Source organism: Sceloporus undulatus, chromosome 9 (assembly GCF_019175285.1).
Source record: "Sceloporus undulatus isolate JIND9_A2432 ecotype Alabama chromosome 9, SceUnd_v1.1, whole genome shotgun sequence".
NCBI lineage: Eukaryota > Metazoa > Chordata > Lepidosauria > Squamata > Phrynosomatidae > Sceloporus > Sceloporus undulatus.
This window is the reverse complement of record NC_056530.1, coordinates 26,410,611-26,478,108: the sequence shown is the minus strand read 5'-3', so window position 1 is coordinate 26,478,108 and position 67,498 is coordinate 26,410,611. Positions and strand designations below refer to the sequence as shown.

The following is a 67,498-nucleotide window of genomic DNA, read 5'->3' as shown; positions in this document are numbered from 1 at the left end:
AGCCGGAACATGGCCCACAAGACGCCTGCAATGAACAGGAATGAGAGGATGTAGATGGCCGTCCGGGGGCGCATGGCGGCAGCGATGGCGGAGGCGCCGCTCCTGGCACCTAGGCCTCAATCCACAGCAAAATGGCGGACCAGCAAGAAAGGCCTCCTCAACGTCACCCAGGCCACGCGCTCCCGCCTCAGCCTCGCTCTGCGCAGTGCGCACGCGCGCGCCGCCAAACAGCTCCACGCATGCGTGTTGTGTGTGTCTCTGAAGGCCTCCTCGTCACCCAGGCAACGCGCTTCCTCGCTCCCCCGCCCTCTCCTCCTCTCACCCTCACTCTGCGCACGCGCGTGCGCGTCGTGTGAAAGGAGGGAGGGGCGAAGGACGCACGCGTATGGTGAGAGGTGGGCGGGGCGCCGACGGACGAGGGGAAAGGAGCGGGCGGAGAGAAGCCTCGGCCGTCCTCAGTCTCAACCTAATTTGGTGGGAGTGGGCGGCGCTGCTCTGGCCGGGGGCGGTTTCCCATTGGCTGAGCGCTCCTCGGCGAGGCGCCTGATTGGCGGAGGGCGGGTTAGGCTGCGCGAGCGCCTCAGTCAGTCGCCTCAATTATTGCCTACTGTCTATGAACATTGTACAGGCTTGTTGGTCCTAACCCTAACATGCGGATGTACAAACACACATATCGATGCGTATATAAATACACATAAATCATATATATATATATATATATGCACACATATATGCATGGATATATATATATATGTACACATATACACATATCTATGTGTGTATATATATATATATATATATATACACACACAAGCATATACATACGCACATGCATATACATATACATATATATATGTCATGTATATTATATATATAAGTGTGTATATATATATATATATATATATATGCAAACACATATGCAAGTATATATATACCTACACATGAACACATATATATGTACAATTACACAGACACACACACATATATATATTATTTATAAATTAATTATTTATTCATTATATATATATATATGTGTGTGTGTGTGTGTGTGTGTGTGTGTATATATATATATATATATGAAGAAACCTCAGGGCCTGGGGAAACCCTAAACTAGAAGCCCTGGTCTGTAACCATGTCTTTGGGATCCAGCCATAGAGTCACAGTGCTATGGCTTCCTGAGATTTGTAGTTCATGGAGGCACTGGAGCTGCATGAAGTCTATACGGTGCTGGGCTTCGTAGTTTCGCAAGATGGCTCTCGCCTTCTCCGCTGTTCAGGGAAGCGTGCCAGGCATTATGCGATTGTTATCTGATGTGATTTATGACACCAGACTAGGAGGAGTAGCTAATACTCCAGAGGACAGAATCCAGATTAAAAACGACCTGAATGGACTTGAAAGCTGGGCCAAAGCATTGAACACGGAGAAATGTCAGGTACAGCACTTAGGGCAGAAAAATGAAATGCGCAGATATAGGATTATGGGGGAGACCTGGTTGAATGAAACTACGTGTGAAAAGGATCTGGGAATCCTAGTAGACCACAAGTTGAACATGAGTCAACAGTGTGATGCGGCAGCTAACAAGGCCAATGCGATTCTAGGCTGCATCCATAGAAGTCTAGTGTCTAGATCAAGCGAAGTCATAGTGCCACTCTACAGGGGTACCCCGGGTTACGAAATTAATTCGTTCCGCCGCCGCTTTCGTAACCCGGAATACTTCGTAAGGCGAAAAAGCCATAGGCGCTAATGGGGAAAAGCCGCGATTTCGTGTGAAATAGCGCCGAAAAGCACCAAAAAATTTTTCGTAACCCGAAATAACCTTCGTAACCCAGAACAGTTTTTTTGAATGGATTTTTTTCGTAACCCGGAAATTTCGTAAGGCGGCGCATTCGTATCCCAGGGTACCAGTGTATTCTGCTTTAGTCAGGCCCCACCCGGAATATTGTGTCCAGTTCTGGGTACCACAATCCAAAAAGGACATTGAAAAACTGGAGCCATGTGTCCAAAGGAGAGCGACTAAAATGGTGAAAGGTCTGGAAACCATGAAGCCCTATGAAGAATGCCTTAGGGAGCTGGGGATGTTTAGCCTGGAGAAGAGAAGGTTAAGAGGGGATATGATGAGAGCCCTGTTTAAATACTTGAAGGGCATGATTTATGGAGGGAGCAAGCTTGTTTTCGGCTTCTCCAGAGACCTAGGACCCAATGGAGCAATGGAAGCAAGCTCCAGGAAAATAGATTCCACCTCAGCATTAGGAGGAACCTCCTGAGAGTCAGGGCTGTTTGATAGTGGAAGATGCTGCCTTAGAAAGATGCAGGTCTTTAAGCAGAGCTGGATGGCCATCATCAGTCAATGGGGGATGCTTTGATTGTGATTTCTGCATGGCAGAAGAAGGGGCTTGGACTGAATCAGGGCCATTCTTGGGGTCTCTTCCAACTCTACAATTCTATGTTCAGTTTAATGCGTTGTCTGCCTTATTTTGTATTGAGGGTTACATGTACTAATAGTATTATATTTATATTTCATAGAACGTACACCGCAGGACGGTTTTAGTTTATCTATTTAGCCGATTCTGTGTACAGCGCTGTGTAAATTTACAGTGCTAATAAACAAAGCTTAATAATATAATAATATAATAATAATAATAGATATTAGTATAGTAACGATAACAGTCCTTCTGTGTTGAACATCATCTTGAGGGGGAAGAGAGGCCAGGCCTGGAAGACAAAGAGCCCTCCTCCACCACCATTTGAAGGGGAGAGAGGCCTCCTGGAAGACAAAGAGCCCCCTCCAACCACCATCTTGAAGGGGAGAGAGGCCAGGCCTGGAAGACAAAGAGCCCTCCTCCAACCACCATCTTGAAGGGAGAGAGGGCCGGCCTGGAAGACAAAGAGCCCTCCTCCAACAACCATTTTGAAGGAGAGAGGCCTGGCCTGGAAGGACAGAAGCCCTCCTCCAACACCATCTTGAAGGGGAGAGAGGCCTGGCCAGGAAGAAAGCCCTCCTCCAACCACCATTTGAGGGGAGAGAGGCCTGGCCTGGAAGACAAAGAGCCCTCCTCCAACCACCATTTTGAGGGGGAGAGGGCTGGCCTGGAAGACAAAGAGCCCTCCTCCAACCACCATTTTGAAGGGGAGAGAGGCCTGGCCTGGAAGACAAAGACCCTCCTCCAACCACCATCTTGAGGGGGAGAGAGGCCTGGCCGGAGAGACACAAAGAGCCCTCCTCCAACCGCCATCTGAAGGGAGAAGAGGGAGGCCTGGCCTGGGAAGACAAGAGCCTCCTCCAACCACCATCTTGAGGGGGAGAGAGGCTGGCCTGGAAGACAAAGAGCCCTCCTCCAACCACCATCTTGAAGGGGAGAGAGGCCAGGCCTGGAAGACAAAGAGCCCTCCATCCAAACACCATTGTTGAAGGGGAGAGAGGCCAGGCCTGGAAGACAAAGAGCCCTCCTCCAACCACCATTTTGAAGGGGAGAGAGGCCAGGCCTGAAGAAACAAGAGCCCCCTCCCTGACCACCATCTTGAGGGGGAGAGAGGCCTGGCTGGAAGACAAAGAGCCCTCCTCCAACTACCATTTTGAAGGGGAGAGTGGCCTGGCCTGGAAGACAAAGAGCCCTCCTCCAACCACCATCTTGAGGGGGAGAAGAGGCCTGGCCTGGAAGACAAAGAGCCCCTCCGCCACCACCTAGTGAAGGGAGAAGGCCAGGCCTGAAGACAAAGAGCCCTGCTCCGGACCACCATCTTGAGGGGGAGAGAGGCCGGCCTGGAAGAACAAAGAGCCCTCCCCCAACCACCATTTTGAAGGGGAGAGTGGCCTGGCCTGGAAGACAAAGAGCCCTCCTCCCGACCACCATCTTGAGGGGAGAGAGGCCTGGCCTGGAAGACAAAGAGCCCTCCTTCCGAACACCACAGTGCGAGGGGGAGAGAGGCCTGGCCTGGAAGACAAGAAGCCCTCCTCCGAACACCATCTTGAGGGGAGAGAGGCCAGGCCTGGAAGACAAAGAGCCCTCCTCCTGACCACCATCTTGAGGGGGAGAGAGGCCTGAACTGGAAGACGAAGAGCCCTCACTTCCTGACCACCATCTGAAGGGGAAGAGAGGCCTGGCTGGAAGACAAAGAGCCCTCCTCCGACCACCAATCTTGAGTGGGAGACGAGCCAGGCCTGGAAGACAAAGAGCCCTCTCCTGACCACCATCTTGAGGGGGAGAGAGCCTGAACTGGAAGACTAAGAGCCCCCTTCCGACCACCACTGAAGGGGAGAGAGCCTGGCCTGGAACGACTAAGAGCCCTCCTTCTGACCACACATCTTGAGGGGGAGAGAGGCCAGGCCTGAAGACAAAGAGCCCTCCTCCTGACCACCATCTTGAGGGGGAGAGAGGCATGAACGGGAAGACTAAGAGCCCTCCTTCCGACCACACACATCGTGAGGGGGAGAGAGGCCGGACCTGGAAGACTAAGAGGCCCTCCTTCCGACCACCATCTTGAGGGGGAGAGAGGCCTGGCCTGAACGACAAGAGCCCTCTTCTGACCAACATCTTGAGGGGGAGAGAGGCCAGGCCTGAAGACAAAGAGCCCTCCCCTGACCACCATCTGAGGGGGAGAGAGGCCTGGCCTGGAAGACAAAGAGCCCTCCCCAACACCATTTTGAAGGGGAGCAGTGGCCGGGCCGGGAAGACAAAGAGCCCTCCAACCACCACCACTGGAGGGAGAGAGGCCAGGCCTGGAAGACAAAAAACCCTCCTCCAACCACCATCTTGAGGGGGAGAGAGGCCTGGCCTGGAAGACAAAGAGCCCTCCTCCAACCACCATTTTGAAGGGAGAGTGGCCTGGCCTGGAAGACAAAGAGCCCTCCACCAACCACCATCTGAGAGGGAGAGAGGCCAGGGCCGGAAGACAAAAAGCACTCCTCACAACCAACATCTTGAGGGGAGAGAGGCCTGGCCTGGAAGACAAAGAGCCTCTTCCAAACCACCATCTTGAGGGGGAGAGAGCGGCGTGGAAGACAAAGAGCCCTCCCTCCAACACCATCTTGAAGGGAGAGAGCCAGGCCTGGAAGACAAAGAGCCCTCCCCTCGACCACCATCTTGAGGGGGAGAGAGGCCGGCCTGGAAGACAAAGAGCCCTCCTCCAACCACCATCTTGAGGGGAGAGAGGCCTGGCCTGGAAGACAAAGAGGCCCTCCTCCAACCACCATTTGAAGGGAGAGAGGCCAGGCCTGGAAGACAAGAGCCTCCTCCGACCACCATCTTGAGGGGGAGAGAGGCCTGGCCGGAAGACAAAAGAGCCCTCCTCCAACCACCATCTTGAGGGGAGGAGAGAGGCCTGGCCCTGGAAGACAAAGGACCTCCCCGACCACCATCTTGAAGGGGAGAGAGGCCAGGCCCTGGAAGAACAAAGCGCCTCCTCCAACCACCATCTTGAAGGGTAAGAGAGCCAGGCCTGAAGACAAAGAGCCTCTCCTGGAACACCATCTTGAGGGGGAGAGAGGCCTGGCCGGAAGACAAAGAGCCCTCCTCCAACCACCCTTGAGGGGGAGAGAGGCCTTGGCAATTTTTTGTATTGTTTTGCAATTTTTACTGTACACGCATGATCATTGCGGAATCGAGCGGTCAATAAAATTATTATATTATGATATATTATTATTATTTAGTATTCTATTATTATTATTATATTATCTCTGCCCCCCCAGCAACACTGCAAACCCCAGGATTCCATCGCGACGTGATTCCCAAACATCACACAAGCAGAAGAGACCCAGTTTGTTGTTGTTGTTGTTTGTTGTGTTTAATTCAGCCAGTTGGATGCGTCCCAAACAAAGATGGCAGAGGGGGAAAAGTGGAAAGCGCCGAGAAGAAAGCGGACAACAGAGGCCTCTGCACAGAGGAGGAGGGTCAGGAAAAGCACAAGGCCAAACGACATAAGCGTCGCAGACAATCCAAGATGGCGACGTGCCAAACGGTACCACCGAACAGATGGCACACGGCCCCTCGCGTGCAAACGCATTAACAAACATGGCTAGGTTGAGAAAAGACGTTTTGAAGAAGCGGGCCAAGGAGGCTCGGTGGCACTGCCTCCCTTCTCCTTTTCCCCTAAGTGTAAGGGAAAACGAAATGCCAGGCGCTTTTCCGAATGGGGTTTGGAGGTTGTGGCTTTTTAACCCTCCAAGCCCTCGGCGCATTCTTTCTTCCCAAAAGGAGGAGGGACGAGAAGGGGAGTCAGACAGGCCATTGCGCAGTGCAAGCTAAGGGCACACTGGGCTCCCAAGATGACGGCCTCTTCTTCCTTGCCACCAAACCTTGCTTATTCCCAAGGTCCTTATTCCGGTGGACTTGAAAACGAAATACCATTGGCAAAAAAAGCAGATACACCAGAGAGAAAACGTCATAGATTTCCCAACACACTGGAAGCAGGGGCCAGTCGGAAGCAACGCTTGGTCTGGAAGAGCTGGGTGGAGGTTGCTGGGGTGACTGGTGTCACTGGTCTCTTGGCAATCTTCCTTCCCAAAAGGAAGATGAGAAGGGGAATGCAGAAGGCCATTGTGCAGTGCAATGCTGAGGGCAGACTGGGTTCCCAAGATGACGACTCTTCTTCCTTGCCGCCAAGCTAGCCAGCCTCTGCTTATTCCTAAAAGCGAACTGGAACGAAACAAGCAAACCAAAACCAAGAGGGGAGAAGGTCCCTCGGTTTCCAGACGTCACCATTGGGATGATGCTGCTAGCCTTGCCGGCCTCATCCTGCTCCAATTCCTGGCCGAGAACCCATTCGACGTCGAGTGAGCGTTCATTCCCTCTTGGCCTCCACCGTCTTCTCCTCCTCCGTCCCGCGCTTTCAAAGGGTTCTGTGCTTTGAAAGATGGCCCTCTTCTCCTCCTCCGCTGGGACGCTTCCGGTCCCTTTCCCCCCCTTCAGATTATTCCCCCTTTTTAATCATTTAACCGCAAGGGCAAACTGTCGCTCCCAGGAACTGCGTTATGGCTGAGGTTTTCCAACAGAATGAATAACCCTTTACAACGTTTCTTTAAATTAAACCAATTCAAAATTCTTTTTTTGGGGGGCACTGCCTTTTAGCCCAAGTGCGTCTGCGATGCTGGGGAGCGAGGGCCCGGCCGGGACCCTGGCTGCTAGCCCCGAAAGGCAGGCCTGGGCGGTGGGTCTGGCTCCTCGGGCCTCTCCTCTGCTCCAATGCTGGCCACGAAGAGCATTCGACGTCGGCGAGCACCTCCCTTCTTCGCTCCGCGCCGGGTGCTTCTTTCCTCATCCTCTTCTTCTTCTTCTTCCTCTTCTTCTTCCAGGGTCCCAGTCTCCGATTCCCCGATTCCTCCCCAGGTCCTCGCTCTCGGTCTGAGTCCCGACCGTCACCATCGACTTCCGTCCCTTCTTCGAAAACACATCCAGGACCAGGAGCGCGGCAGTCGTGACCCTGGCCTCCGAACCAGGACCGAGAGCAGAAGGAGAACTCTCCCCAGCGCGCTCCCTCCATCGTGGGACCCTCCCTTGACCTCCAAGCAACGAAAAGAGGACGGAAAACGGGAAAACCGCTGCAGAAAGAAGGAGGAGCCTTGTCTGGCCATGGGCACCTGACTCGCTGTGACGCTTAGACCTCCGCCAGCAAAATGGCGGAGGGCTGTGTTTTGAAGGCCTCCCACGGCGTTGCCAGGCACACAGCCTCATTATGCAGCACAGGCACATTCCGGCAAATGGCTCAAGCACATGCGTTATTCCTGAGAGGGTGGGGAGGGCAACGAGGAGGGGAGCTGCGCAGGCACATAAAGAAGCACGGTCCTACATTGTTCCTCTCAACCCATCTGTGGCCTTCCGGGTCTCTTTGGACTGCAGCTCCCAGTATCCTGACTGTGGGCTGCGGGGACACGATCGACAGTGTGACGCAGCAGCTTAAAAAGGCCGATGGGGTTGATTGTAGGCTGGATGTATGTGTAACGCTAGAACAAGTGATAGTAAAACACCACTCCGTTCTGCTTTGGTCAGGCCTCCTCCTTTGCCGCGCTTTCCCCAAACAGAGTTGTCTAGGAAGTAGCAAAGTCCAAGGAAATAAAACCTGGTCATAAGTAGGGGCGTCCTTGATCTTCAGGCCAGGCGGGCAAAGAACCTCCCTCTGCAGATAAATCCTTCCATCCCTCTTAGGAACAGACAGACTCACTAAGGCCAGAGAAAGTGTCCCGCAAAGGGCCCGCCAGTTCTGAAGAAGTGCCATGCGGTGTGAGTCCTAGCATCTTGCTTCTCTTCATTGGCCATGATGGGCAAGGGATAGAAGATTTCTCAAACAACAGACTTTGCTTTACAAGACAATCCCCCCCCCACACCCGCATTCTCACATGCAAAATAATATTCCGTTGTTTGGAACTGTTTTTTCTGTTTGGACAGCGCAAACGCAAAGTGTCCGTTCCAGCTATAGCAACTCCACCAGTTTCAGGAGTATGCCAATTTTGGGTGATTTGATTGGCAACGTTTCCCCAATTGTAGACTAGCAGAAGCATTCCCTTGGCTAGTCCTCTTGTTTTTGCAAAGATGGAAGAGAGTGGACTGTGGGAACGTGGTTGGAACAACCACACCATCCCTGATCCCCGGCTCTGGAACCGGGTCCTCACACAGAAGGCTTTGGCTTTGCTGGAGATGGTGACCCCTTCGTCCCTTCAGTATGTTTCTTTTGGCTTGAGGATGGCATCACAGTGGTCTACTTGCTGGTCCTGCGCAATGGGGCTGTTGGGAAACGGTCTGGTGATGTACCTGATCCGGACCCACAAGATCCGACCCACGCCGGCCATCAATGTTTTGTTGTCCTTTGTCTAGCGGCGGCCGACTTCCAGTTCTCCTTGACCACTTCCCTTCTGGGCGACAGAGACGGCGTTGGATTTCAGCTGGACGTTCGGGCCGGCCCATGTGTAAGGTCATCCCCCTCTGACCGCCTGTGCGTCTACGCCAACGTCTTCTTGCTCACCGCCATGAGCGTCACGCGCTACGGGTCCGTGGCGTTCGGCCATCAAGGACAGCTCGGAGGATGACCCGCTCGGGTGGGCCACGGGGAACACTTTGGCCCTTTGGGGTCCTAGCCGTGGAGCCGCCGTACCTACCGCCTCTATACAACCGTGGTGGATGTGGTGCTGGTGGGGAGTTGTGCCTTTTCAAGTTCCACCACGTACGGCTCTCTTGGGCGTCTACCCAGCTCCGCAGGGTGGTCTTCACCTTTGTGGTCCCGTTGGCGCATCATCTTGACCTCCTACCATCCCCTCCTCCGCTTCCTACAGGGTCCACCCCGCTCTGGCCAACAACCAAAGGAAGGCAGAGGCAAGTTGCCACGACGGTGGCGTTTGGTGGTCGGCTTTGTTTCTTCGTCTGCGGGTTCCCCAACCATGTCTTGACGTTCTGGGGGTCCTGGTCAAATTCAAGATGGTGCCCATGGGGAATGCCTTCATTTCGTCCATGCGTACTTCTCCCCCTCACTGCTTGCTTGGCACACGCCAGCAGCTGCCTCAACCCCATCCTCTACTGTTGATACGCCACGAGTTTCGGGAGGGCCGTGAAGGCCAACGTTTCGGAGTGCTCTCCTTGGTGGCCTCTTCCTACCAGTATTTTCTTCTCACCCGGTTGGGAGGAGGTGTCGTCGTTTTGCCGCTGATTCGCCGGAAAACCGGAGCAAAACTCAAGCGGAGAGAAGGAAGCTTTCCTCCACCTTCTCCTTGACTGACAACTCGGACCACAGGAAGGCCATCTAGATGCCCAGGGTAAGCGGTGATACCGGGGTTGGAAATGCCAATGTGAACCCCAACAGCTGAGGCACCTTTCCACTTACCCCTGAGTGTACTCGGGGCAAAGGCTCCAAAGAAATCTGGTTGGGGATCGCTTCCTCCGAAGCTGAGTCTGCATTGCAGAAAACAATGCAGCCCAGACACTGCTTTAAACGGCATGGTCTGTGCTATGCTATTATTATCAGCATTTTCGCATTTGTATTGTCTGCGTTTCCATGGTGGTTTGCGATAATATATCATCTCTTTATCAACCGAGGGCAAACTTTGGTCCTCCAGATGTTTTGGACAGCAACTCCCACAATTCCTGACTGTTGGCCCGAACTGGGTTGGGGATTCCTGTTTCTCCGCTCGATAGATATGTTTTATTCGGGCAGTGACCAGCAAGGACAAAAACTACAGCCCCAGCAGCGTATGAGACCTTTAGCAGCCAAATGCCTCCGCAAACTACAAACAGGAGTGTTGCCAAGGGAAAGCAGAGTGCTTGTGATTGTATAGTTTTGCAATGGCATTTACTGTTGATGCAAACAGCCCATAAAGTCTGAAGGTGTGCCAATTTTTGTGTTTGTTCGTTTTTTTGGCTGCCAACACTTTTAACGAGCGGTGAACTTTCTCACCCCTTTCTGTTTACGTACTACCGCCCGGCGACATGGTGTGGGAGCTGAAAGCAGGTTGAAACCATGTGCGGAATTGTATTGGACCGCAGTGCGGAGGGACATGTCTGCAGAATATATGCCGTTGACACCGTTTTTAATGCTGTGGCTCCAGGCTATGAAACCACTGGGATGTGTGGTTGTGCTGTGGCACCAGGGCTTCTCACGACAGAGAAGGAGAAATACCGCACAAAGGTACAATTCCCAGGATTGTATGGCACGATCCATGGCAGTTAACGTGGCCATCAAACCACACTAATCTGCAGCGTGGGATGCTGGGTTTTGGATTCTGACTCCGTACCTTTGCGGGTATTTTCAGACTTCCAATGTGCAGAATGGATCGTGCTCAAGTTTAGGGCAACGAGTCTATGAATCACGACCCGTAATCTAGAGTATAGTTATTTGATGTGTCTGCCTATCTGCTCTTTTTTATTATCCATTTGATACGGGGCTCAATTTTCCTGACAAACATGGAAAATTAAATCCTTATCCTTGAGATCATCTGGGCCAATAATCCGGATCATCCTCCGCTGTGTTTCCTTTTCTGTACACACACATTTTTGGGAAAAACCCAAGTAACGGTGTGTGGGGTTTGTAAAAGAAACATTCGGTTTTATTATTTCCTTTGTGACTGTCATAAAATAATTGTCCCCTGGACAGGATGAGAAAGAGGACGATCTATTTGGAATGCATTGGCACTTTCAGGACTGTGACCCCCCTCCCATTTCCTCCTAACTCCATAGGAAAGCAGTGGCCCCCCCCCACAGTCTTTCCCCCTTTTATAACCTTTCGAGCTGCTGCCGCATTGCAAAATTAATGCAGTTTTGACGCGCCTTGAAACTGCCGTGGCTCCATCCTATGGAAACCTCGCTTTGTAGTTTGCTGCAGGCACCAGAGCCTCTGGAAGAAAAGGCTAACGTCTTCCAGAACTGCAAAGTCCCGAACCCAGAGACCGTCAGCCATGCAAGTTAAAGTGGTGTCCAAATTGGATTATTTCTGTAGTGCAGAAGTAGCCATGTCATCTGTAAACCAAGCTAGGAAATTATTGTCCAGTTTGATATTAAGAGATTAAGGCATTCCATGCAATGTATTGCGAGAGGCGTGCGGTGAATTGGTTTGAGGTCGACTTTTTAGTCTGGGAGACCAGGGTTCGAATCCCTGCTTAGTCATGAAAACCCATTGGGTGGTTTTGGACAAGACACACACTTTCTCAGCCTCAGAGCAAGGTCCCCTCTATGCAAATCTTGCAGAGAAACTCTAAGACAGTTCTCCGTAGGGTTGCCATATGGTTTGTAGGCACACAACGGCGGCAGTGTTACTGCAAGGGAGGAGAAAAGGGACAAAACCAGACATGGGCGGCTAGACCTCCCACGGCTGGCATGCCCATTTCCTTGGCAAGAAGTTTACAAAACCATAATATATAAACTTGCTGGGTTATAGGTTTACATAACTAATAACTTTGATTGATAGGCTTTTGTACCAATGAGGTTGCTCACAACAGCACGCCAGTAGTTATATAACAGCAATTGTTAGCGTGCTTTGTTTGTGGAAAAAACCTTTTTGGTTTCATCCGGTGGAAAATAAATGTTGCCTTCCACAGCCTATCTTCTTCCGTTGGTTTAAATGCCCAAAAGATTATTTGGGCTAAACGGCACAACCAAAAAACCATAGCCGTCTTGCCAGTGCTGCATCTACACTGTAGAAATAAGCAGTTTGAGACCGCTTTAGACGTTGTGGCCTAATGCTATGGGATGCTGAGATTTGTAGTATGGGGTGATGTTCACCTTCTCTGTCAGGGAGCTCTGGTGCCCTAACAAACCACAAATCCCAGGATTTAAACATGGAGCCACGTCAAAGTGGCGTTGCCAAACTGGATATTTCTGCAGTGCAGCCCTTAACTGCCTTCCTTGCCCTTTTGTGGAGCACAAGCCCTTGTTCCAGCTGGACACGTACTAAAAAGACATATCTTTCCCAAAAACCTATTTCTTCCCAAATTTTTTTAGCTAACAACTTTGTGAATTCTGTTTTAATAGTCGCCATCATTGGCAGGCGACTCGAAGTCGCATGGATCGGAGACTGTTCCCCCCAAACATGAGCGCTGGAGCGATTCTAGACTCCTAAAAGGAACTTTTCCCAAACGCACAATGTTTAATAGTTTTGGGACAGAAGAAGGATGCAGGACAGGGACCACCCTTGGGCCTTTTCAGCGCCTTCCTTGAAAACAACATGCCACTACTATCTCTCTTTGCAGAGTTTATTTGCGCTTTCGGCTGGTGCATCTCCGCTTCCGGCCGCGGCCACGGCTGTTTAGAGGGACCTCCGGCTTCTGCTCCAACTTCTGGGGAGCTCACAGATGATCAGCTGCATCACAGGTTGGTTCTCCTCCGTTCTTGGAGGTCTAAAAGCAACGACTGGGGGCCTTGGTGATGTCTCCGGAGCCAAGGGACACGGCATCTCTTGTCTCCGTTTCCCACTGCTTATCCTGGTGGAGGGACCGGGAGTCCCTTTTCAACTGGGGCCATGCTTGGGTGGGTTGGCGAAGGCGAAGGCCTTCAGGAGGCTCTCTAGTTCCTTCTGCCATGAAGCTCCACAGCGACGGGTTGTTGTCTTCTTCAGCTTGGCCAGACCTTTGAGGGACCACCTCAAGTTCTGCCCGGAAGAAGGGCACTTCCTCTGCTCCTCTCTCCGTGTCTCGACTTCCCAGTTGGCTTTCAAGGTTGCTCTCCAGTGTGCGTGACACTCCCAACCTTCTCAACCGTCATGTTGTTTAACAGTTGGGTCCGGACGGCATCCTTGGCTTACAAAACTTTGCTGGTGGCTTTCCTATCCAGTTGGATGGCACTGGAACATCCAGGAGCGAAACTCTTGCTGGTGGCTTTCTCTCCAGTTGTGAGGTGCTTGGAGACCACTCAAAAACGAAGCTATGGCTGGTGGCATCCCTCTCCAGTTGATGGTGCTTGGATATGTCTCAGGAGTGAAACTCTTGCTGGTGGCCTTTCTTCTCCAGTTGGATGGGTGCTTGGAGACTCTCAAAACTACCTCTTGCTGGCGGCGTTCCTCCCAGTTGGATGGTGCTTGGAGACGTCTCAGGAGTGAAACTCTTGCTGGTGGCTTCTTCTCCAGTTGGATGTTCGCTGGAGACCTCGCAGAACGAAGCGCTGGCTTGTCACTTTCGTTTGCAGTTGAATAATACTTCTAGACCTCTCAGGAACTAGGTTCTGGCTCGTCGCTTTCGTATCCAGTTGGAGAACGCTTCCAGTCCTTTCATCCACCAGGTTGCTGCTCTTACTTTTTCTCTCCAGATCCATCATGCTTTTCAACCCTTCACTTGCCTCTTGTTGGTTTTCCATCCTTGGCTGGTTCCCAATGCCAAGGTTTGACGTGTTACTCTCCGCTCGGAACAAAAGCCGGCTCATTTCTTTTTGGGTCTCCTGTCCGGAGGAGAAAATAGGTTAGGCTTAAATTAGCAAGTGTCTGGAACGTTGCTTTAAGAAGAAGAAGAAAAATAACCCTAACAACCCAACTTGTTCCTTGTTAGTCTAAAAAAGTGCACCACATGCATTCGGGGTGAGTGTGAACATCAAGGGACTAACCTGGATTCTTCTCATACTGTGGACCCCCTGATTCTACCTGGGTTATGTCTGAATACCCGCCTAGTTTTACGGCCCTCTCTGCTGGGCACCTCTTCCTCTTCTCCAAGCCTTGGCATGGCTTCCCTTTCCCATGCCACCTCCCCCCCGACTCACGCGGAGCTCTGGCACCGCTTCTTCCTCGCTGGGCAGCTGCGGCAATTCCTGGGAGCCCCTTTGGTGGACGTTGTAGGCGAGGAAATGGATGCACCACGCCATCGCGCAGAACCCGCCTAGAAGGATCATGAGGGGTACCCAATCCTCCTGCCACAAAAGGGTGTCTGGTTGCGGGGGGATGTGGCGACGGGGCTGCTGTTGGTAGCAGGGCTTCAGGCGGGGCTGCTGTTGGTAGCAGGGCTTCAGGCTATCGGCTGCCCCGAACCAAAGCGGCATGACCAGGAGGGACCAAGCCAAGGTGGCCAAGATGTAGACGCGTTGGGTTGCCATGGCCAGAAACTGTGGGCAACCCAATGTGGGGCCAGGTTGGAAGAGCCCGGCTTTGCCTGGTGTTTCATGCAAGCCAGAGGCCCCTGTCTGTCCTCTCCTCACACCCTCCACCTCCAGCAGTGTGTCACAACCCCATTGTGCCATCAGCCCAAGGAGCCACCTGAGCATGACTTAACCTGGCCATGACCAGAGAGCTTGAGAGAGGAGAGTCCCAACCATTAGACATTAGGCAGATGACTCAAAGCTGCACCGATACGGACGTAGACGGAGGACCTCACCATCAAGAAGCACCTCCGTGCTGTTTTGCACGAGGGACAGGCGAGAAAAGGAAAACGCATAGAGAACATACAACAACCGGATTTATTTCCAAAACACCATTTTGGGGTAGCGTTGCCACAGCCACTGTGAATCTAAGGAACACTGTACATTGCTGCGGCGGAAGGGAAAGGAGTCAATGGATGCTATGCAAGTGCCGAGTTGGAGAGCAAGACGTCCTTGTGATGCTGCTAGCTGCCAGGGCTGGGAGAGGAGGAAGAGCCCTTTGGCGGAGGATGTGTTTCTGGCTGGTCCGGTTTCTTCCTCTCCTGCCGGGAGAGAAGGATGTTTATGGATTCCCGCATGTCTTCCAAGAGGGAGAGTTGCGCCTGGGCGATCTGCGTCTGGGTCTGGAGGTTGTTGTGCATGCATTCGAGGAGACCGAAGCATTCCTGGGGCTGGTGGTCTGGTGCTGGTTGGAAAGAAGAGTGGGAGAGATCAGAAGAAGAATAGCGCGTCCAAACTGCACAACAATAGCCATTTTAATTTAGAATCATAGAGTTGGATGAGACCCCAAGGGCCATCCAGTCCATGCAGGAATACACAAGCGAAGCCATTCAGCCTCTATTTAAACACCTCCAAAGAAGGAGAGTGCATCCTCCTCTTCCTTCATCAATGGCTCGTACTGTCAAGGAAGTTCCTCCTAATGTTTTGGCGCAATCGCTTTTGCCGTAGCTTGCATTCACCACTCTAACTTCCATGGTTCCACCTTGTAGAAATCGGGCTGGTGGTTGAGGGGAAGGAACTACAGGGAGATAATCAGCGCTTTGTAGTTTGAGCGTTTGACTATGGCTTGGAGGCCAGGGTTCGAATCCCTGCTGAGCCATGGAAACACATTGGAGGACCCTGGGCAATAAGTCACGCTCTCTCAGCCTCAGAGGAAGGCAAAGGCATCCTTACCAAGAAAACCTGGGGAATGGTGCGCCTCAGTGTCGCCATAGGTTGGAAACGACTCGAAGGCACATGCAACAGGAACAACCAAAAGGGGATGGTAAGGCAATTGGCGGTTACAGAACAACAAGAAGAACCCCAAGTCTTTTTACAAACTACAGATCCCAGCACTCCCTCGGATGCAGTCGAATCAAAGGTCCACATTCTACCAAGGGCCCACTCTATTTTTCCTTTCTTTTTTCATTATGTATAATAATAATAATCATCATCATCATCATCATCAACTGGACAAGACAGCTTTGCACCACTACTTCTGAGAGTCTGGTTGTGTCTATGTGTTCAGGCGATGCTTAGGATAGCGTTTCTGCAGCTTACAGAAGTGCCTCTTTCCCTTCCCTAAGCGGTTGGCCTGGGAATAAGGCAAGCCTTGGCTGGGCTTCCATTGAGAAGAAGGGAGCTCCAGAAAACTGGGGGAAGGCTTGGCAGGACAGAGAGGCTTGAAAGAAGTGGGGGCCGGACCGTCAGCGTCTTCTCCTGTTAAAGAAAGAGAAGACAGAGACAGAGAGACATTAAACATTTTTGCGGGGTCAGGAATTCTAGAATACTAGGAAGGGCAGAGAGGCATCGATGGTCCTGAATCCTCCCTTTCCCAGTTCAGGTCCTTGCTTTAAACATGCAGAATAAGACCGGAAGAGGAAGGGCCAGGGATGGGGAAAGGAGCTTTTCCCTGGATTTCAACTCCCATCGCCCTTGTCTCAGCGGCAGGAAGGTGGGATTTGCAGCTCCTCGACATCTGGAGGGTTATCCATCCCTCCCCACTAACCAAACAACTATGCAATTGAAGGCTTCTTGACTGATGGATAAGAAACCTGAGTCACTTCAACTAATAGTTTGTTAATGCGTCCTTGCAAAAGGCTATGTACAACCATTTTGAAGCAAGGAGCTTTCATTTATTTCAGGTGGCAGCCACCATTTCATATTCAATTACAGATCTTAACCCTCCAGGACCTTGTCCCTTCATAGGAGTTTATCACATCGGGGCTGATTTCAGCATTAAAGAGAGATTGAAGCACATTTAAAGCGTCCTGCAAACGAAGCGGAAATGGCGAGTGATTGCGCAAAGGATTATCACACGCAATTGCGCACATAAAGCGATATCGGAAACGCGTTGTCGCTGAAATCCCACAAGTAAAAAGATGCGTTAATGCTTCTTTGGGAGCACTTTAATGGCGGGTTTTGTGTGACGTCGTGTGAAATCGTTTCGCGCAATTACGTGATTTTTCCAGTATATTCATGGGATAAACTCCCAACCGCCTTCGTGTGATAAACTCCATTGAAGACTCAACGTCTCACAGTTCCCAGAATGCCATAGCAGGTCTCAAAAAGTGGATGATTTCCACTGTGCGCTTTGGACGTAGCCCTCAAAGCAGAAAAGACGATCTAAAGGCAACAAGGACCAAGTACCAACTTGGAACATGAAGGGAGCGTCTTGGCACATCTGCAAAAGAGAAGGCGACAACAAAAATGGGAAACGCGGTGGGTCTCCTGGGTTGCCTTTTTAATTCAGTTGCATAAATGTGGTTATTTATCTTACTTATTTATCTATCTTATCTTCTTTTTAAATAAGTAAGATCAAGCCCTCTGACCCCAGCCTTACTTTTCCGGTGCTGCTTCTCATCTTGGGGGTTCACATCCGGCTCCATGCGGACGGGTCTGGAATTGGTGCCTAGAAAAGGAGGGCAAGGAAACAAATAGGGTCACGAATCGCAGGACATAAGGCAACGTCTCCAGAGCGTCCCACGCGGGCATTTCTTTAAAAACCAAAAAACAGAGAGAAGGAGAAAGGAGGAGAAGAAGAAGGTCCAAAACTGGAAAGCAACTCCCCTTTGGCATGAACAGGAGGAAGAGGCTTAGGTTTCTTATTTAGGGCCAAGCGGGTCTTCTGGGGTCTTTCCGGTTTCATGCTGCTGCGGTTAGAAAATAGACGAAGAATTAGAACAGACTCAACAGCGTCAATGGCTTTTTTGTCCCCAGGGATGGTGGCCACTTCCAAAACCAATCTTTGGTATGACTGTCATCATTATTATTGATATGTATTGGGAGCCCAGAGCAGCTCATGACATTGACATATGCCTTAGCCTCTTTGGAGTTGTATACACTCTGACCATCCCAATTTTGTCATCCATTTTGTACACTGGATGGTCTCTTTTGCATCTTGTACTGGTTTGCTATTGTTATCCTCCAATCAGGATTTGCAGCGTTCTCCAAACTGGGATCCTGCAATAGACTCCCAGCCTTTGGTCCTCCAGTTGTTAGGACTTCAGCTCCCAGAATTCCTGACTGTTGGCCAAGGTAGCTGGGGCTTCTGGGAGATGGAGTCCAAAACACCTGGAGGAACACAGTTTGGAGATCACTGATCTAGACTTTTGGTCCTCCAGGTCTTTTGGACTCCTGCTTCTGCTTAACCCTAAGTGAGGCCATATTTGCCTTTAGGAAACCATGCTTGTCTTTCAGAGGCCAGAATAGGCCGACTGCTGCCATTGTTTGCTTCATGACTTGCGTCTTTGACTTTTGGGGACCCTAAAAGCTGAACCTGAGGGACAGGGAAGCGCAGTGGTTTTGGGCGTTGGACTTTGACTCTGGAGACCAGGGTTCGAATCCTGTCTCGGCCGTGAAACCAGGGAAGGTCACGCTCTCCCAGCCTCCTCAGGGGAAGGCCATGGCAAGCCTCCTCTGAACAAACCTTGCCAAGAAAACCACAATAGGATTGTCTCATGATGTCTGTATGTGCAAATACATGGATTCCAAAATCCAAAATTATGGCCCTGGTGGGGTTTTTCCAACTGTATGGTATAATTATATTATTATTATTATTATTATTATTATGCCCAGGTTTCCCTAGCATTGAGCCGGGGCAGTGTCAACTGTTCAGATATAATTATAATGTATAATATCCGCACTGCAGAAATGATCCAGTTTGAGACCGCTTTAACCGCTGTGGCTCCATGCTATGGAATTCTGGGATGGGTAGCTTTCTGAGCCACTTAAGCTTCCTCTGTCAGAGAGAGCTCTGGGGCCACAAATAAGCTACAAATCCCAATATTCCATAGGATATGGAGCCTGGTGTCAAAGTGGGTTAACTCTGCAGTGTGGAAATGAGATGTAGTGTAAATAAACCGCTTTAGAAGCGCTTCAGAGCCTTTCCCTTCGTGCAACAGTCTTGTGAGGTAGGCCACTGTGTCGTTCTGGGTTTAAATGGTTTGGATTCACATTTAAAACGCAGCCTTTCTTCCTCAGTTCTTCTTGAATGACTCAGGAGGCGGAGAAACTACATCTCCCATGACACCCCGCGGCGAAAAAGGGGCGTGGCTGGCGACTCAGCCGCCATGGCGCCTCCAACTCCCATGATGCTCCCGCGACAGGAGCCCGACCGAAGACTACAAATCCCGTCACGCCCCGCAGTCCGTTCGAAGGGCTCCGGGGCTCTTTCGTAAAGGTTTTTCCCCCCGAAACTCGCCTCTCGGACGCGGTTGTTCGGGAGCGGTGCGCGGCAAGTGCTGCAGCGACCGCCGGGGTGAAGGCTCCATCCATCCAACCGCTAAAAAGCCCCGCGCATGCGCACTTTCTGTGTCCTCGGCCTGAGCCTCACTCTGCGCAGGCGCATTCCCGGCAACGGCTCGACGCATGCGCATTATGAGGGAGAACTAGGGCGAGGGAGAAGTACGCATGTGCGTGGCGGAAAGGAGGGGCGGAGATCAAGCGTGCGTGGCCCGTTGTCCTCTCAACCCATCTTGCTGGGAGTTGAGTGGGCGGGGCCGCTCTGATCGGCAGCGGTTTCTCATTGGCCGACCGCCCCTCAACGAGGCGCCTGATTGGTGGAGAGTGGGTTAGGCTGCGCGAGCGCGGCGGAACGGCCCTTTCCTTTCTCCATCCCCTCCAGAAGGTTCCGCGACCGGATTTCGGCTCGCCTCGCCGCTGAGATGCTGGGCCAGCGCCCCGTTCTCGTCCTCAGTGAGTCCCGGGAAGCCGAGGGGGACGGGGAGGAGGGAGAGGCGGAAGGAAACCCCGCTCTCTGCTCTCAGTTACTTGTAACGAGGAACTTGTAACGAGTAACGGGCGCCTTGGGCTCCGGGGACTTGTCGCCTCATGGACCTCGCAGGGTTCTCTGAGGCCTCAGAGGCGGCCCCTTCCTCTGTTTCTCCTCATGTCGGCCTCCCCTCCAAGGACCGTCCAGGGCTGGCCCTGCTTAGCTCCCAAGATCTGCTCCTAGGCTTGTCTTCCTTTCCTCTGAGAGCAGAGCCTTTATAGGACCTAACGTTCATCGCCGGCCGCCCCTCCAAGGAATATCCAGGGCTGGCCCTGCTTAACTAACAGGATCAATTTGTGTGATCAATTTAGTAGGGCTTTCTGAGGCAAGGAGGACCCTGAGGTGGTTTTTGACAGTCCCTTCCTTTGAAATAGGGCTTTCAGGTCCTAGCGTTCCTTGACGGCCTCCCCTCCAAGGACCGTCCAGGGCCGGCCCTGCTTAGCTTCCGAAATAAGATGGGACCTGGCACCTTTAGTGCAATGGTCCCCAAAGAGAATTTGGGGCTTGGCATCAGTCGTAAAGGAGAAATAGAGCTGGATATAACCACCGCAAACCACTGATGCCGATGTTTAAAAGGATTGGGGGATAGCATTGATCTCTTTGGGGGGAATCCCTGCCCCAAGACTAAGGCTACCCCAGGTTTTTGTATCTTTAGCCTTTGTTTGGTGTTTTTAAACACCCGGAAACCCCACAAAGCAACTATGTTCCAATAACTGTTTCTCCATTTGATGCCTTTCTTCCTCAGGTCAGAACACGAAGCGCGAATCCGGAAGGAAAGTCCAGTCCGGAAACATCAATGCCGCTAAGGTACGGGTTCCTTGAAAGCTGCCTTCAAAGGGAGAGAGGTCCTCAAGGCGCCTCAGCAGATGGTAGATGGCTGTTTGCAGTGTGACAAAGTCCCTCTGTATTAGAACCAGTGGGATGGAGTATTCTTTAGACCAGAAAGACCTGAGGCCAAGACCCTGCTCAGATATCTTTAGGATTGACCATTGGCATAAGGTCATAAATGATCCACAGAATAAGAGCCCTTCTCCAGTCCAAGCATCGCTTACTTACCTTACGCTTTTCTCTTTTAAAGCACCTTGCCTCACGTCTCCTTTTCCTTCCAGACCATTGCCGACATTATCAGAACATGCTTAGGACCAAGGGCCATGATGAAGGTGAGCGCACCCTTTCATTGCTCCACAGGGTTTGATTAACTTGCGCTTCGGTCAGAGGTTACTGACATGAATGTTCCCAATTCCCCAACGCAGATGCTGTTGGACCCCATGGGCGGGATTGTCATGACCAACGATGGCAATGCTATCCTCAGAGAAGTAAGTTCCACTGGAGCTCATGCCAGGTTTGTGATGCGCAAGCAGAAGGCTGGAACGACCTGAGAAAAATGAATATACAGTGGGCCTTGTCTAGTATCAATGATAGAAGCTGTAATGCTTTGTAGGGTAGAAATGGCAGTGACACAGGGGTGGGAAGTATGTGGCTCTGCAGATGTTACCGAAATGCAGCCTTCTCCAGCGGCGGCTTATTCCCTTCCAGATCCAAGTCCAGCATCCGGCTGCCAAGTCCATGATTGAAATCAGCCGCACTCAGGACGAAGAGGTGGGAGATGGGACCACGTCTGTCATCATTCTCGGTGAGATGGGGCTTTTGATGGGCTGTGCTCCCCTCCTTCTCTCTCTAAGGCCCCATACAGACTGCCAAAATAAAACTGCTTCGGGTCACTTTGGAGGTATGCTGTTTAAATGATGCATGCGCCCTAAGAGTCCGGAAGCTGTGCCAAAGCTGCGCTCCAGTCCTTAGGACTGGATTGTGGCTTTGGCGCTGCTTCCAGCCTCTTAGGACTCATGCAGCATTTAAAGAGCATACATCCAAAGTGACCCGAAGCAGCTTTATTCTGGCCTGTCTGTATGGGGCCCTTGTAATATAACTTGTATTTTTTTGGCTGCCCCTTATTTATATTTTTAAAATCATATAGTGATCCATCTTAAGATCTGGTTTTGGGAGAAAGGTGCCATATGCATTATGTATCTTATGTATAGAAAGAGTTTGCCATAGCCTTTCTTTTAGTCTGAGAGTGTGTGACCTCCCCAGGGTCAGCCAGTGGGTTTCCATTGGGGATTTGAACCCTGGTCTCCCAGCATCCTAGTCTTGCACTCATACATCTATGGAGAGGCCTTTCCTCGGCCTTTGCTCCCTCTGGAGTAAGGTGCTAAAAACCCAGTGAGGTTCCTAGTAGGCATTAGGGGGCAACTTTTCCTTTTGCAGTTCTTTTTTACCCCAGGGCACCCTTGGCCCTGGAGGCAGCATGGATCTCGCGTTCGGCACTTTGCCCACTTCCGCTTTCCGTTGCACCTTTAACAAAGCGTATGGCAGTTCATTAACTCTCTTTTGCTTTCTCTTCAGCTGGAGAGATGTTGTCAGTTGCAGAGCATTTCCTAGAGCAGCAGATGCACCCAACGGTTATCATTAGCGCATACCGGAAGGCCTTGGATGACATGATCAGCGCTCTGAAAAAGATCAGGTGAGCGGGGCACCTGAAATCTAGAAGAGAGGGCGACCCATGCCCAGGTACCACGATGAATACCTCTCTGGGCACCTCAGGGAAGGGAAGCCTAGATCAGTCACAGCGCACAGAAAACTACCTTAAACTGTCACAGATTTCTTCCTTCTTACTGGGAGGTTGCCGAGTTGATGTCCCCCATCTCCAGTTAAAGGTCAGGAGAAGAGCCATCTTCGCCTGTGGCCTAAGAGAACCATTGGCAATCAGAATAGACAACATTTGGGTGTGTGAAACAGTGGCCTTTCTTGGTATAGAGCAGCTTCATCTCTTCAGTGATAGGGTGCCACAGGTGAAAATCAGTTTGGGATCTGATGGTGACAGTTTTGTGCAGATACTACAGCCTTCTAACAAAGAAGACTGCAACCCCGAGGCTTCTCTGGAAGGAGATCCTTGACAGCCCAATCGTTTTGAGATACGTTTTGGTTTGGTTTCCCTAGATGTGTCCAAAGTTACCTTTTTGCTCTGCAGTTAGGAATGCAGCTGAAGCTCTGTTGATCTCTGTTTTACGGACCACCTTCTTTCCTCTTGGTTTCTGCAGCACCCCTGTTGACGTCAACAACCGCGAAGCCATGCTCAAAATCATCCAGAGCGCCATTGGCACGAAGGCGATCAGCCACTGGTCCAACCTGGCCTGCGGCATTGCCCTCGACGCAGTTAAGACTGTGGAGCTCGAAGAGAACGGCAGGAAGGAAATCGACATCAAGAAATTTGCCAAAGTGGAAAAGGTATGGAAGGGGGATCGGGGGGTATTTCCTTGGCTGGGGTTGGGGTTTGGAGGCCTGGAAATAAACGGGGTGCGAAACAAGAAATGGAGAGAGTGTTGGTCTTTTCTTGCTTTCCTGTGTGGGGAGAGCCTTTCAGGTTAGGAAAACCAGAGGGCTAGGACACAGTACAAGACGTGTTTACTGTAAACGCAATGGGAAGGTTATGAGAAACACAATTAATCACTTTGTCTTCCCATTTTGAGAGGGACCGCAAAGAGACTCTTAGGTATAACTGCCTAATTTCCTTGAGGGAGATCAGTGTGTTATTAGCAGATTAGGTCTCCCTGGTCATGATGTCTTGATGCAGAAGCTAAAAGTCTCCTGGTTTCTCTCTCCTACCCTCAAGATTCCTGGTGGATTCGTTGAGGATTCGTGCGTCTTGCGTGGGGTCATGATCAATAAAGACATCACTCACCCCCGGATGCGCCGCACCATCAAGAACCCCCGCATTGTCTTGCTGGACTGCTCCCTGGAGTACAAGAAAGGCGAGAGTCAGGTAGGCCGGTTTGCGAGGCTCCTCAGTGTTGAACCCAAGTCCCATTGCCTTTATCTGTGTTTCACGTGACTCTTCAGTCACTTATGTTTAAATTCCCTTCGTTGAATGCTGTCACTTCCGCCAATCTGATGTTTAAGTCTTCATCTCTTGTCAGTGTCCTCTCCTGCTTGGCTATTCTAGTGTAAAAGTGCCTTGTCAATCCGTCTTGAGATGGCACAACATTGGAAATCTGCATTTCCATCATGCCCTAACTTAGCATTGCTTTTAGTTGCAGGACTTAAGGAAAAACCAGAATGGCTTTAGGTCTCACGCAGCATAGGATCCGTTTATTTCAGGAACCAATAACGATGGTTTTTGGTGCTATGACTAGATATATCAAATGTGGATCCGACTGGGTGCGTTTGTCTCTTTTCCTGCAGACTGAGGTTGAGATCACCCGCGAGGAGGACTTTGCCCGCATCCTGCAGATGGAGGAGGAATTCATCCAGCAGATGTGTGAGCACTTGATCAGAGTCAAGCCAGATCTCATCATCACAGAAAAGGGAATCTCAGGTAAAGAGCTTGAGTACATTTGCAGGGAGGCAACGAATGCAGTCTTACTTCCCTGCACTAACATTGTACTTACGAAATGGTTTCTCACTTCAGACCTGGCCCAGCATTTCCTGATGAGAGCCAACATCACCGCCATCCGACGTGTGAGGAAAACCGACAACAACCGGATTGCGAGGTGAGTACACTTGGATTTTTTTTGCAAGGTGAGCCGGGAAGCCATATGTTTTATATCCTTGGGCTGCTGCCTCATTTCCTGCACCCCGCTGGGTGTCTTTAGTCCCTAAGGTTGTGCATCCAAGCATGCGCCTCAGCACTGGAGGAGATTTATGTGTCCTCTGTCATGGCAGGGCTTGTGGGGCTCGTGTGGTCAGCCGTACGGACGAGCTGCGCGAAGAGGACATTGGGACGGGCGCAGGACTCTTTGAAGTGAAGAAGATTGGGGACGAGTACTTCACCTTTATCACTGACTGCAAGGAGCCCAAAGCTTGCACCATTATGCTCCGGGGCGCCAGCAAAGAGATCCTAGCGGTGAGCAAGCCTCCACTTGGTCCTGGGAGATAAGACCAATGACAGGACATCCAGTTGTAGTTTCGCTGTATTATGGAAATAGGGGACTTGTGGCTTGTCTCTCCCCCCCCCCCCCCGGTCTTCATTTTCCTGTCTTGAACCACAGCATTTTAAAAAGATGGTAGTCAGCCAACCCTCTGGATTTTGTTGGACTATACCTCCCAGCATTCTTCAATCTAGGTAATTGTAGTTGGAGCTGCTGGGAGTTGGAGTTTTAACTTCATCTGGAGAACTTAAGGATTGCTACCCCAGGTTAAAGAGGACCCTTGGGACATGTGGCCCAGCGGTCCAAGAGTCTCCTCCAGTACCTAAGGTATTACTTCTAAATTAACCATTGAAAAGCCTTCCCTTTTGGAACCAGTAGGAATTGTGCATCTTTACAGTCTTGACTCTCCTCAATGGAGCATAGGGCTCCCAGGGGTCAAAACAGTCATTGTTCCTGTAAGAGGGCTGGGGAATAGTAATGATAGCTGGACCTTTACAAAATGAATAATCAATTTTAAAAAAGCAGGTGTGTTTAAAATGGTTCAAGTCATTACAAAACAGGAGGGATGGGGGCATTTGGCACTCCTGAGGCTGAGCTGCGTCAGAATTGTCTGCCCCTCACTTATTTGGGAGGAAGGCAAGGCAGGACAGTGCTTCCTACAGCAGGCAGCCTCCCTGGAGGATGGGACCCAGGAGCAGCCCATACATTTGTACCCGTAACCATTTCCCGTCAGCCTCTTCCCAAATTCCTCTCTACCTGGCCAAGCAGCTTGTCTCAAGGTGAGTCCCTCTGCCTCCTCTTTCCCTGCAGGAGGTGGAGCGGAACCTGCAGGATGCCATGCAGGTCTGTCGCAACGTCCTGATAGACCCCCAGCTGGTCCCCGGCGGTGGCGCTTCCGAGATGGCTGTGGCCCACTCCTTGACGGAGAGGTCGAAGGTCATGACCGGGGTGGAGCAGTGGCCTTACCGTGCGGTGGCCCAGGCCCTCGAGGTCATCCCCAGGACGCTCATCCAGAACTGTGGTGCCAGCACTATCCGTACGCTGACTTCGCTGCGGGTAAGGATGCCCTTGCTTCTTGCTGGCAGCTGGGTGGAAACTTCTGGTTTGATTACGGTTGGCCTACTGTCACCCATGGATTCAATATATAAGGGACACCAGTGGACTATGCCATTGTATTTCATGGGATTTGGGCATCCATGGATTTTGGTATCCACGAGAGTCCAGGAACCAATGGATACCAAGGGCCCACTATATTGCCTTAAATCAGAGTGAGGCACCTTTGGCTGTTCAGATATCCTTCCAGACTAGAGTTCCCATTATCCTCAGACACCAAGGCTTGTAGTATTTGTAGTCCGGAATGTATTAAATTCCTAAAGCAGGCATTTATATTTGACGCTACATTGAGTTGTATCTGGTTCCTGTTTGGATGGCAAAGTGGGGGCAAGGGCAGTGAAGCAAAAGACCCTCTATCATATATATTGCAAGGGCAAACCAAAGAACTGCCTCCTTCCTGACATCTGCATTTTTAAGGGGAAGGGTAGGAGGGACCTGGGTTTTGGGTGGGTCAGTAGTGGAACTGAGAGCGTTTGGTGTTCAGACACTTATGGCAACTGTGGCTTGCAGGCAAAACATACCCAAGAAGGGAGCCAGACCTGGGGCGTCAATGGGGAGACCGGCGCCTTGGCGGACATGAAGGAGCTGGGGATCTGGGAGCCTTTGTCCGTCAAGCTGCAGACCTACAAGACTGCCGTGGAGGTAAGGCCTCAAATGCAAATCCATGTCAAAGCTGAAACCTGGGCCCCAAGATGCTTCCTTCTCTCCCAAGGGCAGGAAGAAAGAGGTGGATGGTATTGTGTAAAACACAAACAACTGTGTTCTATATGTATGTAAAACGTCTATACGTGACCCACAAAAAACACCCTGCTGCCATCATATAACTAAGTGTACACTACTCTTTCCTTGAGTTGAGAGTTTCATGGAACCATAGAGTTGGAAGAGACCCCAAAAAGGGCCCTGATCCAGTCCAACCCCTTTATTCTGCCATGCAGGATCTCTCAGTCAAAGCGTCCCCATTGACAGATGGCCGTCCAGCCTCTGCTTTATCCATCTCAGCAAGTTCAGGAGCCTTTGCCAGCTCTTTCTTAGGGTTGCTCCTGTTCTGTTACTAACCCTGATTCCTCCTTCTTTGTGCCCAGACGGCCGTCCTCCTCCTGCGCATTGACGACATTGTTTCAGGCCATAAGAAGAAAGGGGACGACCAGAGCAAACCGACTGGGGCCCCTGACGCAGCCCAGGAGTAGCCCTGCATGGTTTTGGCTTTCGGCCGCCAGACGTGGAACCAAGTGAAGTTTTGGCCGCCGCGTCCCTCCTCCGTCCCCCGGTTGCAGGAACGGTCAAGCGTCCAAGATACCGATTTGTTTGGAAGTTGGCAGGAGGGAGCGAAAGAGAAGGACGAAGGAGGAAGACCGCCGAAACGCATTCTGTTAGGAGGCACTGGCGCATAACTTAAGTGTATACTGTAGCTTCTTTGTGGCTTTATTAATAAAAACACACACTTCACAAGTTCATAGATTGGCTGCTTCTCCCTCTTTGTCGCCTGGATGAGCGTTTGAGCGTTTCACACGTTTTGGTCCTTCATTTTGGACTCCAGCCCCCAGAATTCCTGGCTCTTGACCAAGTAGAGGGGGCTTCTGGGAGTTGAAGTGCAAAACACCCAAAGGACCAAAGTTTGGGAATCACGGATTCTAATCAATGCATTTATACATTGTTCCTTATTTAGCTTGAATACTTCTGTACTATTCTGTAGTGTTGTCCAAACTGCAGAAACGGAGCAGGCTCACACCGCTTTGAGCCGCCACGACTCTCTCCTACAGACTCATGGGATTTGTAGTTTGGCGAGGAACCCATAATGCTCTGACCTCGCCAAACTATAAATCCCACGGACAGTTAAAATGGCACCATGCTGCTTCATTTTCGGCTGCACGTCGGGAGCGAGAAACCTGCGGCCTCCCTGGGTGTGTTTTGATTCCGACACCCATCACGCTTGGGCAATACGAGTAACAAGGGATGATGGGAATTGTATTCCAGGCTCCGGAGGTCAAAGCAATCAATGTTATTGAGAAACACCTAAGAGTATTGAACTGATAGATAAACCGATGATCAATGTGTTTCCTAAAGATCCCAGAAGGCATATAATAGGTATTCCATTGGAAAGGAGGTCCGCTTGGACTGCGACACCCAGCAGTCGTAGCCAGTAGTGAGGGATGCTGGGATTTGCAGTCCTGCAAGAACTCAAGAGTCTTAGGATGTACAGATTGTGGCCATAGATAGCAACCTTTTCGAATCTGCAAGGCGGCCCCTTTAAGTGTGGCCCCGCCCTCTGAAAACAGCCGGCAGCAGGGTCAGCTGACCAGGGATCACATGACTCCAGGAGTTTGGAAGCAACAAGGGCTGCTGCAGCCATGCAGGAGAAGGCAAAGGCAGGGGGATTCTGGGTGCTGCTGTTCTGGGCCCTGATTGGGGGATGCTGGGCCAAGGAGCCTCCGGAGGAGGCTTATCGGAGGAAGGTAAGAAGGGGCCCTTTCATGGCTGATTAGTCAGAGATATTAGGTATCAGATTTATTATATGTCGTTGACATTATTTATTCAGGTTTATTATATATCACTCATGTATTATATTTATTTATTTAATTTATTATATGTCATTGATATATATTATTTATTCAGATTTATTATATATATTGATGTATTATTTATTCAGATTTATTTATCATTGATATATTACTTATTCAGATTTATTATATATCATTGACGTATTATTTATTCAGATATATATCACTGATGTGTTTGTTCAGATTTATTATATATCATTGCTATGTTATATATCCCTATGTATTAATTTTTCATGCAGGCCGTTCGACATCCAAATACTCAACATTCAAAAAAAGGGGGGAAAGGAGCCGAAAAAGACAAACATTAAAATGAGAGGCTATGGATATATCTTCTGTTGGGGTGGCCTTGGGCAAGTCACACTCTCTCAGCCTCAGTTGTGCGCCTTTCCACTTAATGGGGGCCTATCATGGTGTTTTCATGGGAGGATTTGTTCAGAGGTTGGCTTGCCGTTGCTTTCCCCTGAGGCTGAGAGAGTGTGACTTGCCCTAAGTCACCCAATGGGTTTCCAGGGCTTTTAAAAGTTGTTATTATTGTTATTGTTCTTGATAGGGAGACATTTAATGGGGGTTTCTTAAGGTTTCTTAAGATGGGGTTTGCCTTGGCCTTCTTCCTCTGTTCTTCTTGGGAGAGAAAGTTCCTTCTTTTCAGCTCTGCAACATTTCAATGCGCTGTTCTTACTTCCTTTATCTTTGGAGGAGGAAGTGACTTTAGTGTGGCTTTGAATTGTCGGGGCGTGGAAATGCTTTTCAGTGTGCCTTTCCGCACGCTGCTTTCATGCTCCGTTTTATGAGATTTTGGTCCTCGCTGGGCCACAAAAACACACACGGTGGCCTTAGGCCAGTCACACTCTCTCAGCTGCATTTGCGCACCCAGAGACTGACAGTTGCCTGCCATACAGGAATACACAACTAAAGCACCTTCAGAAGACGGCAAGGCAACTTTTGCGTTGTTATGTGCCTTCATGCTGTTTCCGATTTATGGTTTTCTTGGCAAGGTTTGCAACCATTGCCTTCCCTTGAGGCTGAGAGAGTGTGACTTGCCCAGGGTCACTCAATGGGCTTCATGGCCAAGCAGGACTTCGAACCTGGATCTCCAGAATCGTAGCCCAAAACTCTAAATCCCAGGACCCCTTAGCATAAGAGCCATGGCAGCTAAAGCAGTGTCAAACTGCATCGATTCCGCAGTGAAGATGCATCCTAAAACTGCATCTTTGCTGCAGAGTTAATACAGTTTGCTTTAAGTACCATAACTCCATCTGACAGAATGATGGGATCTCTAGTACGTTGGGGCACCAGAGCTCTGATAGAGAAGGCTAAATAGCTCACAAAACTACAGATCCCATAATGCCAGGCAGTTCAAACGGTGTCGAACTGCATTCATTTTGCACTCCAAGAGTTGCAAAAAAAGAAGATTGCAACCTTCTTCCTTGCGCCTTAGCAAGCATGGCCGATGGTCAGGGATTATGGGAGCTGTAGTCCGAAGAAGGAGAGCTCCATTCTGTAATGTTGTGTTAAGTTAAAGTCTTCTTCTTCTTCCCAGGTGTCTCTGGAATACAATCCCGGCCGGAATAGCTCCGATGTGAACCTCCTCCACATCCGTGCCATCGGCCAGAACGACACCATCCACTACATCTGGAGCACCATTGGGGCGCCCACGGTTGTGTTGGCCTACACAGGGAGTGACAACAGCACCCTCCACGTCAACTGGACCAAGCTCCTTTCACCGTCGCCCGCTGGCGCCATCCGGATCGATCCACCGGAGAGCCTCTTATATTCCACAGCTGTTGTGTTTGCCAAGGTGTGTCCCAAATGCGAGTCAGTGGTGACCTTAGGCGAGTCACACTCTCTCAATCTCAGGGGAAGGCAATGGCAAACCTCCTCTGAACAAACCTTGCCAATAAAACCCCATTATAGGGTTGCCATAAATCGGAAATGATTTGAAGGCACACAACAGCAACAGACCCAAATGTGGGAAGGGAAGAAGTAGAGAACTTGCCAACTGCAGATGCCAGTTTCTGGGTGATGCTGGAGGGGGAAAGGGTGGTATGAGATAGGGCTTATACCTGGAATGGGTAACTTTGGCATTTCTAGGGATCAAGCCCTTGACCCAGAATATGGCACCCTGATCATGGGTTTTTAAGGTTGCAATGGGGAGCTCAGGGCTGGCAGGCCGATCATTGTGGGTTTTTCTTCCCTATATGTGTTTGTTGTTGCTTTCAAGTCATTTCCGACTTACAGCGACCCCAAAGCGAACCAGCCATGGAGTTTTCTTGGCAAGCTTTGTTCAGAGGGGGTTCCCTTAAGGCAGAGGGACTGGTCTTTTAGTGCCATTAATGTTCATGTTAGAAGCCTAGGTGAGCAAGGAAAGGAAAGCCGTGCTGAAATGGAAACAACATTGTGGACTTTGTGATGCTGTTTTTACAAAAGGTGTTTGAGTACAACGGCACCAACACGTCGGATCTCTCCAAAGCGCTGGCGGCGGACTTCTATCCCACCTACGATTTGGGCAACTTCACCTGGGACAGCCTCGACGGAAAGGTGAACAAGACTGGGAGGACGGCAACGTTTCGGGGGGTCAGTGCAGATCACGGAGGAGCCTTCTGGAACGGAAGCATCTCCTTCCAGGTAAAAGGAGGGTTTGGGTCAGGAGGGAGTGACTGCAGTGGACTCTGGGGACACATTGGCTGCTGGAAAAGATAGTCCAAAAATGGTCACCGAGCCCGAAAGACCCACAGAAATCTTCCTCCTGTTGTTTCTTCCACTGTGGCTGGTTTTTAGGTGACGGCTTTCGAAGCCAGCAACCGGGACGCTCCTCTCCCGCGCCTCCTGCACACCGCCAACAGCACCAAAGTGGAGTTCGTCATGCGCGGGGTGGCTCCGCGGGGAAACTGTTCCCGCTTTGCTCTGGAGATCGTCACCGTCGAAGACCGGCGCGGACACAAGCAGCTGCAGTCCCTCCGCTCCATCGATGACGAATATACTCCGACCATATTCGAGGTGCGTTTGGGCTGGCCCTTCCACCCACAACATCTTATTGATTGATTGATTGATTGATGGATTGGATTGCCGTCCCAAAATGGGACTCAAGGCCTCCCTTCTTCTCTCCTTGGCACAGATGGCGCAGCTGGTTTCTCTGCCCCGCAACAACAGCGTTGGGTCCAGCTTTCTCCAGTGGAAGACGGCGGCTTATGCCTCCCAGGATGCCCAGCGGTCAGACACAGTCCACTGCCAGTATTATCCACTACAGACGGTCAATTGCACCGCACCGGGGCTTAGCATCATCCACGCTTTTTTTGGCGAGGCGCTGGAGAGGCACTATGGCGTGGCCGCGATCAATATTTCCTTCGGCAGCGAGGACAGCGAGGCTTACGCTGAAAAGGGCTACTTGAGCTGGTGAGAAGGCATCCCGAGGGCACTAGGTCTTCGCTATAGGATATGGGCAGAGCAAAGAAAATGGCCAATGCCTGGCTCTGGTTAGGATGCTGGGATGTCGTGGAAGCTTTTGTGGGCATTCCTTGCGCACTTTGGTCCACCTGCCTTCGCCGGCAGCGTCCTCAAAGCAGACTCAGGTCAGGTTTGGGGTCTTTTTCTACCCCAAGTTGGTGGCCCTTTTCAACAAGGGAGATCCCCTGTTTAAAGAGGGATTGGAAGACAGCATTTGGAAATACTCCCAGACTGAAAAGTCAAAAGCACCGAGGGAATGCCAGGAAGAGCTCTCTGGAAGATGGAACGAAAGTCCCAGGTAGGAGCGGAAGAAGGAGAAAGAGTACGAAGGACAAAGAATATCTGCAGGATTCAGGATTTGGGAGGAAACCAGCATATAGGGATACAAGGAGAGGTTGGCATCTAAAACAAATTGAGTATCTTAATCTGGAATTCCAAAGTCGTGGACCATTTTGGAATATTGTGGTGTTTGGAATTCCAGATTAGGGGAAGACTCAATTTATAAAGCCGTCCCTCTGTTTGTGCGGACTTCGAATCCATGTCCCTCGATTATGCGCGAGGGGAAAACGGAGGGACATAAAATGGGGCGTGCCGCCATTTGAGCCAGTCTGGTTTGAATATTGGTGGGTTTCCATTTTCGCGAGGGGTCCGGAATGGATCACTTGGGAAAATGGAGGGGCGACTGTACTTCTTTTTTTACTCTTCGCACCTTTTTTTGTTGTGTGCCTTCAAATGGTTTCTGGGTCACTCTAAGGCAAACTTATCCTGGCAAGAGTCACCCTCCAGCGCTCAATCCATTCTGCCACGCTGCCTTGCCTTGTAGTTTTCACTCAAAACTTGGGGGAAAAGGGAAGAGAGGCGGAAGGGAGAAGGTGACGGTTAGGGAGGAAGTAGCAGGTGATAAATGTTTTCGTTCCTTGCCTTTCCCTTCCAGGTCTGCGCTGATCGGCTACGGAGAGCCCCCCAAAGACTCCTTCTCCACAATGGTGATCGCCATCCTTGCGGTGGCGCTGGGGACTCCATTGGTGCTTTTGGTCGCAGGCGGCATCACGGTTTGTGTGGCCCAGAAGAGGCAATATTCGGAATACGAACCAATCAACTGAAAACCCTTAAACCGGAGCGGGGCAACAACTGACTCTTGCACAACCAAATGGGCCAAAGATGCCTATTGCACTGTTCTTAGACTACTCTTTGCTGCTTGATTCTCTGTGAAATTGGAGATCTGGTTGACGGCTTTAATTCCTTTGTGGGTTCGGGGGTCCTTTCGTGGCTGGTGAGGTTACGCTTGGAAAGTCTGGGGTGCCTTCAGGGTCCCCAAAATGTTTTTGGATAGCTTTGGCCCTAAAAGGAGATGCGGGTGCCACCATTATGCGCTGCTTCTGGGCTCTTTTAGGCGGAAGAGAGGCTTTTTATTTCCCTCCGCAACAGTAAGTGAACAAGGATTTGACTTCCACTTAATGTCCATTTCTTCTCCTTTGTTGGGGAGGGGAAAAAGTCTCTCTTGGGATTGAAATAACCCGAAAAGGTGACAAAATTGACCTTCGATCTCCTATGTCTTATTGATGGATGGATTGATTGATTGGATTGATTTCCAGGAGTCCTTTGAGCTGAAAAGGGAGGAGAAGCATCCCTCTAAAGCTGCTTCTTTCTGCTCTTTGGAGAAGAGGATATTAGTATTTTGTTTTTCTGGTGTTTTAATGGTGTTTTAATGGCATAAGCGGCACAGGATCATTCTCATCCTTTAATTCGGGACTCCTGTGACGCGCGAACGGTTTTTCAATCCCCTTCGGTTTACAATCGTTCCTCTCCAAAGGGGATGCTGGGATTTGTCTTTCTCTTTCCTTGCAACTTGCCGTGTTGCAAGAGAAAAAGCAATAGTCTCTTGAGCAAGCCTGGTATTATGTTCTGGCCGTGGAGAAAACTCAGGGAAAGCTCTGTTTTGGGGCCTTCGTTTCTCATTTCTGTTGTGCGTCTTTGGTGTGGCTTTTCTTATATGCATATCTGGGGTTTCTCTTGCTTTGGGGGAGTCTCTCTATGAAGAGGAAGGGAAAGAAATGGCACGGTTCTCCATACAGTGCAGACTTTTCCCTCCCAAATATTCTGGGTTTGTTCTTTAAATTCTTCTCTGAATCATAACCTGTTGATTTGATCGGTTGCGAAAAACAGTTGACCAATGCTCTGAAACATTTGCTTCAGTCGAAAGGGCAAACCACTTAGTTGCGTTGTTTACAGGCTAATGGTAAAAGCCCCTAAAACAAATAGATATATATGTTTTAAATTGCACTATCGATTGTAAAGGAATGCACCTTTCTTGTATAAAAGTGAATTCGTTTCTTGGGTGCCAGGAGCATAGCAGCCGAAAGACTGGAGGCCAAGACTCTGTTGAGTATAAGAAGTAACCTCTCTTGGTCTGATCCCCCCAAACCAGATGGAAGCACCATTTGCCCATGCGCCAACCATCGATGGAAGGGATCTCCTTCTGCCCTTGCAGGTGCCCAGCGAAGTCGGCTGAGAAAGGGACTTACAACCAGGAAAATAGTGTCACGATTATGGCTAGCGATCGTGAATGTGCAACAGGTAGGGATGGGTAAACCTAGATAACCCAAACATAGTTAGGGTCGCCACTCAGCCACCTTGTGGCACTGTTTCCATGATGGTGATGCCAACTTTAGCAGGCATTGGCTTCATGTGCAGAAGGAAATCTGTGTTTCTGGTGCTCGGCGCATGGTACGTTTTGGTAAGGTTTGGGTGGATGGGACCAGGAGAAGTTCCTTACTGAAGTATATTTAACTTGGGTAGCTGATACAGAGTATTGCTGGTGCCAGGGCTCCAGGCAAGGCGCATGGACGCATTGGAGGACCAAACAGCCTTTGGCTCGGTTCTCACATCCTCCAAAGCTTGGGTCCATCTTTGCCATGGGTCACCATTTCCCCCACAAACTGGGACCAGTGATAAAGTTCTCACTTGTTATGCACCAGGGAGGTTTTAAACTGGTAACGTTTCACTGGCAGCCGGTTTGGACTGCTGCCTTTTTGTGTTTACTTCTCCGCATGGTGTAGTGTCATGCGCCAAAGGGATGTTATCGACTTGTTGAACGTATCTGTTTTTTGGGGTGGGGACTTTATGGGTATCCCCCCAAAAAAGTTTCTCTCTTATGGACCCATTAAAGAACATAATTATTTTGGAAACGCTTCTGTGTGGTCGCTGCATCTCGGTGCATGTTTTTCCTTCCAGGGTTTTACGGAGGTGAAATATCAAACTAAGTCCTGAGCGCCAGGTACCACTTTTCAAGTACGTTTATTTCTGCACACTTACTTTACTTACTTACTATCCACTTTCTTTGCTGGGTGACTTTGGGCAAGAAGGCAATGGCTAACCTCTGGACAAATTGCGCCACAAAACCCCCGCAATTGGGTTGCCTTAGGGTCGCCATAAGTTGGGAACAACTTGGAGGCACGCAACACAAACACACAAACCCAGGGTCGTCTAGTGCATAACTAAACCATCCGTAACAAGTTCTTTTTTTAAAGCCTCCAACGTTGTTTTGGAACAAGGCTAGAACTTTTGTTTTCGCTTTTGACAGCTTGTGAGGTTTTATTTCATTGCATTAAATATGTGCCAGAATCAAAACAGTAAAGAGATGTTTTCAAGGTTCACAGTCAAAAAATCAACATTTCACATCTTGGCAAATGTTCCAAAGTACCGATGCTACATTTTCTTGAAGCAAACCCATCTGCTTTCCTTCTTGGAACGACAAAACATACATTTATATACAAATATCCCCCGCGAAAAAACCCAAACCATTATTTCATGGGTGGCTGAGACAGTGAGACCTTTGCTTTCGGATCAACTCTGTTTCATGCACCAAATGATGAAAAATATTGTGTAAAGAACGACTTTCAGACTATGTGCAAAAAGTGCATACAATGAGTATCCGCTGGGGCTTTGTTCCACCAAAATACATGAATGCTTAAGTCCCATGAATGCTTAAGACCCAGATGTGGTTAGACTGCAGTCCCCAGCATCCGTTGTTGGCTATGATGGCCCAGGCTGATGGGAGCTGCAATCCAACCCTTTACAATACTTCCTTAGTATCCGCTGGGGTTTTGTTCCAGGACCCCAAAATTGGTGGATGCTGAAGTCCCATTTAGTACAACATTGGGGTAAAACAGTCTCCCTTATACAAAATGTAGAAGCATAAAAGGAAACCATGGTCCAGACTTTTAATATCTCAAAGAGCCCACGTCTTTCTGTCTTGTCCCTCATTGGCCTTCTTCAGGGGCTATTGTGAAGTACATAGAAGTTCATTTATTATAGTTGCGGTGTTTAGATTTCGGACCCTTCTGCAAGACAGCCCTTCTTCAACCCCAATATCTGGGCTTGAAAGCCTTGTCCTCCCCAGCGCCGTCCTCCGTGGCGAAGAGGCTCTCCGAATCCACCAGGAACATGCTGTAAAGGTTGAAGAGGAGCATGGCGACCAGCGGCAGGAACGTCAAGCCGAATCCGAATCCGCGGAAGGAGCGTCCCATGGCATAGGCCAGCCAATAGAGGAGCCTGGAGGAGCGGCAGACAGGGAAGGAAAAGGCCAAAAAGTGGTGTCAAGGTGCTTTGCTTTTGCAATGTGGCTGCAGCCCAAGCCTAAGACTTGGACGCCCAGCATCCCCGGATGAGTGGATGGTTTTCCCCTCTTACCGTGAAATGGCAAAAAGGGCGGTCAGGAGAGGGATGAGCTTGAGGCCTTCCTGGGGCAGGTAAGTCGAGAGGACGGCGATGTTGAAGAAGTAGAGGATGAAGAGGTGGACCGACTGGGAGACGTAGCGGCGATGGATCTCCACTTCCCTGTGGAGCTCCCCAAAGGGCTGCCAGGCGGAGAAGCAGAGGCGGGAGACGCCATACACAACCATACCTGAGAAGAGAGAGAGAAGGCGCACCTGAGCATCGTCCAGGATTGTGGCGAACGCAACCCAGGAGGAAGAAGAGACCTCTTGGGTAGCGTTCACCTGCGACTTCATTTCCACACATACACAGGATTTGTTATTTAAATTGCCATCCTCACGTACCAATTGACATCCTGGGTGGATATGGCTTTGAAACCATGTTTCTTATGTATCGCGCCACCTGCGCGCATGGCGTTTTACAAGTTGTGATGGAACAGGTCTCGGCTTGCCTGTTCAAACAAAGGCGCACCTGGAAGAATTTTTATGAGCGAGTTTTTCTCGCTTTTATGAGGAAAAAAGATGAAGGGGAAAGAGCGAGATAAAGGAGTAACTGCGCTGTTCAGTGCCTCCAAAGCCTTAGGAAAAGCAAGGGAGCTGCCCCTTGGGTCCTGTAGAATAACCTGTTGTTGTTGTTGTTGTTGTGTGCCACCAAATCGTTTCCAACTTAAGGCAACCCTAAGGCTAACCTATCATACCAGGGTTTTCTTGGCAAGATTTCAGCGGAGGTTTGCCATTGCTATCCTTTGAGGCTGAGAGAGCGTGACTTGGCCAAGGGTTTTTTACCATGGCTAAGTCGGGAACCGAACCCTGGTCTCCGGAGTCGTAGTCCATCTCTCAAACCACCATGGCAAGGCTTGAGCGCCCCAAAATTTAGGAGGACTAAGAAAGTGGTGAAAATGCCATTTTACCATCCCAAAAGAGCATTAGCGGAAATTTGGGGGGCTTCCTAGACGGCAAATGCCTTATTTCTCCTTCCTTGGAGGCCTTTAAACAGGCTGGATGGCCCTCTGTCAATGGGGATGCTTTGATTGTGAGTTCCTGCATGGAAGAATGGGGTTGGACTGCATGGCCCTTTTTGGGGTCTCTTCCAACTCAAGGATTCTGTGTATTCCTGTATGTCAGAAGGGGGTTCAACTACATGGTCCTTGGGGTCCCTTCCAACCCTATTACTCTATGTATTCCTGCATTGCAGAATGGACTTGGACTGCATGGCCCTTTTTGGGATCTCTTCCAACTCTGTGATCCTATTATTCTACTTGCCTTACTCTGCTACAAGCATCATCCTTATTGCTCACCTATAATTATGGGGAACGTGGCAAAAACCCCGCAGCGAAGGGTGTAGACCAGGCGGGAGGCCATGGTGGGCATCGACGGGGCGTCGAAGGGCAGGAAGACGTAAGCGCCGTAGACCAGGCAAGGGAAGATGATGGTGGCGCCCAGCATGGAGGCCACGGCTTTGAGGTTGGCGGAGCTGCAGGTGCCATTGCGGAGACATGGGAGCCTGTCTGCGCACGCCTTGGCGCCCTCTCCGTCATCGCTGGGCAAGTCATCGAAGTGGGCCGAGTGCCCGCGAGGGATGAAGTCCTGCTTTTCAACGTCACCGGTGTCCTCGCCGCGTGCTGTCGTCTCCTCGTATTCCCATCGCCGCTGCTTCTTGGCATCGTATCCCATCGGCTTACGTTCGATGCAATGGGGGTCGATGGGCACGAAGACGTGAGACGCCACTTTGGGCATTGCGTTGCTCTCCTCTTCTTCCTCCTCCTTGGTGCTGATGGAGGAAGGAGTTCTGGAGGACCTATCCAAGGACCCATCGTCCACAGCAGGCCCCAAAATGGCTTCTTCTCGTCTCCCTTCAGGGCTGGGCCTTGCGTCGGACCCTGGCGTCTTGTGCGCCGTCGTCTCACGAATCGAACCACAGGGCGATTGACCCCATAGTAAGGTGGTCTCATAGTCCTCAAAACTCTCCTCTTGGGTCTCAAGTCGGGTCGACTTCTTTGCATCTTGTCCCAAAACGCCCATCGCCACTTCCTCCGCAGGCGCGGCGGCGGCCATTTTGTGCCGCCCAACCTTTCCAGAACCTTCCAATATCTGTTCCGATGCTTAGGATATTCCGTATATTTCCATGAAGGCAATTTTCTCAGTTATCCCAACGGCTCCAAATTGCCCAGAAAGTAAAGAACGGATCCAGAAGACGGAGGTCACCGTTTGCGGAAACGTTTAAGCCCGGATTTGTCTTGTTTTTTCTCAGCCTTGCTCTACAAAGGGATGGAAAAACAGACACAATAAGTATGTTTTAAAAGGTGTGTAGTGTTGAGGGACTTTCTATAAAGCGGAGAAGGCAAACAACTGCCGGAAACCACACAGTTGTGACTCTGGGTTAATCTTTAAACGGAGGAAACGCAAAAACGACCGGTGGGAATTCAAACCTTTTCTCAATCCAGACCAGACCAGACTGACTATAGGTTGCAGTTACTCAGCGATCAGTGAGATGAATTATCGGATACCTGCCCAGAAACTACTAGAACCTGGACTAACCAGAATCATGCCTCCTTTTTTATTTGGCCCGGAGGTGAAAATGGAGGCCGAGAAAGCAAAGGAGTAAACTACGAGGAGATTATGGACTTTGCAATATGTCTGCCCTCTGAAATGGCATTTTCCTTGTAATTTCCAAAATGCCTAGCCTTCCTGGGATTGAGACCCTGGAAATAATTGACTCCTCGATCTCTTCCGTTTGATCCGATCATCATTATTATTACCTTTGTCATTACACATTATCATTTGCCGTTACACATTGTAATGCAACCACTCTTTAGGCATCCATTGTCATTATTATCTTTGCCTTCCCATTATTCTCATTATTAACTTTCTCATTATTATTATCCTTATTTTCATTACTAGCTTTATTAGCTTCTCCTTAGTAGCTTTGCCTTCGTTGGATCCCTAAACGGTGGTCGCATTTACACTGGAGAAATAATGCCGTTTGTACAATTACACATTTAGGGTAACATTAAAGGGGTTTGTCTGAATAGAGAGCCTGGCAATCTGTCTGAGAACTGGAGGCTGAGAACTGGAACTCGTAACCCCATCGAAGTCACTCGCTTTGCAGACGGACAGAGCCCTTTAATGTTGCTTTGAATGTGTGTTTGAGTATATATAATATGTACATGCATAGGAAGGAAGGAGAAAGAAAGAAAAGGAGGGAAGGAAGAAAGGAAGGAAGGAAGGAAAGGGAAAGAGAAAAAGAAAGAAAGAAAGGGAAGGAAGGAAGGATGGATGGATAGGGACAGAGAAAGAGAAGGAAGGAAAGAAGGAAGGAAGGGAAGGAAGGAAAGGAAAGAAAGATGGAAAGAAGAAAGGAAGGAAGGATGGAAGGAAGGATGGAAGGAAGGAAGGAAGGAAGAGAAGTGTGTATTGTGTAATGCTTTGAGTTTCAGGCTACGACTCTAGAGACCCAGGTTCAAATACCGACTCAGCCTTCAAACCCAATTGTGTGACCCTTGGCAAAAAGTCACACTCTTTCAGCCTCAGAGGAAGGCCATGGCAAACTGTATCTGAAGAAACCTGCCACAAAAAACCCATGCTTAGGGTCGCCACGCGTCGGAAACGACCCAGAGGCACACACACGACAACGCGCAACGTTCCTGTTCTTAAGAGCGAGGAATGTGCCAAGGAAAGTGGCGCCAAAGAATGTGCAAAACATTAAAATACAACTCTTAGTATAATGGAGGATGGGAACCGGTGCCGGCAGCATCTCACCTGTCCTCAATCCCATGCGCTGCGTTGTGGTTTTGCCACTCCTTCGTCGCTTCTTTCAAGATCGCACAACAGAGGTTTGCTCCACGGATCTATTTTAGCATTTGCCAATATCTGTTAATATCTATTTTCGGAGGTGTCTTTGCCATAGGTTCCCTTCTTGGTCACGGCTCTCCCTGCCTTTGCTTCCTTGCCTTCCCTTGGACTTTCAAACCTGTCTAACCAGTCCAGGCAGCAATGACAGATGATGGCCAGAAGGGATGGTCCCACCCTCCGGGTTTCGCACTCGGCGCACGCACAGTGAAAGGCCTGGGTGCCATCCGTGCTTCTGTGGTTGCCAAGCACCCTCGACTCATGGCCCCCTGCGCATGGGACAGCGCCAAGAGCCCCCATCGTCCAATGCTCTCCTTAGTTCCTGCGCAATTCATGCTCATGTCCACCTTCATAGAGTCCATCCATCTGGCTTGTCGTCTTCCTCTCCTTCTGCTACCTTCTACCTTTCCTAGCCTTGTCGTCTTTTCCAGTGGTCCATCTCTTCTCATGATGAGTCCAAAGTACGAGGGCCTCAGTTTGAGCATCTTGGCTTCCAAGGAGGGTTCAGCCCTGACCAGGGGCCTCCTTAAGAGACTCCATCATAGATAGAATATCATGTGGAATAGAGTCCATCCTTCTTGCCTGCGGCCTTCCTCTCCTTCTGCATCACTCCGCCTTTCCTGGCATCAATGACTTTTCTAATAAGTGGCACCTTCTTTTAGATATATATATATATATATATAGTTTTATAAAAGCTCACATTATACACACACACACACACACACATATGTATGTATATAAATATAAGTGTGTATATATAGATAGATAGCAGTATATAACTTTTTCTATAAAACAATATATATGTATATTATATGTTGATATATATATATATACACATAATACTTATATACAAATATATATGTATATGTGTGTGTATGTGTATAAAATATGATAATATATATATATAAACAATATATAACTTTCTATAAAACTTATTATATATATATCTATAAGCTTATATTATACATATACATACATATGTGTATATGTGTGTATATATATATGTAAACTGTAAAACAATATATATATATATATATATATATATATATATTGTTTTATATATTTGTAAATTTACAGCACTATATAAATAAAGGTTAATAATAATAATAGATTGTTTATATATATATACATATATATATATATATAAGCTCATATATACACACATATGTACATATAGACACATATATGTATGTATATGTGTGAGCTTATATATATAGACACATATTTATAGCAGTATATCTCATATATATACAGTATATATATACACACACACACACACACACACAATACACACACACATAGATATATCTATGTATATCTGTCTGCATGGTAATAATAGTCCCGCTATTGCCGCGCCGAAGGGTCCCTCTATCCCTGTTATCAGTTTCTAGCTCTACGCCTGCGTCGTCCTTTGCGGTCTCGCGAGAGCGGAAGGTAGGGCGGAAGCGGCGAGTTCTTGGGCGGCGGAGTTCTCGCGAGAGTTGGCTGCTCAGGGGCGGGCCTCCCTCGGAGGAGCCCGGGGCTGCGTCCGAGGCGGGACCCGTCCGGCGGAAGCGGAAGCGGAGGGCCGAGGAGGAGGAGGCGGAGCCGGAGCGCGATGGCGGCGGAGGGGGGCCGGCGCCAGGAGCAGGAGGAGGACGAAGAAGGCGCGCGGCGGCAGCGGCAGCAGAGTCCGGAGCGAGACGGAGAAGGAGGAGCGGAGCAGAGTCCGGAGCAGAGGAAGCGGCGGAGGCTGAGGCCTGGCTGCTCCTGCTGGGCGCGGGGGGTCTGGGCCTGGAGCAGCAGCGGCAGCAGCAGCAGCGGAGCCTCGCGGGCCAAGATCGCCAGCCTCCTCGCCGAGCCATGAGCCAAGGCAGCGGAGGAGGAGGCGGCGGCGGCGGGGAGCCGGAGGCCAAGGCCCTCCACACCAAGAGGCTCTACCGGTGAGGGCGACTGCAGCCCCCATCGTCCTCCCCGAGGGCAAGAAGGCGGGCAGGGCGGGTGGGGACGGGCCTGGACTGCAGCTCCCATCATCCCCAGGCCTAGGCGCACGTGGGATGGGAACCCCCTTCGCACGTGGCCGGGGATGGCGGGGTTGGGGCTGGACTGCAGCTCCCAGCCTCCCTAGGGTTCGCATGAAAGGTTGGACTGTAGCCTCCATCCTCCCCGGGCTTCCCAGGTGGAGGGGTTGGACTCTAGCTCCCCTTGTCCCCAGGCCCCCTGTGGTCAGTTAGGCTGTCATTCTCATTATCCCCAAGACCCCCGTGGAGGCGGGGAAAGCACCATGGTTTTAGCAGAGAGGAGGCCTCTCTCTCTAGGAATCTCTAGGCCCTCCAGGGCAACTCTCTGGTCAATATCCAACAGACACCGGCCATAGACCTGCGCTGGAGAAGGATGAGAGGTCCCTAGAGAGAACATGCTAATCTAATCCATGAACGATCAAAGCTGCAAATACGGAGAGAGGAGTCTGTGTGTGTGTGTGTGTATACAGTATAATACACACAGGGAGAGATTCCTTTCCTCCGAAGGCGAGAGCTCAGTCCTTCCTGGGAGCACCAAAAAGCAACAGGGCCCCCTCTTCTCTCTTAAGGATCAGCCAAACAGTTTTGCCAGTCAGGATTTCTTTGGCATCCTTTCCCTTGGCATCATCCTTTAGATCCTTTGCTATATGGCCCTAAGTTTTACCCTCAACTTATCCATGGGTCTTATCAAAATCCACAATGTTGGCCCCAAAACCTGCCCTCAACATACATTAGGTCGACTTATGGTTGAGCACATTGTGGGGTTGGACTATAGTTCCCATCCTCCCCAGACCTCGCATGAAAGGTTGAGCCTCCATCCTCAAATGAAACGTTGGCCTGCAGCCCCCATCATCCCCGGGGGTTGGACTCCCATCGACCGACCACTGGCAAGGGCGAAGGAAAGAGACCTCCCATTATCCCCCAGCCACAAGCGAATGGGAAAAGCAAGGCATAAAGTCCTTGAGGAAAATGGACCCTTTGGTGCCGCTGGATGGCTGACCAGGTTTGACACCAAAGAATGACTCTAAAACCCATGCGTCTTTGTTTTCGCAGAGCCGTGGTAGAAGCAGTGCATAGACTGGACCTGATTCTTGGAAACAAGGCGGCTTACCAAGAGGTTTTTAAGCCGGAGAACATCAGCCTGAGGAACAAGTAAGCCTTCTCTGTTTCAGCCTGGAAGCCCATGATGCTGGAAGGGGGGGCAAGGTCAGTGCCCCCCAAACTGTGCCTTTTTGGACTTCAGCTCCCAGAAGCCTCAGCCGCGTCAGTCAGTAGTTTGGGATTCTGGGAGCTGAAGTCCAAAAAACCCCTTAAAGAGCACAGTTTGGGAATCACTGATATACATACAGTGTGGTATTATAGCACCCCAAACTGTGCTCTTTAAGGAATTTGGACTTCAACTCCCAGAATCCTAGGGTATTGGCCAACATGGCTGGGGCTTCTGGGAGATGGAGTCCAAAGTTTCTTAAAGGGTGCAGTTTGGGGTACTATAATACTATATATATATAGATATCTCTCTCTCTCTGTATATATATATGTGTGTGAATCTCTCTCTCTCTCTCTCTCTCTCTCTCTCTCTCTCTCTCTCAATCAGTAGTCTAACTGTGCTCTTTAAGAGAATTTGGACTTCATCTCCCAGAAGCCTCAGCCACGTTGGTCAGTAATTTGGGATTCTAGGAGCTGGAGTCCAAACAATCCCTTAAAGAGTACAATTTGGGGAAATGTAGTCCACCGCAAAAGAGGTAAGGATATAAACCCAGAACAAAAACCCCGTTCTTGTAGGAACTTTATTACACGACTGAGATGCTTTCTGGGATCAGGCCAGTGGCAGGCTCTTGCTTGCCATGAAGGGTGTATCTGCACTGTATCCTGTGGGATCCTGGGATCTGTAGTATTGCAACGTCTTCAGCCTTTTCTGGCCTTGCCAAACTACAAATTCTATAGGATGGAGCCGTGGCGGTTAGAAGTGGCGTCAAGCTGCATTATTTCTACCGCATTCTGCAGTTTGGGCAGAGAAGGCTAAAGGTCTTGTAAAGCTACAAACCCCAGGATTCCTTAGGATGGCGGTGCAGCACTTAAAGCAGTGTCAAACTGCATTGTTGCTGCAGAGTAGATGCACCTTTGCTTTGCCTTTTCCTGAACTGTTCATTTGTCGCAACAGAAATGAGATTTCTCGCGCCTTTCGGCTCCAGAGCTTAAGGTTCAGGGAAAGATGGGTGGCTTCGGATGAGGTTTGTTCTCATATGGCCAGGCATTGGCTAAAAGAGGGTTTCTTTCCTCTCGTTCGCCAACCCATTTCTGGCCGCAGGCTCCGCGAATTGTGTGTGAAGCTGATGTTCCTGCACCCGGTGGATTATGGGAGGAAAGCCGAGGAATTGCTATGGAGGAAGGTTTACTATGAAGTCATCCAGCTCATCAAAACAAATAAAAAGGTACGTTGTTCTACCCGATCCTTTCAATCTCAGGTGTGCTAGGTCTGTAGGAGCAGCAACATGGATTGGCTTAGCTCTTTCCCATCCTCTCAAAGTGGGACTGTAGCAGTGTTTGCTGCCCTTAAGTCTTGCCAGTGGATGCAACAAAAGGGGAAGCCTCTCTGTGAAGCATCTCCCCAACTATCAGGTTTGTGGAGGGGACACTACTCCATTGATCTGTATGGAAATGGCATTGCTATGGGCACCAAGAGGAGGCAAGGGCAGGAATGTCCGCAGAATTATTTTACACTGGCATGTAAGCAGTTGAATGGTTAGTGTTTTGTGGGTTTTTCGGGTAATGTGGCAGTGTTCTCTTCAGAGGAGGCTGGCATGGAAGAGATTGGGTTATATATATCTTCAATGCCAGCATTCTCTGAAGATGCCAGATGCCACAGATGCTGCTGGTGAAGCGTCAGGAATAAACTCTTCTAGAACATGGACACAGAGCCTGAAAAACCCACAAAAAAGCTATGGATGCCGGCCATGAAAGCCTTTGACTTCACAGTTGAATCAATCTGTGGCTTTGGCTACACTCCTGTTGGTGATTTACATTGGTGTAAATACTGTTCCGCAAACAGTTGAATGCGTGTTCATGACTGAATTCATCTGTGGCTTTGGATAGACTCGTGTCAGTGGTTTACACTGCTGTAAATACTATTTGGTAAGCAAGTAAATAGTGGAGGGAGGTTGCACAAGAGGTTCAGTTGTAGTAAGGGTTGTACAAGAGGAGTTACATCAGTGGAGGCATTGCACAGCAGGCAGGCACAGGGTACTTGTGTCCACTGCATGCTCAATGGTGCTGCCCCATGTTACTCCAATGTAACTCTCGCATTACTCAGTGGTGCTGTCCCATATTACTCTGGGGTAATAATGCTTCTATAAGTTTATGCTGCACAGTTAAAATTGGGTCTTTAGCTATTCTGAGGAAATAATATGGAAATGGTGAACGTGGTAAAGAAGCAGCTTGAGGTGCAGTCTTAATGTTTTCCTCCTCTCTGTCCTGCAGCACATTCATAGCCGCAGTACCCTGGAGTGTGCCTACCGGACTCACCTCATTGCTGGCATCGGGTTTTATCAGCACCTTCTTCTCTACATCCAGTCTCACTATCAGCTAGAGCTGCAGTGCTGCATCGACTGGACTCATGTTACGGATCCCCTCATAGGTCAGTACGTGTCTTTTATTCTATGCAGCAGCTGCTCAAATTGGCTGGGCCAGTGAGTTGAGTCCAATTTTCTTTTTTCTTAAGCTTGCAAATGCATTTGGGCCAAAGAAAATGTACATAACACGCTATATATCACTTTTGAATGCATGCAAAAGCTAAATTAATACATGCTATATACACACAAGTGTGTGCAGTGGACCCAAGCGAGCCTCGAACGCAGGAAGAATTGGCGAAAGAAGGGACCTCCTGTTGAATTAATGGAACTCATTTGCAGTTTGCAAGCGCTAAAAGACTGAAGTGTCAGAATGTGAGGCATCAAAAGTCAGGGAAGCCTGTGAATTTGTATGAACTCTGTTGGGATACTGAAAGTTCATGTAACTCCTTTTACTGAATGTGGCTTAAAAGCAGGCTGGGGAGGGCAGCTATGGCAGGTCCGAGGGCCACCTTTCTGCCCTTGGAGACCTGTTTTCCTTACCTTATCCTTCATATGGTTAATCTTAATTGTGTTGGAAATGGTTGAGCAATCTCTGTGGACTATGCAGGTTAGATACTTGCAGATACTGGGAATGATTCTGCCTTGGGAAGGGGATGGCAGCAGTTTGGGTTTGGGACCGGGTGGCCACTTGAGCACCTTTTGGATGCCAAAGGCACGAGTTAGCCCTGGTGTTTTTGCACTGCCATGCATGCTTCATTCTTGGCTGGTGGGAGTGCGTGAGGGTTTCCTCGGGCAAACTGCCTTGTGTCCTTGGCAACATTCGCTGTGGGAGTCGAGCGGAGATCGCTGCAGGAATGACGGAGCCCTTAAAAGAGCCATGCTAACATTGTGTCACTTTTGTCATATTAATTGCACTTTAAAAATCTCACTGGAGCTGCTGCGGGGGCGGAAGGAGAGTTAAAACGCATGGTTCCTGGGTTTAACAAATGCTTGCCCAGGAGGCAGAGAAACTCTATGTGTGTGTGTGAGTGTTGTGGGGGAGCTGAGCGTACTCCTAAAGCTGTGAGGCTGGTCCCTTCTTCCAGCCCTCCTCACTCCAGGACCTCCTCTTGGTTGTTTTCTCTGTAGGTTGTAAGAAACCGGTCTCTGCGTCGGAGAAGGAGATGGAGTGGGCTCAGATGGCCTGCCACCGGTGTCTGGTTTACCTGGGAGATTTAGGTGAGAACTGGTGTGAGGTGGTCTTTCTGGAGTTGGATGAGAGAGTTGTCCTCTCCCTGTATAGCTGTGGTTTTTCTTGCAATGGGGAATCCATTAACTAACTGACTGACAAACCCCAAAATGATTTGGACCTATTGCACCTTTCCAAAAATTGCAGGTATGAATTCTTTCCAGACAGCAAGGGCATGTTCACAGTAGCAGTCTCATACTTTTGTGGGACTCCTTCTCTGTAGAGACACTCCAGGATCTGAGGACATCATGATAGCATTTTGATACCACTGAAGCTGACATGGTTTCCTTCCAGTGGAATTGTAGAATTTTTAGTTTGGTGAAAGACTCAAGTTCTCTGGCAAAGAAATCTAAGTGTCTCAACAAACTACAAAGCAGAATCTCATAGGATGGAGCCATGGCAATTAAAGTGGTACCAGAGTGCTGTAAGTTTCTGGTGCAAAAGAGATCCAAGTCACCAAAGTGTTGTTCTAGGGCTGGACTTTAGAGAGCAAGATTTCCAGAGGAACCTGAGGCATTCAAATATCTTGTGCATGCATTTATGAGACAAGCCTTATGTCCTTATGTGATCCCTAGGGAGCCAGTGTGATACAGTGGTTTGAGTTGGACTAGGACTCTGAGATCTGGATTCAAATTGCCACTCAACCATGGAAACCCAATGGGGGATCTTGGGTTAGTCACCCTCATAGCCTCAGTGGAAACCAGTGTCAAACCTCTGAATAAATCTTTCCAGGAAAGCCCTGTGATAGCAGCAATGTAAGTTAGAGCGGGGTTGAAGGCACATGACAACGTAGTCCTTACATTTCTTGTGTGTGTGTGTGGTTTTCCCCCCCTGTTTTCAGCTCGGTATCAGAATGAATTGGCAGGTGTGGATACAGAATTGCTGGCCGAGAGATTCTACTATCAAGCCCTTTCTGTTGCGCCACAAATTGGTATGTGTTTAGGCCCAAGTGTCTTGCGGTCCTTCTCCAAATTTCATGTAGTTCAATCAGAGCAATAACATCCTCATATTCCTAGCTTCCAAAGTTTGCTGATCTACCAGTTCCACTTAGACAAGTCATAATACTGCGCTGGTGCTGTTTCTGGCAATGGGCAGGGGCATGATGATCAGCCATTTCATGGATCTGACTGTGAAGGCCTAGCCCACAGTACTGGTTCTTCAGGATGACCCTAAACTCTAGGTCAGAGATGGGCAGCCTCTGGACTGAGCTTTCTGCCGCTGGCTACACTTAAGGGGCATACAGATTGCCAAAGAGCAGGGTAAAATCAGGAGTGGCTGGGAGTCTATTTTTAGTTCTGAAAAGCATTTATTTTCAAGTTAAACAAGATGGAGGCTCCTTGTGGGTTACTTGAAAGCCGAATCCCTGCTCCTGAAGGCTTCTAGGCTTCGCAGTCTGACTGCTTTTGCCAGAGGGAAGGGCATTGTGGCCAGGTCTGTCTCGGGAGCTGTAAAAAATAGCCTCAGGTGCAGAGAGAATGCAGTCTGGAGGGCCACACTTTCTTCACTCCCTGCTTTAGGGGAAGGCCGTTTTACGCTTTGAACAGGCTTGGCTTTGCACAGCCTTTCCCCTCCGTGACTGGCATAATGTGTGCGACAGAAAGCAAGGCCAAAGGGAGTCAGCTGTTGAGGAACATTACACTGAGAAACATCTGCCAAAGCATCTGTTTTCTGCTTTGGCTAAGCAGAAAGGGGGCTGTTTAGGCGCCCCTTGTCCTCTGTCTCAGCCAGCATGGCAAGGAGCCAATGCTGCCAGCACAACGGCTGATTCAGAATGCAGGCTGAGCATGCCAGGCTCAGCATTGTTGAAGGTGGTGGCAAATGTTGTTGGTGTACTGCCTGGGAGACCATTGCAGAACCCTGTGTACAATCGGTGGTGCAATAGAATTTGAAACACTGGTTGAGTAGCCCTTGTACGCCACGTGGGTGGCTGGGATAGTGGCCACTTTGACTTTCCGATGGTTCAACGTATGCCAACTTTGTTTCATGCATAAAATCATTTAGATTATGACATGCGAGATTTCCTAGAGGTGATGTTTATAAGGTGTATATGAAACATAAATGAATTTGATGTTTAAATTTGGGTCCTGTTTGCAATTTGTGCCATTATGTATATGCAAGTATTCCAAAGTCTTTAAAAAATATTAATAAATCCAAAGTCCAAAACGCTTCTTCTCCCAAGCCTTTTAGACAAGGGAGACTCGGCTTGTGTGTATGCACACAAACCAAACTCATCTGGACAGGAATGGGCCTTGGGGAAGGTGGTGATGATGTGGCATGATACTCAACTTGTATTTCTATCCTGGCTTTTTCACAAACCAGTTTGAGATCTATCAATTTGTCTCTCTTTCATGTTGAGGTTCCAGAAAACATAGATGAGGGGAGTGGGCAAATGGTGGCAGGCCTGGAAGGGGTTGATGTTCTGCCCTGGGGCCCTCCTTGGCCACACAGTTTGCTAAAAATGCAGTCCAAGAAAAAGAGAAGCCCTCATCCTGTTTTGAAAAACCGGTTTTTACTTTTTTAAAAAGGTGGTAATAGCAGCTCACTCTACTGTATTTGAAAACTCAGTCTTAGCTCCTGGGAACAATAATGTTCCCTTATCTGAAAAAGGTTGGTCTGGGGAATCTGGAGGAGGGCCAGAAGCAGTCCCAGGGCCACACACCGCTCAGCTCTGATTTAGACATATAGTTGGACTTGTTCTCACTTCTGTCTTTCGTGGGCTGCAGGTATGCCTTTTAACCAACTTGGGACACTGGCTGGGAGCAAATACTACAATGTGGAAGCCACGTACTGCTATTTGCGCTGGTGAGTACTGCTGACTAAGGGAATCTAACATGTCTTCTCTATGGCTGCTTGGGAAAAGGGAGCAAGTGTGTCTGTGCCCTTTCTCCTTGCCGCAGCCTGGCCTTTCCATTTTATTGTGGTGCCAGTGACTTCTTGTGCTGTATTTCTGCCTTTGGCACCAACTTTTCTGTTGAACAAATGCCCAGGGAACACATCTACTTTGTTAACTGAGGTATACCTGTACAGAATAAATTATGCAAAAGAAGCACACATTTGTTTGCTAGAAAGGAGTATGCGGACAGCAGAATTCGGCTCCTCTGAGCTTTAAAGAAAATCCACCTCTCAATCTATATCTATCTGTCTATCTATCTGTACACAAACATACATACAGATGCACATGCTCTCGCTCTGTTTGCATAGAAATGGTATTGAGAAATCATGCTTTCTGCTTTCTCCCTGTTTAGTATCCAGTCTGAAGTGTCCTTTGAAGGTGCTTACGGGAACCTCAAGCGCCTGTATGACAAGGCTGCCAAAATGTACCACCAGCTAAAGAAATGTGAAACAAGGAAACTGTCACCGAGCAAAAAAAGGTAACGACCCAGCGCCTTGTCATTTATGGAGTTAACCGTCCTTGCGGTAAATCCAGTTTCTGCTTGGTGCATTTAGACTCGGGGCAAGTCCATCTGCGGTGTGAGCTGGAGAGACATTGGTTGCTAGCTGTGCTTTCCAGGCTGGTGGCAACCTGAAGCAACCCTAAGCAAGGAGTGGGCAAAAATGTGTTCTCTTTCACTAACACCCAAAAGAAGCTCCCTCTTTGATAGGATACCCTTTCAGATATTTTAAGGGATTTTGGCACAAAAGATTGCCTAACATTTGTCTGGGGGCTTCGAGGCCCCACTTTAGGTCCAAAGGGCTGCATGCAGCCTGTGGATGGCACTTTGCCCGTTTCTGATATAGAGGTTAAAGCCTGACTTATAACCCTTGGGAAGCTTATTTATCTTCTTCTCTGGGACTTGTGATCTCATCTACTTTTATAGCCACAAGGACTAGAAATATGCTGCTTGAAGAAAGCATACACATGCGCACAATCTGAGATGTGCTTGTTGTTCTTTTCTTCCATCCTGACCCTCAGGTGTAAAGACATTAAGAGGTTGCTGGTGAGCTTCATGTACTTGCAGAGCCTCCTGCAGCCAAAGAGCAGGTGAGTCTCTTCCATCTTTAATCTTACTTGGCAGTTGTTCCTTAGTGAATTGTGTAGTTGAAATGAATCGCTTAGGTCTTAGGAAAACAACACAGGATGAGTAGCCTGAAGGATATCAGAATAGCTTCCCAAGGAGAATTCCTTGTTCCAAAAGTCCTTTGCATATGTCTGTTTGTTGCTGCGTAATAAAAGAATTGCCCATTATAGGAATATATTCTGAAAACCAGTGTGGTGCAGTTGTTTGAGTGTTAAACTAGGACTCTGGGAGACCAGGGCTCAAATCCTGCTCAGCCATGGGAACCCATGAGGATTTACTCACATAATAAGATGAATCATGACTCATTTGCCTTCTTGTCCGCTAAATCTCCTTTCCTTCCAGTTCTGCAGAGTCCGAGCTGACGTCTCTCTGCCAGTCAGTCCTGGAAGATTTCAATCTCTGCCTCTTCTACTTGCCCTCCTCGCCCAACATGAGCTCCACCAATGAGGAGGAAGAGGAGTGTGAGAATGGGTACTCCTTCCTGCCCGACCTCCTCATCTTCCGGATGGTGGTTGTTTGCCTGATGAGTGTCCACAGCCTCAAGAGAGCAGGTAACCTGATGGAATGGATAACAAAGCTACCCTCTGGATGGGTTGGACTGTAACTCTCTGGGAGTTATAGTCCAACCCATTTAGAGGGCAGGAGGTTGAACATAGCTTAGGAAAGAGAGGATCCTAGAGTTTGGCTCCTGCAGAGAATTGTCCTCTCTTTCCCCTTCAGTTCCAGACTTGCCAGGCCAGTTGCCACCCGTCTTAAGAGGGCCTGCCTTTAGTGATACAGTCAAGTGAGCTAAGCTGGCACCTTCTGTCTCTGCAATAGTTTAGTCATCAGCTCATTCCGCTCCCATGGTAGCCCATCTCCCAAATCCAACCCTGTAATAAAAATGGAATGATTCCTAAGTATGCACATACACAGCAGGTGGAAGCAAGTTGCAACAGGATGCTCTTTCCTTTCTGTCTCTCTAGGTTCCAAGCAGTATAGTGCAGCCATTGCGTTTACGCTGGCCCTCTTTTCACACCTCATCAACCACGTCAACATTCGCTTGCAAGCCGAGCTGGAAGAAGGCGAGAGCCCGGTTCCAGCCTTCAGGAATGACGGCGCAGGTAAGGGCAGGGAATCCCTTGCAAACAGTTACTGCGTTTGCCTGTTTTGTTGACTGTTGCTGGTAGCTATAGGTGTCCTCAGCTGCATTTTGCCTTTGGGGCAAGGCAGGAAACATTGAACAGTGGCTGTGGTGCCTAGATGGAAAGCAACTGAACTATATCCAGAATAGGTTGCACATCACCTTTGTATATGGAGAGACACACCAACCAAAAGAATCCTACTTGTCTGTTCTTACTTGACCTCTTTTTAAAGCCCTCTTCTGATCCATTTTTCTTGCTTTTCCTTGACTTTATTTTCCAAAGGTGTTTGGCCATCCATCAACAAAATAGTTTCTATCAACAGGTATCCTCTGGGTGTTTTAGGACACTGCTGCTCAAAATTGTGGTCTCTGGGCCAGTGCTGGACAAGTTCCCAGGAAATAAGGAGCCAGTTGTATGCTGTGGGCACAAATTTAAATGCTTCTCTCTGGCACACCATACTGACTGTTCCCCCAAATATGAGAAGCGCTGGTTTAGAAAGCACAAAGTGCAGAAAGAATTAAAATGCAATATGTAGAAACTGTAAGTCAGAGCCGATAAGGACACAGTTACAAACATTTTCCTTCTAACAGAGGTGGGATTAGAGTAGTTACAGGTCTCACGCAGACATTGAAAGTCTATGCCAGTGCTGTTAATCTTGGTTAAGCCTCTGAGCACTGTTGATCCTAATATGGGTGGATTATAGCCACCACATTTAAGATTATTTAGGGTTGCCGTTGCCTCCTTTTTAATTAAGTCCTTTGGCAGGTGCACACAACTGTTTCGCCGTCTCTCTAACCGACCAGACTTAGAGAGGATCAAAGGTTTCAAGCTTTGGAGGGATGGAGGAAACCCAAACTCACCTCTTTTTTTTTTTAAATGAATTTAAGAAGCTTTCAGACTTAAGAAATGTTGCTGGCATCTGATCAGTGGAAGGCATCCTTGCTTTTTGTACTTTTCAAGCTCCCAGGGCATGCTGTGTGTCCTGAAAGAATGACTTGAGCCAAGAGTAATTCTCTGCAAAATATAAAACGGCCTCTGGATTTAAACAGAGCCGCTTCATTTTTCTTTTCAATGTCCATTTACGCAGACCCTCGCTGCAGTCCCTTCAGTTGTGCCTTCTGATTTTCTGACATGACTTCAGCCTTACACACTTTCAAGGCTGTATTTTTTTCAGCCCAAAGGGCCACAAACATGTTCTTTGGAATAAATGATGTGGGACCTCAGGCTGAAGCCTCTAGCCATTTCCTATTTCTACGAAAGGCCTTTTAAGGCAGGGGTGGGCAAAGGCAGGGACCCCTGACTCCTGTTTGGAGCTAGGCATATGTAACATTTTCCTTTGCGTTGTTTTTCCTGCAGAGGATCCAGAAGCCCGTGAACCGCTGAACACCATCGAAAGAGAAGCCGAGGCTGACTTAGCCAACCACCGGCCTAGTGAGGAGCAGAAGAAGGGCGAAAGCAAAAAGGGAAAGAAATATTCGCGCCTCTCTTGCCTCCGACGCCGGCGCCATGCCCAGAAGGTGGACGAGAGCGATCTGAGCGAGGGCTTCGACTCTGACTCCAGCCCCGATTCCACCAAAGGGAGCGATGGCTCAGAAACGGGATCGGAGAAGAGCGATGAGGAGGCCGAGACGGCGTTCGACGTAGAGACTGACTCGGACATGAACAGCCAGGAGTCCCGCTCAGACCTGGAGGATATGGAAGATGAGCCAGAGGCCGATGGGAGTGGACAAGCCAGGCCCATGAAAAATGGCGCCAGGGAGGCTTTGGGTGGCGAAAGCGGGGGCCGGCTGGTGGACTTGAAAAGCCCTGGCGTTGCCAAGACTGAGGCCCCAGAGCCTGTCGCCAATGGGCCGGGCTCTTTGGGGACCAGTGACGCCAGTATAGCCAGCAACCTCCAGGCCATGTCCACCCAGCTCTTCCAGACCAAGCGTTGCTTCCGACTGGCCCCCACTTTCAGTAACGTCCTCCTCAAGCCAAACTGTGACCTGCCTGCGCAGAAAGAGGAGGCTGGCAGCAAACCATGCGTTAATGGAGATGTGGACAAGCCCAGTGTGGCCGAGCCAGGTGAGGATCGGGTGAGCGGGTGTTGTGTTTTGGAAGCAGATCTCTTACCTGGCCATATTCTTCCTCCGCTCCACTCTCCATTGCCCACAGAATGGCTGTTTAGGGAGGCTGTTGCAGGGAAACTGAATCCAAGGGAAGGGAGGGCCTTTTAGCACTACAGATGGCAGACGAGAATGCCAGCTTATATAACAAGCAAAAAAATACATGTACAAGCATAGGGTGGTCTCCCATCCATCACCTCCACAGCTATTTAGTGACTATAGCTATTGCTGTCAAGAATCCTTGGTTGCAGGGGGATAGGGGTTTTTGGGTGGAGCACAGGGAGTTAGTGCAGTGGTCCCCAAACATAGATGTTCCAGAGGTTTGGGACTTCCACTCCCAGAAGCCCTAGCTGCCTTGACCAACAGTCAAGAGTTTTGTGGGGGTTGAAGTCCAAAACGCTTGGAAGAATCTGGGGCTCTTTCCTTAAAGGTCTGGCTAGCCATAGCATCCCATACGACTCCATTGCAGTACATGAAGGACAGCTAGTGGAAGGAGGGTTTAGAAATCTGGCAGCTAAGGTGCAAGCAAGTAGCAGTCAAAAGCCTTGGCGCTCAGACAAGTTTTTAAGCCGATTCAGATAATCCTCAGCGTGAGAACTTAATTCATCTCGGAGAAGCTGTTGTTTAAATGCCACACTCCTGTGCTCCTATTGAAGCACTGTGCATATATATATGTGTTTAATGCCCAGCCTTTGTTCTGGCTTGGGATTCAGATAGGCAAGGAGACAAGGATATACCACAAAAATGTTTGGTGCAGGACTCGTTATATTCAGACCATAAAAGGAAGAGACACAGCATTAAAATGTAGTATATCTTCTCCCCCTGTTCTTTGGAAATAGTCTTTTTCTTACCAAAAAATATAGGCAAGCTGTTTCTTCATCACACCTTAAATGGAATTTCTCGAGAGGGAAATCACGTCCTGTGCTTCTCTGCCCTTCGGACAGTTATCCAAATGTCTTAACCTAAATGAGCCTCCCCCCCCCCTTTTTTTTTTTTTTTTTAATTTGGTCAAAGATGACGTTTCTGAGTCAGAAGAAAGCATCTCCAGTAGCAAATCCTGCCGGAATGAGCGCTCTCTCCAAGAGAAGCTGGAGATCATAACCAATGAGGGGTTGCTCCCGACCGTCAAGGTGTTCCTGGACTGGCTGAGAACCAACACTGACCTCATCATTATGTGTGCGCAGGTACATCTGGGATGGACAGCGTGGCAGAAGCAATGGATTCTATGCCACTTTGTCTTATTTCAGCCTTGGGGCTAGTTCCCATGAAATCCCAAACCAAAACACAAACCGAGCCTTGAGCTTATACCAGAAAACCATGGTTTCTGATCTGATTTGTAGGAAATAGGTAACATGGACATCAGTGACTGATAGGAATTTTGTAGAATCATAGAACTGGGACAGCAAAGGCTGTTTAGTTCAGCCCTGGCCACTCAGGTATTTGAACCTGGATCTCAATTCTCCAGGCCCTAACCTTCCTTTTGTGGTGTCTCTTTCCATCTCAGAGTTCTCAGAGTTTATGGAACCGGCTCTCTGTCCTTTTGAACCTCCTTCCTTCGGCTGCGGACCTGCAGGATTCAGGTGATGTGGCAAGAAAATCCCTCTTCCTTAAAGGCCCAAATTCCCCTATCCATCCTGGTCAGTTTGACCACCACAGCTAAGCCCCCTTACCCATTTTGTCCACCTGGTTTTTCAGCAGTTGTTAAGGGAATGGGGGAGTGAGCCTTGAGAGTATTGTGTGTGATGGCAGGGTATACTATGCCCACCCCTGGTTTACGCTGACACTTGCTCTGTGGGATTTGGGGCAAGTAATAGTTGTTTTTCTCAGTTCTCCCAAGACATGGTACAAACTGAGCTGGGGATCTATTGAGTGCAAAGCATGTCCGCCACCGAGTTGGAGCTGGCAACTATAGCAGTGTGTGTTGCCCTGTGGTGATCCTATAGCAGCTGTCCAGTAAGTCTTCTTTCCCCTTCTGCTCACAATTGCAGGGCTCTTACTCTGCAACGAGGTGAAGAGCATGCTGCCCGGATGTGAACATCCAGAGCTGAGTGCCTGCTTGCTTCTCCCAGAGGATGTGGCCCTCCGCAACCTTCCCCCGTTGAAGAACGCGCACAAGAGGTTCAATTTTGAGCAGGAGAGGCCTTCACTCACAGAAGTGGAGGAGGTGAGAGGCCCTGGTTGCCACTGCTTTGAGCCTGGAAGTCTTATACCTCTTGGAATGGCACAAATGCTGGAGAGGTTCTAACTGTTGGCCTGTTAGGTTGCTTCAAAGGTCGGCAGCTGGTATTTGGGCTCCATCTTGTGGAAACCTGGGGTTTGTAGGTTGGTGGGCACTGGGGCTCTCTGGGTGAGAATTCTATATAACCCCCTCCCAAAACTACAAGCCCCAGGATCCCACTTGGCAGAACTATGGCGTTTAAAATGGAATCATAGGACTGTGATTGTGTAGTGTAGAATGACTCCTAGTGTTCTTGCTGCCTGAAACTTGCCCCTTCCCACCTCATCTTGTTCTCTTCTTTGAAGTCCGTGGTCCGCATCTGTTGCGTTCGAAGCTTCGGCCACTTCATCACCCGCTTGCAGGGCAGCATCCTGCAGTTCAACTCCGAGGTTGGGATCTTCATCAGCATTGCTCAGTCGGAGCAAGACGGCATGCTCCAACAGGCCCAGGCCCAGTTCCGGATGGTGAGTCTAGGCTTTTTATTCCATAGGGGAGGGATGTGGGGGCAGAATGAAAGTGTGGGAGCTTGGATCAGACAAGCCCAAAAGACACAAAAGAAAGAAAGGGTTGGAGAGGGGAAATGGAAGCAAGAAAATAAAAGCACTTCTTAACATCATATACAAATCTTATGAAGACAAGTTGTCATGCAGCTCTAAGATGGCTGCCGTGAAACCAGCCATTGCAGGATTGTTTAGCTTTGAGCTGCTGAAATGCAGAGATTTCAAAGGGAGATGGAGACTGGTAGCCCCCCTCCTGAGACCATTTTTGGGGCAAAACATTGGCAACAATTTTGTTTGTGAAGATAGAAATAATGAAGATGTAAACACCAACCAGCGTGTTCTGCTTTGTCTCCTAGGCGGCAGAGGAGGCTCGCCGGAACCGGCTCATGAGGGACATGGCTCAGCTTCGGCTGCAGGTAGGACACCAACAAGCAGGTTGTTATTGAGGCAGGGAGAGGGGTGCAGAGTTCTGGGAGGGTGGCAGTCCATGAAAGAAGTTAAGACGTTGGAAGAAGCTGGGTTATCAACATCTGGAAGGTTATAGGTTCTCCATTCCCTCTCTTGCTTTTCTTTTTTATTAGCTGGAGGTGTCACAGTTGGAGGGGAGCCTTCAGCAGCCCAAAGCCCAGTGTGTGATGTCTCCTTACCTGGTCCCAGATACCCAGGCCCTTTGCCAGCATCTCCCCACCATCAGGCAACTGGCTGCCAGCGGGCGATTTATTGTCATCATCCCACGGACAGGTAAGCAACTCCTTGGGTCTACAGGCCTTGAGCCACAAAGGGAAGGCAAAGTCAAATCTCCTCTGAATAGATTTTGCTAACAAAACCCTGAGATAGGTTTGCCTCAGGGTCACCGTAAGTTGGAAACAACTTGAAGCCCATGCTTTGAGATGTGGGGAGGCTCTTCTTTTTGTCCTATCTCCCAAGCAGTCAGATGTGAGACTATGGAAGGCGGGAATATGGGGTTTGAGAGAAATGGCCTTTGGTCCCCCTCCATCTCCCATTTGCCTGCTTGCGCACTAGAAGAAGAAGAAACAAATACATGACATTATTATTTTTGACCTTCCGTTAGTAATTGATGGCCTAGACTTCCTGAAGAAGGAGAACGCAGGGGCTCGCGACAGCATCCGATACCTAGAGGCGGAATTTAAAAAGGGAAACAGGTAGGTTGGCATTTGGCATTTCTCTTGAGACCATTTCTGAGAGAGAGAGAGAGGGCACACTTTTATTGTGTATTGGAACAAAGCAATTAAATTCCATTTAACTAAAATACTGCTCTCCTGCCCTCTTCCATGGCAATCTCATACAGTGAGAAACAACATGGAGCAATTTAAAAAATCAAATTTAAAACACAAATAAAAATTGAAACGTGAAACGTGAAACCAGCCAAAAGGTTCAAACCATACGACAAGTAACTTAGAGTCCAAAGGCCTTAATAAAATAAAATTCGCAAAATAAACTGCAAGTCTGTGTTTGACAAGCCTTATTTTAGATGTCTTTGTTGATGCCCCTAAAACAGATGTAAAGGAGTCAAGTTGAGGAAGTACAACCCTCTTTTCATAACCAATCCATCTATTGGCGAAAGGATATGAAGGCGTGCAATGGAGCACTTCTGCAATTTCAGCCATATTAAGTCCCAGGGGTCTTCTCTTCCATTTTCAGGTACATTCGCTGCCAGAAAGAAGTGGGGAAAAGCTTTGAGAGGCACAAGCTGAAGAGGCAAGATTTAGATGCTTGGTAAGTGGCCTAAATACCTTGGTATCTTTCTGTATCAATGGAGTGTGATTCCCCAACCCCAACTGTTTTAATAACTGATTTTTTTGCAGGAGTCTCTATAAGATACTGGACAGCTGCAGACAGTTGACAACCTCGCAGGGAGGCAGTGAGGACGACACGACCGGGATGGTGACCATCATTACAGGCTTCCAGCTGGACGACCTGAGTAAACTTTCTGCCCCCATGCAGGTGAGTGTGCCATGAAGCGGAAGGGTTTCTTTCCCCTTCCCCAAACATTTGACTTTGCTCTAGCTGTTTGCTTGTATGCTTGGGATGGTTCACAGGCGATGGTACTAAATGAACCTTTCATTCACCTGGTAAGGGATGGACAGCCATTGTGAAAGGACTTGAATGATGATTGAAATTTTGGCTTTTTGTTCTGCCTTTTCCCTCGCCAGTCTGCCATCCAAGCTGCAGCCAACGCCAGCGTCGAAATCAAGAACGTCCTGGAGTTCTTCAAGCAGTGGAAGGAGATGGGTTGAGGAGAGAAGACGCCGCTGGGTTGGTCAAAGCTCCGTCTCCCCGTCCTCGGAGGACGTGTGCAGCGTTGGAACGAAAAAGAAGTCAAACCACAGGCGACATTTGGACACGAAGCAGCCACCTCCAGAAACAAGCAGCCGGGGGGCGTGCGCATGAAACACGCACATCGATCCATACACACATACGGACACACGGACCAGGCACGCCCCACAGCCCGCCGTCGCCTCCCCTGCCATGGAACTGGGGGCATCTGTGGTGGGCAACAGAAACCCGCTCTGAGAAGAGAGATGCGTCTCAACAAGGAGCATGGAGAGACCGTCTCCTTTCTCCCAGCTGATGGGGGACGATGGGGTGGACTGCTGGGGGGCCGCCAGGGGCTTCATTCATCTCCGTTGGGGGGGAAAGCTTGCTTGGTTTCTCATGTTCCGAAATCCGCAGGCCGCTTTTTGCCTGTGTGTGCGTGTGTGTGAAACGAAACAAAACAAAAATCTCATCGTGGTTTTTTGGTTGTTGTTGTTATTGTTTTGCCACCGAGTGCCAGGCCTCCTGTGGAAGAGTGGCAGGGCTTGGAGTGTGCCAGGAGGCTCTTTGGGAACCGGGCGGTGGGCAAAAGTGGACACGTTCGCCCTTTATTTTAACTCCTCTCTTTTCCTTGCGTACGTTTCTTTTTTTAAAGCGACAACAACAGTGCTTAGTGGACTTTCCTCTTTGTCGTGTTCCCTACCTTTTCCAGTGGACAAGAGTTTGGAGTTTCAGAAGATGGAAAGATGTAAGAGAGGCATCTCAAAGGAACGCAAATGCTTTATTTCCTTTTCTTTCCCATGCAGGGAATGATGGGAAAGGATAAGAGGAAACAGTGAGGGTTTTAGTCTGTCCTTTGCCTTCCCAGATAGCAGTAGCAATGGTGTTTTTCTCCCTTTCCTCTCAATTTTCCTTATGTTTTGAGTGCTCTTTGAACATGGGCTCTTTGAACCAGGGAGTGACCAGGCCCCTTCATGCCTCTCTCTTCCCCTTCCATGAGGTTAAACAGTCTTTCCCATCTTTCCATCTCCCTTGGTCCTAGGAAAGATGTAGTTAGTGTCCGTCTCGGTGTGGGTTTTGCTTTTTCTGTAAGGACAGAGGTAGGTTAGGTGTCCAGGAGGGCTTTGACACAGCTGCCCAGGGTTTGGCAAAAGCGTTTTAGAGAGAGAAAACAGTTGTCTAGCAAGAGAAGGAAGGAAGGAAGGGAAGAAGAGGCCCTTCCACCCATGTATTCTACTGTTGATGTTGGAAATCTATGATGTTTTCCCTCTTGAGTATCTTGTTTTGTTTGCCAATGGTATTTCGTTCCAGTCGGCCGGAATAAGGACCTTAGGAATAGGTACATGCTGGCTAGCTTTGGCGCAGGGAAGGAGAGTCATCTGGGAGCCCAGTCTGCCCTCAGCACACTGCGCAATGGTCTTCTGACTTTCCCTTCTCCTCCTTTTGGGAAGGAAGGATGCAAAGAGGGCTTGCAGGGTTAAAAACAACACCTGCAACCCCCAAACCCCATTTGGAAGGTGTCTGACATTTCATTTTGCCCTGGAAGCAAGGGCTGTGTGTCATCTGTTTGGCTGCAAGTGATATCTTTGGTGGACCGTCTTGGATGTTGCAAAGTTTTTGTTATTCGGCCTTGTGCTTTTCCTGACCCTCCTCTGCACACAGGCGTGTGTTTCCACTTTCCTTTCAGCGTTAACGTTCAGAAGCTGAAACCTACCAACCTTTTAAAAATCCCACCTCTTAACAAAGTCGCCAGGGATGAAGCTCGCGGTCTCTTCCATTATGCCCCGTGCGCCGTGGATCTTGTCTTTTCTTTTTTGTTCTGCATTTAAAAAGGATGACGCATCTATTGATATGCTTTCTGTGTTTTTGAAACAAGTCGTCCAGCTTAGAAAAAGAAAAGATTACCCAGCAACCGAGAAGCTACATGGCAAAGAAGAGTTGTTCATTCCCTTGCTTTCCAGAGCATTTTGGGGTTCTTCTCAATGCAGTCTGGCCCTGTTGCATGTACCTTTTAAAGTGAGACAGAGGAAGGAGCCACTTGGACTGTGGAAGCTGGACTGAGCCAAAGGAAATTGCTGAGCAAGAAGAAGCAAAGAGGAGGACAGTGGCATCTGGACGCTCCAGAAACATCAAGAGACCAACTAAAGTCACTTGTCTGCAGAGAGCAAGTTCTGGCCATGATGGATTTTGCAAAGCTGGACCTGCTGCGTTTTCGACCCAGAGGAGGCAGAAGAGATGTTTTGTACAAGGTGGACGTTTTTAAAGGCAAGGCTGTGCCTGTGGGTCTGCAGATCCATAGAACTGAATGCACCCAGTCTGTCTTTCCAGGGGTTGCTTTCCCTGGGGTTTAGTAGACCTGACCAGGCAAAGCAAACCCAGGGCGGCTGGTGGTTGCCATGTCTCTGATCTGTTAGGCCACTTTGATGGAGCTGGAAGTCTGCATTTGGCACAGCGATGGAAGCTTTCTGTTTTGCGTTCATGGCGTTGAAATGTTTTTTTGGAGGGGGTGGGTGGGTGGGTGGGACGGAAGGGGACATTGTACTGCCATAATAAACATGAGTGGAAATGAAATCCTTTCTTATACCTTGAGAAAAGATCAGGATGGAGGGGTTTGGCTGCAGAATGTGGTTGCTGGGGGCAAGTCAGGTCAGACCCAGGTGGGCATGGGGCAGCGTGGTTAGTGCCACCTATGAGCAGTGTTTTGGCTTGAGATTACGGGCTGAACAACCACAGTTGTTAGATTTGGTTTGATGGGGTGCCTGACGGTCACCTTCCCTTCCTTTTGGTGGAGAGACTTTGAGGCAGAGGATTGTTGCACAAGGCATCTTCAACATGGCTTTCCCACACTGTCTCTCCTCTTCATACTGAACTTGAAAAGAGCTATCCCTGGAACTCAATATGTTTTGGGACATTGGCATCAGCACCCCTGGCTAGCTCTTGGAAAGCTTCAACCCGAACCCAGGCAGGACTTGTCACCCTCTTGGCATTGGCTTCCCCAGGGACGCATTTGCTTTATTTGGCCCCAGTTTCTAGAGGTTGGTTTGGGATAAGAAACGAACAGAAGTGTTTGTTTAACACAAAACCTGCCCATGCAGAATATTTGGACGGTCAGCTTGAGTGTGTCTTAACCTCTGCAAGGGAATGGTTTAAGTTACCCAGAAGGTATATTATCAGGTTGATGGTTTAAGCAAAGGACTTTGCACAAGGGTTTTTGGAGTGTTTTTTAAACCGTTTGCTCTGTTGCAGAAGGTTCCTGGTTGCTTTTGAATAAAAGGGAAAAGGCAGGGAAGTATCTAGCTTTATTTTACAAACCCGTTTGCCAAGTTTTCTCCAGATTTGGGAAAGTGTTGGCGCCTTTGCCGGAGAAAGTAGAAAAATGGGGTCTTTGCATTCAAATCCAGGATGGCGGTGAAGCGTCACGAAAGCAGTAGAAGCTGACCAAAGCCTGTATTTCCTGGAGGCAGATGGGGAACAATTTGCATTAATATTATTACTGTATATTATTAAATATTATTATTATTTCTGCTGTGAAAAGGCTGCTTTCTCCTCCTCCCGGGCCAAAAAAGGCAAACCTTTTTGGATGGGATTTCTTCTCTTCTCTCCCTGTATTGGGAACCTTTAGTTGGTTTGTCGGGGATCGGTTTGTTGTAATGCCAGGCAAACATCCTCACTTCCAAAATGTTGTGGAATGCGGTCGAAGGACGATGGAGATGGCAGCCGAGCAACATCTGGAGGGCCACACGTTGCCCATCCTTGACCAGCACTCTGTCCATGGGGTTAGGGATGGGCAGAGCTTTTGCTAATATGAGTTTCATTGCGCATCGTTATGTCACTGCTCTCGCTGTGGTCCCATTGACGAAGCTTTCTCATTTTGGGGTGTTTAATGTGGAACGGTGGCCACATTGGGCTAGTGTTCTGAGCATTAGACGCACTGTTGGCTGTACCAAGGGACCCATTGGTCCCCCTCGATTCATTCCCTTCTGTCCCCTAAGTATTGTGTGTGTGGATGTTTGGTTTCAGCGTCTAGAGAGGACAGACTTGTCAGGCCGAGTTTGCGAGGTCTCCGCATCCTGGAAACGATTTTGAACTCTCAGATTGATAACACTTGCATCGTAAATGCAAAAGCAAGATTGATTGGTTTGCATCCCAAACATGGCTCTTCTGTTCCAAAAGCGAAAGACGAAGTGTTTTTAAATGTGGTTTGCGCTACCAATTCTGGAGTGAAGAGGGTTGTTTTTGAGCGCCACAAAGTCTCCAGGTCGACGTCGGAGGGGGAGGCCATGTTAACCCACCTTTTCCCACCTTTTCCCCTCCACTGTGTTTGTTTGGAACGCATCAACTGGCTGAATTAAAACAAAACCAAAAGAAAAATGCAAGGTGTTTGTAATTCCTTTATTCTGGGTCCCTTGTGCTTTTTGCGAGGCGTAGGGCAAGGGTTGGCGTAATGCCAGGGGTAAGGTCTGGTTTGCCTCCTAGCAAGTGGACATGACGCCTGGGTCCCATTCACACCCCACAGTTATAGCACTATAATTCCACCTTAACTGCCACGGTTGGGTCCAAGGGCGCAGTGCAGGGGGCGAATTAACCCAAACGGTTGCATATGATGGATTTTTATTTATTAATGATTATTATTATTATTTGTACAGAGGAAACCCAGCTTCAAGGTCCCTCCTCAGTGAGGCTTCTCGCTGTGGTGACTTTGGGCCCATTACTCAGCCCAGTCTTGGAAGTTAAGCAGGGACAGCCTTGGTTAGTACTTGGATGGAAGACCAGCTGCTGGAGGTGAGGTCCATCCATAATCTCATAGCTTTGAGTTTGGGGGAAAAGCAAGGGCCCTTTTGTGCCACACAGGTTGCAGAATTGATGCTGCTCTAACTGTCATGGATGCATGCTGGGATTTATAGTTCGGAGAGACACGTAGCCTTCTCTGCCACAGCAAACTACAGATCTGAGGATCCCATAGGATGGAGTCACGGCAGTTAAAGCGGTGTCAAAAACAGCATCAGTTCTGCGGTGCAAATGCATGGCTTCTTTTTAATAGGAAATTTGGTACCAAAGAAGCAGCGATAGCACAGAAAGAGAAGGTTCCTAGACTCCCAAAAAGGGTGGGAGAGTCTGGAACAGTTCTCCCAGCTCTCCCTAAGGTTTTAAGAGGGCTCCCTTTCCTTGCAGTTGGGATCCCTTGGTCCGTGTTCGGGTCCAGATCGCTTTCATTGCCTCTCTTGTCCTTTGCAAATGGCAAAGCACCTCAGCTGACCCAGATCCTGACATGCGCTGGCAGCGATGGCGGCTGGTGGGGTGGCGCTGGCGTGAGCCGGCGGCTGGCATCGGATGAGAGGAGCCTTTGTTGCTTTTCCCTTTTGACCAAAACAGCTTCCTCCTGTCGCCTTGGAGGGGAGGGAGATGGGGATTTTGGGGCAGGGATATGCCGTTCCACAGACTTGTTCAGCCCTAGATATAGACCCTAAACTAAGGGACCCAGTCCTGGCAGATCTTGGAAGCTAAGTAGCTGTTTGGCACTTGGATTCAATGCTGCCATGTGGATGCAGCCCAGGTTTCTGGCTGGAGGGTTTGCTCACCTGGGAGTTTATCACACTGGGGTTGATTTCGGCATTAAAGAGAGATTAAAACACATTTAAAGCATCCTGCAAATAAAGCGGAAATGGCAAGGAATTGCACAGATGATTATCACACGCAATTGCTGTTGCTGAAATCCCAAAAGTACATAGATGTGCGTTAATGCTTCTTTGGGGCCGCTTTAATGGCGGGTTTTGTGCAACGTGTGAAATCATCCTACAATATTCACTGGATAAACTCCCGATCTCCTTCATGTGATAAAACTCCAATGTATCTTGAACATGTCAGGTTCAAGCATGAACTATATGGGGGGGGGTGCGCTGAAAGATGCCTTACATACAAATGCAACTAAAGAGATCCGCAAGTCATTCCTCATAAGACTTGGGTTTCCAGGTCTTTGACCATCTTGATGGGCTTTCTCTGGATATTCCAACTGACAAAACCACTTAGGATTTATGGCCTAAGGAAGCCCCCCTGTAATTCATGGGGTGACCATAAGGTAACCTGACGGCACATACAGTACATACACCTTCAAGGCACCAAAACCCTGTCTGGTCTTGGGCGCTAAGCAGGGTCAGGCCTGGTTAGTGCTTGGAGGGGATCCCAGGTTCTGTAGGCTCTTATTTTGGAGGAAGGCACTGGCCAAACCACCTCTGAGGATTTATGGCCTCTAAGAAAACCCTGTGAAATATATGGCGTGGCCATAAGACATACCCTAAATGCACCTGAAACTGTCTAATCTTGGATGCTAAGTAGGGCCAGCCTTGGTTAGTCCTTGGAGAAGGACCACCAGGTGCAGTAGGCTCTTTTGCAGAGGAAGGGGCTGGCAAAACCACCTCTGATGATTCCTTAGAAAACCCTATGAAAACCTTATGGGGTCGGCATACGTCAGCAGGGGACTTGAAGGCACATGTGTACAGATACCCTAAATGCACCTGATCCTGTCTAGTCTTGGAAGATAAGCAGGGCCAGCTTTGGTTAGTTCTCAAATGGGAGACGGCCAGGGAATCCCAAGTGCTGTCATGCAGAGGAAGGAACTGGCACAGCCACCTCTTAGAGTGATTCCTTTCCAAAGGGTTCGTTGCCTTGCAAGGGTCATAACTTTGGTCAAAGCAGATGTGTTTGCACCCATCAAAAGAGATGTGTTTGCAATGGTCAAAGCAGACATCTCTTCCCCCGTCCAAAATGTCTCCCCCACATTTCAGAGCCGGACCCTGAAAGAGAAGAAGCCTGCTGTGACTGTGTCTTCCCCCCCAGTGGCCATGATGTCTGGCGTTTGGGGGGGCTTCTCCCCCCCCCCCCCCCCCTTTTTCCAAGACAGGGAGGAATCATGAGTTGTTCCCAGCTTGCAAAAGAAGACTCTTTTGATTGCAATTTCTGGCTCCTGGCTGTGTGGCTTTTTTTTTCCCTTGCAAAAGAGAGGCCCTTTTTCTTCCCCTTCCGCCCATAAAACTCCAGCCAACGGGGAGGGTAACTTGGCACTCCTCCACCAGGGCCCTGGCAAGGAATGTAGCTGAGGAGAAAGAAGGGGGAAATTAGAAGAGGAGGTTGGAAAAACACAGAGCACCAAACTTCCCTCCCAAGGCCCACCATGGAGAGCCAGCGACTTATCCAAGGGTCCCCAGGCCACCATCCGGGTCGGGCCATCCTTTTGGCAACAGGTAAGCCCCTATGTATGCCATTAGATTTTTATGTTCATCCTTTTTGCTTCAATGCACTTTCTCTCCTTCCTTCCTTCCTTCCTTTCTTTTTCTACTGCAGATCAGCACTTGTTGCTTTGGGACTGTTAACTTTGTCAAGCTTTCTGTTGAGAAGCCTCCTTCCCATCAAGATGCCACTCAAAAGTGGCGTTGTTGTCGTCGCTCTTAAATGCCTCCCGAGTTACTTGGACCCATGGCTTTGAATGAGAGACCTCCGGCAGCCCTGACTCGGCTCAGGTCTTGCAAAGCCAGGGCTCCTTGGACTGGGTCTATCCTCATGCCATCCATTCTTTTTCTCCCTTCTGCCTCCCATGTTGCTGAGCAGTATTGCCTTTTAAACTGAGCATATTGGCATCTGAGAGTCGGAAGGGACCATAAAAGGCCATCTACTCCAACCCTGTGCCAGGCAGGAACACAGAATTCAAGCACTCCTGAATGATGCCCATCTAAACTCCTTAAAATGTATATGATGTCCATCCAAACCCCTTAAACTGTAAATGATGCCCATCTAAACCGCTTAAACTGTAAATGATACCCATCCAAACCCCTTAAACTGTAATGATGCCCATCCAAACCCCTGAAACTGTAAACGATGCCCATCTAAACTCTAAAGAGCTCCCAAGAAGGTCAATGGACCAACCTGTTGTAATTTATTTGCATGGTGCCATCCATGCGCATGGCGCTTTGCAAACAGTTGCAAAAGAAAACATGATTATTCGATAACAGGAAATACAAAAATGTGATTCTTGGGTCTAATGGATTGCTGGGTTTTTTTAGGTTTCAGGGGTGAATTTGAGG

The 67,498-nt window shown here is 49.2% G+C and overlaps 7 protein-coding genes across 11 annotated transcripts in view; 4 read left to right on the top strand and 3 right to left on the bottom strand.

The window, feature by feature from the left end:
* Positions 1-13,328: 13,328 nt before the first annotated feature.
* Positions 13,329-14,583, bottom strand: LOC121915725. Its single transcript, XM_042440201.1, has 2 exons — positions 14,157-14,583; positions 13,329-13,841 (listed from the first exon to the last, which is right to left on the bottom strand). Exons 1-2 carry the CDS (start codon positions 14,484-14,486, stop codon positions 13,497-13,499), a joined length of 675 nt encoding a protein of 224 aa, XP_042296135.1. The 5' UTR covers positions 14,487-14,583; the 3' UTR covers positions 13,329-13,496.
* Positions 14,584-14,827: 244 nt separating this feature from the next.
* Positions 14,828-19,350, bottom strand: TSACC (TSSK6 activating cochaperone). Of its 5 annotated transcripts, none has more exons than XM_042440203.1 (6): positions 19,210-19,350; positions 17,577-17,656; positions 17,350-17,418; positions 17,161-17,190; positions 16,068-16,226; positions 14,828-15,213 (listed from the first exon to the last, which is right to left on the bottom strand). In XM_042440203.1, the coding sequence occupies exons 1-6, from the start codon at positions 19,281-19,283 to the stop codon at positions 14,993-14,995; spliced, it is 633 nt and encodes a 210-aa protein (XP_042296137.1). In that variant the 5' UTR covers positions 19,284-19,350; the 3' UTR covers positions 14,828-14,992. The 5 variants fall into 5 exon arrangements, with proteins under 5 accessions (XP_042296137.1, XP_042296136.1, XP_042296140.1 ...); XM_042440202.1 differs by having other exon boundaries at positions 17,577-17,659; positions 19,210-19,349; XM_042440206.1 differs by lacking the exon at positions 17,577-17,656 and having other exon boundaries at positions 19,210-19,349.
* Positions 19,351-19,550: 200 nt separating this feature from the next.
* On the top strand, positions 19,551-27,271 carry CCT3 (chaperonin containing TCP1 subunit 3). The gene is made up of 14 exons (XM_042440200.1): positions 19,551-19,703; positions 20,525-20,586; positions 20,889-20,939; positions 21,033-21,095; positions 21,316-21,412; positions 22,183-22,300; positions 22,878-23,064; positions 23,450-23,599; positions 24,019-24,151; positions 24,245-24,326; positions 24,499-24,679; positions 25,515-25,760; positions 26,328-26,459; positions 26,900-27,271. Exons 1-14 carry the CDS (start codon positions 19,673-19,675, stop codon positions 27,002-27,004), a joined length of 1,638 nt encoding a protein of 545 aa, XP_042296134.1. The 5' UTR covers positions 19,551-19,672; the 3' UTR covers positions 27,005-27,271.
* Positions 27,272-28,129: 858 nt separating this feature from the next.
* LOC121916016 (glycosylated lysosomal membrane protein) lies at positions 28,130-35,007 on the top strand. The gene is made up of 6 exons (XM_042440715.1): positions 28,130-28,270; positions 29,916-30,173; positions 30,803-31,000; positions 31,154-31,372; positions 31,491-31,768; positions 32,754-35,007. Exons 1-6 carry the CDS (start codon positions 28,166-28,168, stop codon positions 32,920-32,922), a joined length of 1,227 nt encoding a protein of 408 aa, XP_042296649.1. The 5' UTR covers positions 28,130-28,165; the 3' UTR covers positions 32,923-35,007.
* A 248-nt stretch (positions 35,008-35,255) lies between these two features.
* Positions 35,256-40,993, bottom strand: TMEM79 (transmembrane protein 79). The gene is made up of 4 exons (XM_042440714.1): positions 40,294-40,993; positions 37,833-38,792; positions 36,512-36,725; positions 35,256-36,373 (listed from the first exon to the last, which is right to left on the bottom strand). The coding sequence occupies exons 2-4, from the start codon at positions 38,587-38,589 to the stop codon at positions 36,181-36,183; spliced, it is 1,164 nt and encodes a 387-aa protein (XP_042296648.1). The 5' UTR covers positions 38,590-38,792; positions 40,294-40,993; the 3' UTR covers positions 35,256-36,180.
* A 981-nt stretch (positions 40,994-41,974) lies between these two features.
* On the top strand, positions 41,975-59,902 carry SMG5 (SMG5 nonsense mediated mRNA decay factor). The gene is made up of 22 exons (XM_042439760.1): positions 41,975-42,305; positions 43,437-43,535; positions 44,692-44,815; positions 45,861-46,017; positions 47,081-47,170; positions 48,022-48,111; positions 49,904-49,982; positions 50,426-50,551; positions 51,094-51,162; positions 51,542-51,750; positions 52,165-52,302; positions 53,680-54,387; positions 55,443-55,612; positions 55,933-56,008; positions 56,417-56,592; positions 56,952-57,110; positions 57,503-57,562; positions 57,728-57,887; positions 58,219-58,309; positions 58,809-58,883; positions 58,973-59,111; positions 59,321-59,902. The coding sequence occupies exons 1-22, from the start codon at positions 42,226-42,228 to the stop codon at positions 59,402-59,404; spliced, it is 3,159 nt and encodes a 1,052-aa protein (XP_042295694.1). The 5' UTR covers positions 41,975-42,225; the 3' UTR covers positions 59,405-59,902.
* Positions 59,903-66,521: 6,619 nt separating this feature from the next.
* Positions 66,522-67,498, top strand: part of PAQR6 (progestin and adipoQ receptor family member 6) — an 8,060-nt gene continuing 7,083 nt past the window's right edge. The window contains 1 exon segment of the mRNA XM_042441033.1: positions 66,522-66,661. The gene's annotated coding sequence lies outside the window, so the exon portion shown is untranslated.

Coding starts and splice junctions, on each gene's coding strand:
- TSACC (XM_042440202.1), bottom strand. CDS start 19,283: ATGGATGGAGCCTTCACCCCGGCGGTCGCTGCAGCACTTGCCGCGCAC. Junction 17,660..19,209: donor CGAACAACCGCGTCCGAGAG/GCGAGTTTCGGG, acceptor TTCTAACCGCAG/CAGCATGAAACCGGAAAGAC. Junction 17,191..17,349: donor TGAGAAGCAGCACCGGAAAA/GTAAGGCTGGGG, acceptor TCTCTTTTGCAG/ATGTGCCAAGACGCTCCCTT.
- LOC121915725 (XM_042440201.1), bottom strand. CDS start 14,486: ATGGCAACCCAACGCGTCTACATCTTGGCCACCTTGGCTTGGTCCCTC. Junction 13,842..14,156: donor AAGCGGTGCCAGAGCTCCGC/GTGAGTCGGGGG, acceptor TCCTCCGGACAG/GAGACCCAAAAAGAAATGAG.
- CCT3 (XM_042440200.1), top strand. CDS start 19,673: ATGCTGGGCCAGCGCCCCGTTCTCGTCCTCA. Junction 19,704..20,524: donor GCGCCCCGTTCTCGTCCTCA/GTGAGTCCCGGG, acceptor TTTCTTCCTCAG/GTCAGAACACGAAGCGCGAA. Junction 20,587..20,888: donor GAAACATCAATGCCGCTAAG/GTACGGGTTCCT, acceptor TTTTCCTTCCAG/ACCATTGCCGACATTATCAG.
- SMG5 (XM_042439760.1), top strand. CDS start 42,226: ATGAGCCAAGGCAGCGGAGGAGGAGGCGGCGGCGGCGGGGAGCCGGAG. Junction 48,112..49,903: donor TTCTGTTGCGCCACAAATTG/GTATGTGTTTAG, acceptor CGTGGGCTGCAG/GTATGCCTTTTAACCAACTT. Junction 55,613..55,932: donor TCATCATTATGTGTGCGCAG/GTACATCTGGGA, acceptor TTTCCATCTCAG/AGTTCTCAGAGTTTATGGAA.
- TMEM79 (XM_042440714.1), bottom strand. CDS start 38,589: ATGGCCGCCGCCGCGCCTGCGGAGGAAGTGGCGATGGGCGTTTTGGGA. Junction 36,726..37,832: donor CACGTTCCCCATAATTATAG/GTGAGCAATAAG, acceptor CTCTCTTCTCAG/GTATGGTTGTGTATGGCGTC. Junction 36,374..36,511: donor GCCCTTTTTGCCATTTCACG/GTAAGAGGGGAA, acceptor CCGCTCCTCCAG/GCTCCTCTATTGGCTGGCCT.
- LOC121916016 (XM_042440715.1), top strand. CDS start 28,166: ATGCAGGAGAAGGCAAAGGCAGGGGGATTCTGGGTGCTGCTGTTCTGG. Junction 30,174..30,802: donor CAGCTGTTGTGTTTGCCAAG/GTGTGTCCCAAA, acceptor TTTTTACAAAAG/GTGTTTGAGTACAACGGCAC. Junction 31,001..31,153: donor ACGGAAGCATCTCCTTCCAG/GTAAAAGGAGGG, acceptor GCTGGTTTTTAG/GTGACGGCTTTCGAAGCCAG.